Below are 71,901 nucleotides of genomic sequence, written 5' to 3'. Positions count from 1 at the left end.
TTCCAAGATCAAATATCTATTTGACATTGAAAATTAACACTCAATTAGATAAAAAAAATGTAAGAATGGAAGGGCCACTAATAACCAATACCCTAATGCCTAGCTACCATAGTGATACCAAAAGGGATGATAAAGAGACAATCAAATACATTTTGTTAGACATAAGATCAATCACTTAACAAGATAATCAAATACTTTTTGCTACGTGTTGCTAAAGTAGGCAGAGGAATATTTACCAAAAACCAAATAAATAAAAAAGCAAAAGAACAAAACATTCAAACACAAAAAGTAATTGAACCACTTAGATAGGTTGTGGAGAATCTATAAAAAAAAAGTGTCTAAAGAAGGTATTTTTATCCAGATGTGGTCCATTTTCCTTTGATTAAACATCTCTCATATTCCATACTACATCTAAATAAGGGTAAGAGTTAAAAATAGGGAGCAACATGGGAATAAAACAACCAAATTACATCATCAAAAGCTAAAAGCATAATACAAAATCAATGGTAAAGGAATTACAAGTAACAATCAAAGCATAAAAAGCTTGAAGAACAGAAGGGTACCTTATTGTCAACAAAGTCAGCCCAGAATCTAGCCTGAGCTCTCTGGTAAGGGTCAGAAGGCAACAAGGGATTTCTGTCATTCCAGACCTCCTCAATGTACTGAACAGCAACGAGAGATTCACAAATGGGTTTGCCATTGTGGATGAGAACCGGGATTTTCTTGTGAACCGGGTTCATTTTGAGGAGCAAAGGGCTCTTGTTCTGCAAGTCCTCTTCTTTGGACTCATATTTGATACCCTTTTCAGCAAGTGCAATCCTGACCCTCATCCCAAATGGACTTGGCCAGAAATCTAGCAGAACCACCTCATCTGCCATAGTGAATATTCGAGTTCAAGGAGAAAAAAAGAAGGATAACGAAGATTCAAGTAGAAAACTGATTTGTAGTGCAAAAGCATTAGGTTATGGCCTGCTTATATATTGTGATGAGTATTAGACACTGCCTTATGAAAATGTGACTTTAATAATCAAATCTTCTAGTTTAGTTCCAAATAAGATTAGTACACGCTTTATTGGTTCACTTAATGTGGGGTCTTTAGAGTTTAGATACTACCATTTATCAAAGCATATTCTAGGATTTTTCTCTGATATTATTTTCCTTCCTTAGACTTTTCTAAACGAGCACGATATTTTCAAAGCTCTGGGACTTTCCGTGTTTAAATTTGAAATTGACTAGAGTCCCCACTCCCCCAAGATGTCATGGCTAGAGTAAGCAACGCGTACCTTGTTTCTTCTAGTATTTATCGATCTTATCTTTTATGCTTCATTTTTTACATTTTTTAAAATTCTTTTCACCTCATAATATATATATATATATATATATATCATGAATTATCTAGCACAGAGTTGTTTTCTCTTAATTAAAGGCGTTAAATTGTAAGTACGTAATGTTCGATGTTACTTCCACCATCCTAAATAATAAACATTTTAAGTTATTTTAGACTGATAAAAAAAAATAAATAAAAGAGAATAATAATTTTATAAAATTAATTTTTTCCTCCGATATATTCAAACTTTGGCTTTTATATACTTGGAGGGAGCAGGTGGGCGTGTGAAGGGCACTTCCTTGATCTGGGGCGTGGGAGGGGACTGTGGTTTTGTAGCTTCTATGTTTGGGAGTTTTATGGGTTTTTTTTTCTTTCTATTTTTTCATATGGGTTTGTTTTTAAATTATTTTAAAAAATAGAATAAGTTGTAATAGGTATTATGACTTTTGAGTTATAATTTATTATTATTTTTTAATTAAAATTGTAAAATTATTTTTTATTTTAGTGTAATTTTTTTTATTTATGACTTTAAATTCATTAATTTTTTTGTCTTTTTTTGATTGTATGACTTTAAAGTTGTAATTTTTTTTATATATTTTACTTGTATTTTACTTTTGTTTTCAATTTTTTTAAAAATATTAAATAATTTTATTTATTTAATTATTAAATAAATATTTATAATTTTACTTTTTATTAGTTTTATTTTTAATTTTACTTGTTATTATTTTTTTATATTATTTTATTTAAGGTGATTCATAATCTTATTCGAACGACTTAAAAGTTTGAATCTTCCTCTAGACGGTATTTATATATTATGCCCAACTAGGTTTTAATTAGAATTCTCCCTCACAAGGATTTTTATGGAAAAAAATATAAATCAAATGAATCACTTAAATCATAATTATTTAATCATGAATTACAAATTTCATTAGTTAAATATAAGTTAATTTTTAGATGTTTGAAAACGTATGTAAATTTTTCGAAGTTTCACCATGTGACTGGTTACCGCTAAGAATTTTTAACTTTGTAATTTTTTAAGGAATTTTTAACTTTGTAATTAATTTTTAAATGATAAATGACATATTTTATTCTTTATCTTATCTTTTTAATTTGATCTTTTATCTTTTAAAAAATTTAATTTAATATTTTATCTTATTTTTTAATTTTTGTTTTGTCCTTTATCTTTTTAAAAATTTTATTTAATCCTTTATCTTATTTTTGTGGACATCATTAACCACGATTTCTTCGTTACTATAACTTCAACAGAGGCCCTTAATCAGCCACAAGGTATTCATGCACAACTTCTTTTTTGTTCTACGGCTCCTCATTCATTACAAAAAGTGAGTGCCTCTAAAATTTGGTCTTGGGTCTTTGGCATAGATGAAGGGTCAATTACTCAATTAGTTTGTGGTTGAAAAACCTTAGCCGGATCAACACGGTATCTGTGGTTAAACTCATGGTAAAATTATTTTTGAAGTTTTGTGAAATTATATAATATTTTCTGGTTTTTTTATCTACTTTTACATTAATCCTCTTAATTTTAAAAAATATATATATATATGTTGATATCTCCTTATACATTATATTAATCCTCTTAATTGTTTTAAAAAAACATTACACTATACTGAAATTATACTGTAAATGTTAAAAAAGGATGGGGTATTTATCAAATTTCATGAAAGTGGTTATTGATATTAAGAAGAAAACCAGACAAATACAATCAACTACCTTCTCACAGCTCACTGACAATTTTAACTTCAGAATCTTTCGCATTTACCGTGAAAACAACTTGTGCTAAATAGAATTACATCTTTTGATGCCCTTTCTTTTGGATATATTTGGTGGGATTCTCCACCATCTTTTGTTTCTCATAAGCTCCTTGGGTAGAGACATGGCTCCCATTTTACAAATTTCCATAGTTTCATCCCTTGGGTATGGTTTGACCCTCCAAGAGGATTTTGTAATTTCGCTTCTAATGAATATATTTGGAGGATGATCTTTTTGAGAGGTTAGTAGTTGGGATGCTAATATAGTTGAGATGTCTACCCTAGTCTTTCGTTGATCTATCCTCTTTCTTTTTGCTAAATAGAAAAATCAATTGCCATCTTGATAAGGTTATGCATCCCTTCCAAACAACATTTTTAGACTTTAATAGAAAAATATAATCACAATACCTTCCAAACAATAATATTACCAAAAGTTTCTTTTGTAAAATACCATATAGGGACACATTGGTGTACATAAAGTAAAACAAATTTTATATATCTGAAACTCTCGCTCGTCTATTTGATAAGCAACTTTGCTCCTTTCTTTTTCTGGTTAACTTTTGAGTTAGTCTCTTACAAGACTAAAAGTAGACACATTATTAGGCGTTAGCCGCACATATCTTCATTACAGGAAATTTAATTAAGATTATTCAAGAATTTAGTGTGACATGATATTTTTATTCAGGCCATGATAAGATTTATAAGAGAAAAACATGAGGTAAAATAAATTAATTTTTTCTTATAACTTAAAACTAATTTTGGAAAATGGCTAAATGAAAGAGTTTTCAATAAAGAGAAATGTTAAGGTAACATTTTGACACATTCTTTTGAATATACCTCTTTTGGTTAAAATTTATTAAAAATTGCAAAATTCAGTGAATCACACATCTTATTCAATGACTCTCTCTCCTAATTTTTTAGTTTTTTAATATATTTTAATCAATAAAAAAAGTGTTAAAGAATGTGTTGCTAGTATTTTTCTTCAATAAATTAATTTAAAATAAACTAATCTTAATTTATGAGAGATTTTTAATTTATTTTATTTTTCTTATTTTAATATTCTATAATTATTTATTAAGAAATGTGTCCAAGATATTAGTTTTTTTTTGGGAATAAGATATTAGTATGTATATGTGGAATAGCTGAAATATCAGTACCTACATGGTCTACGAAACGAAAGTCTTCATTTCTTTCCCGTTCAAAGAAAATAGACAAACGGACAAATTATATTCTGTAATTCTGGAATTTTTTTCTGTCAAAAAAATATTCTGTAACATTTATTTATTTTTCATTTTTTTTAGTTTCTGTATATTTTGAAGTTACAAAATTAATTTCGGTACGTTTTAATAAAAAAATAGTTACTTTAATATGAAGGTGCGACTTAAATTAATTTGAACATAAATTTTAATTATACTTAATAATTTAAAATTAATTCCGTCAAAATTAATTTAATTCAATTTTCTACCAATCAACTACTTATGGACTCGTGAACTTGATCAAATCAATTTTAGTAAGAGTGTTGCTAGGTGCACCCAGCATTTAATTAAAATACCAAAATTGTCCCTGCGTTTTTTTCACATTTGTGATGGGTGTGTATGAGGGTGATCCATAAATCGTACGGATCAACTTGATCCGTAAGCCTTTTACGAAACAATACGGATCAACATGATCCGTAAAAGTCTTACGGATCAAGTTGATCCGTAAAAAGCTTACGGATCATGTTAATCCGTATTGTTCCATAAAAGGCTTACGGATCAAGGTTTCTACGGATCAACTTAAATGGCTTACGGATCAAGGGTATTTTCGTCATTTTACCTTAAGTGCTGGGTGCACCAGCAATAATGCTGGGTGCACCTAGCAACACCCTTTTAGTAATAAATTGAAAAATAGAAACTTAGGCCTAAAAGCGGCCGGGTCCATTATTGTCATATTGATGAATGACTTTTGTTAGACATTGCTATCCCATACATTATCTATTCTAAGTTCACCCTTCTCATTAAAAGAAATTGAATGACAAATATACTCAACCCTTTTCGTCTCACCACCCCCTCAAAAAAAAAATCCCTCTCACACCTACCTCTCTGGTGCCTCCCTCCCCCACTCCCCTTTTGTATTTCCCTCTCACCCTATCTTCATCAACCACATATGCACATCGTCATTGTCGGCATTATTGTGTGATCGCTATATGAAAAGCTTCACCCATTTGAATGTCTTCCTTCGTCCCAAGTGAGCTCCAACTTGCCCTTTTGTTCATGTCTTTCAATGTAATGACAATATATTTCCCAATGTGTTTGATACACAATTGAAACAGTTTTTTTTTATAGTTTTTATTAGGACAATTATTTATTTTAGGTCAACATTTAAGATAATTACTAAATTCATGGTAATTTAATAATAACCTAAATATTTTGTTTAGGACAATATTTATTTTAGGACAAAATGGTTATAACTTCATGATTTATTTTACATGTCCATGACTATGTTAATATTTTCACAAAAATCCATATACTTACACAATTTTTAGTATTTGCCTTACATAATGCTTGTAATGACTAAGATTTTGTTAAACTTTTATTGAACCTAATTACATATGGTTGAACTTTTAAGTTTGCCACATATAATAATTGATGGTCGTAGAGTTGACAAAAGTACACATCACTGAGCACCTGATGACACTTATGCCCTAGGTGCATTCAATGTAGGGCAAGCACCACTCATTGCCTCTGCTTGCAAAACAAGGCAAGGAGCAATTAGAGAGATGAACGACATTGTAGTGCTTGTTGATGCACCAAAGGAGGCAATTGTTGCTCCTTAGGTTGTTGGTTGTTATTGCTAAGGCCATTGAACTTGTCGTCGCAAAAGCTGTCAGACCACCAGCTCTTGGCCCTTACTGATAGAGGGCTATCCAAAGAGCATAAGGACCTAGAAACACTTCATGAGTTGAAGGGTCCAATGACAAGGTCCAAAGCCAAGTTTCTACAAGAAGAAATGACCAAGAGGATCAAGAATGGACTACTCATCAAAGACAAGGAAGGAGAAAATCATAAGGAGCTGAATTGGAGCATGTTAAAAATTGTTGAACAGCCCGCTAAGTCACGCCAGCTCGCTAAGCGCAATTCCAGCAATTGGGCTTGGCGCAAATGTCTGTCTTAGTGCAATTTCAACCTGAGGAGGAATTGGGCTTAGTGCAATTCTAACTTGAGAAAAAATTGAGCTTAGCGCTAAGTGTCCGACTTAGTGCAAACCTTCAGCGTGAATTTACAAAAATTCTTAATTCTTGTTTATTTGTGTAATGAGCTTAAGCTTGATGTAAATAATCCTTATTAGAGGTTTAGTTATCTTCTTAAACCTAGATCTATAAATACTCATAAACTCTTAATGGTAGGAACTTTTTGCGTAATTGAAATTAAGCTTGTGCTTAGAGAGAGCTTAACCTCTTCTTTAGTTTTTGATTGAAAACCAAATTGATTCTTATCAAGGAAACTATTCGTTTGTAGCGAATTCTCCTTCGGCTTATCGATTCATCGTGGATCGCGACGTCATTCTGTTCATCTTCTCCATCTTTGATTTATCTATCTGTCATGTCCGAAACATGGATAGAATGGTACCCACAAGGAAATCAAATATATGAATTAGAAACTAGGATCAAGGTAACGATTTTGCAAAAATAGAAAACTAAAATGCAGTTTAGTCTTGAATAAATGCTAATACTAAATTTTTGTTTTTAGGATCTTAAAGTAATAAGGGTTTTAGAGGCTTAGCCATCCCTAAGAAAAAAAAAATAGGATAGTAGTGAAATGAAAGACATGTATGCTAACACTAATAAACTCCTTTCAAATAATCTCCATATGTACTTGGCTCGGTTCAATAGTTTTCTTTATTAATTGTTCAAGTGCTCTTTGTGAACCATTTTTCGAGTCCAAACGTGGTTCATACCCTTACTTAGAGTAATATTTCTAGCATGAGATAACGTCCTAACATATATCATCAATACTCAATACATGCATGTATCTAACAAACCCAATTGATTTTGGAACATGTACACCGTGCATCTCAGTTAAGTTCCCCTATTAATTGAAGCTGCACGCTGATTAATTAGTGCTTCAAGAACACGGAAGAATTAATGCTTCTGCTCATGCAAATTCTCATTACGTAGCTTGATCTGGCAACCTGATTCTCATCACAACTTATCACACTCATTCTTGGATGAGATTTGGATAGTGATAAAGATGAGCTACGTACGCACCCCATGTGAAACTGTGCTTTCATTATGAGGGAAACAAACAATCTTTCACTTCAATTCACCACCAACGCCGTGTTGATGAGGTTAAGGTTTCAAACCACACTCTCCATGGTCCCTCCACCCATGCCAAAAATCAATATAATGTTGCAGACACCCACTTTTTGTAATCAATGCGCAGAGCTTTAAGACAAAAACTGCTATTAATATTAAGCCTCTTCCACCACCAATCACACTGCTACCGTACCTAGCAGAAGAGCCAAGAGAACCTATTGGTGAAGCATGTGAATATGCCGTTTCACAAATAGCACATCACAAGTCTTGCACCATGGAAATTCCATATTTGGGCCTCAATTTAAGTCCTACTCAAATAGGCAATAGTTTCTCACTAACAGCTTACCTCCTGTCAGGTTCCTTTCAATTAATTAATTAGCATGTTCAAACTAAAACTTTCCAGAGTCTGAAGAGAGTCAAACATTTACTACATCTACATGCTTGTTAAAATATATTTAAGTTATTAACAAGTAGATGAATCAACTTACATAGGATTATTCCAGATATTTAATTTGGATTCAACTATTAGATATGCAGTTGCATTAAAGAAAAAGTTTTAGTGTTCATGGTAATCTTATCTAATTCATACAAAATTATCTCTAGTGAAAAAATACATACGTGTAATCTATACCAAAAAAATATATTTAATTTTTATTATTAATATTGTAACGGGCCAAGCTTAAGCTCAATATGTATCATATCTTTTTTAAGTTCAAAGGTGACAGTGCGTATTAGAAAAATACATTATTTACAAATATTAATAAGAAAACTTCAATATCATTTACCAAACATAATAATGTGTGTATTATAAGAAATCTAACTCAATTACTTAAACATAATGTGAGTGTTGTAAATTTTTTAATAACATCTTGGATTCTTATGGATAATAAAAAAAATATAACAACATGTATATACACCAAAGTAGCGAATAATTGCCGACGAGGGACTTAAGCCCTGAGTTAAGGATTTTTGCCCAACACCTTAATAATTATTGAGACATCACTATGAAAAGTACATATTTATTATATTTAATCATTCTAGTAAGATTATTACTGACTTGAATATTAGGAGTACTCCCTCAAAACTGGTATATAAGAAAAAAAAAATTATTTTGTTAAAAATTGTACTCAGAAAATTAAGGATACTGCAAATCTCTTACGAAAATTAAAATAGAATCAGTTGTTTAAAGATCATGTAGACGACGACTTGATACATTTTGTTAGTCTAAGAGGAGACTCAGTAGGTTTTACAGGAAAATCACAGGAGATCAAACATGCAAACTTACAATTTATGTCTTACGTACAGCTTAATCAATTAAGGTAGTTAATTGGATCGAGGGAACAGAGGATGGGATGGGATCCCTTTATAAAGACACTGTTTCAAATTCCCACGTGAGCGGTCACACTTATGCAATTGTTTATAGGTGACATTGATTTGGGTGATTTTACTATTAAAATAGGTATGTTAGGGTTGTCCCATGATTAGATGAACACGTGCATCAAATACATATGCTTCAATTAAGTTACTTTGGTTCAATTGGTAAGGATACTTACTATTATCTCAAGGATGTAATTTCAATGTGGGAAAATATCTTATAAATTATAAAATTAGTTGACTGGTTAAAGGAGAATCAAAGAAGGAAAGGTCCTAAGTTTAATCTCTTATGCTAATAAAACTAACATTCTAATAAATTAATAATTGATAAAAAAAAAAATTGATATGAAGATTTTGTTGATAAATAATACTTCTGACTGTCTGAAAGTTTGTGTTGACTTTGGTGTGATATGTTTTTCCTAACAATGATAAACCTCTCAAATCAATTCATCTATTTCTTTCTGCAATGAATGAAGAAGCTGTTACTGCCGTATATATGTAGTTTGTTAACACAATATGGATTATTAGTGAAGAGAAAAAAAATTCAGAACACTATGCAAAGATCTTTAAATTAAGAATCCAGTTTCTATATATGTTGGTTATATATCAATGTCACATGTAAGACCTATGGAGTCCTATACAGTGTGCACAGAAGAAATTTTGGGCTACCCCAAAAGATGGGGCATTCTTGTTACAAAAGCTATTGCCAATTTGCCATACTTACGTACAGCATGTGCCCTCGGGCTTTGCATTACGTACGTAATGAAAATGAAAGGGCTGCAATGCAATTGATTCTACGGAATCTACCCCATATGTGACCGACCTTTGAAAGCTATAGCTATTACTGCGCCAAATAATCCCAATCCAAACGATGCGCCACACCAATTACTCAACCTTATAAATGGTGCTCATCTCTTCATTTTCACCACCACCTTCACCTACCTCTCTCTTCTCTCTTATCACAAAACAGACATTTTCTTCACTTCATTTCTTTATAACATTTCATTGTGAGATGACCAAGTTGAGAAGTTCAAGGCTCACCATGGAGGTTGCTCCACCAAGGTTTGTGTCGGTGACCCGGTGCCGGGTGAAGAAAATGCTGGACACCATTAAGGAGGAAGAGAATGATTTTGCTGCTGACAAACGCTTCTCTTCACCATCTTGTGGCTCTTCCTCTCTAAGCCTTGTAGAGAGGCCAGTTTTGTTGAAGAACTTCTAGGCCAGTCTTGTAGAGAATGATTTTGTTGAAGAACTTCTTCTATTGTCATATAATAATTTCTTGTTTGTTTTTCTGTGTGTGGTATTGAGAAGAATAAAAGAAGCATATGGTTTGGTTTTATATTGCCAGTGCTCACCGGCTGATCAATCAAATAAAATGGCAGGAGAATGAACACCACTTGGGTTATGACATTAACGTGCTGTTTCTCTGAGGGGATGAACACCACTTAGTTATGATGACAATGTGCTGTTTTTCTTTGTCTTTAAGAATTCTTTCATTTATTTTGCTCGACTGTTCATTGGGGTTTTTCATCCAGCATTTGGATTGTGATTTCCCCTTCTTATGTAGCTGCTCTTGTAATAGTTTGTGGCTTTTATATAACAGCAGTAGGCACAGATGAATCCCAAGGATATGTATCCACAATGATGATGTGAATTACTTCCTGTGTATATAGCCATGGACATGGAGTAAAGGTCTTATTAATAAAGGGTCTTTAATATTATTTTGCTATGTCAGTGTGCTGATTAGTGGACAACTTATTTAACCATGATCTATTTTCATTCAGTGTACTTTACTTTTTTTATTCTTTTTATATGATTTTTTAAGATAAAATATGTTTTGAATTATTAATAATTTTTTTAATTTTATGTTTGTTCTTTTATAATTTTTTTTTTCTTTGCATCAAGTTTTTAATAAAATAATATTTTTATTTTTATTTTTAATATTTTTAACCAATGATAAATTAATAAATTTTATATTTATTTTATGATAATTTTTTCATTTATTATTAGTATTTTCAAACGGACTAATAAACAATTAAAAAAATATAAAATTCGTTAATTATAAATGGCTAAAAAATATGTCAATCATAAAAAATAAAATTTTTATTTTATTATGAAACAAAAAATGAATAAAAAAATTAATAAGAAATAAATACAAAATTTAAATATTTATCAGGAGTCACAAAAATATTTTAATCTTTTTTTAATCATATGTCATTCATACTAAGTATTGATATCTTTATTGATAATTAATCTTAGTAGAAAAATTTAATTGATCACCTTTAATATACAAATTAACATATTTTTGTTTTTTATTATATATTTTACATAATTTGTAGAAGAAATAATGAATAAAAAAATCAAATTAACATAATCAAGATAGCATTGTACTAATTTATTTATTAACCCTATAAGTAGTTTCAAAAGAGCAAGAGTTGCATGTTCGATGCTAACAATTTATGGGTACGAGGTGAAGTCATAGATAATGCCTTCTTATATACAAATATTTTAAAATGAAAATACATATTTAGAGGTATTTATAAATTGATCCAATTCAATAAAAATTGAAAAATCAATTAAAATAAAGTGAAAATCAAAAACAATTTTTTTGTGAGCAAATAAACTATAGATCAACTGTGTAAAATAATTTTACATACTATCATTTACTCGATCACTGATCATCATGTATGATAAGTTTATTAACTTTTATAATAGTTATATTAAAAGTCATACTATTGATAATTTGTATTTAATTGATAATATAAAATTACTTTACACGGTCAATGTATCATCATTAATCTCATCTTTTTTAGATTTGATCAGATTTCATATTTGATTTTAAAAATCGATCCAATCTAATTCAAATTGAACCAATGCATAAATATACATTCTTATTTATAAATTAATCATATGCTTACTTTTTAAATTTTTTATATTTGTAAAATTATGACAACTTATACTTATTTATAATATATATCAATACTTACTATGAATAACATATGATTAAATGTTAGTAAAGGTGCATAAATAGGTGATCATGAATCCAATCCAATCCGCAAATCCGATCAATCCAAACTAAACCAATACAAAAATCAGCATCATTTGATTTATTGGTTTGGACTTGATTTTCTAAAACTCAAATAGTTTGGTTTGGTTGTCAGAGTGGAGAATATAAAACCCATAGAAACTAGATCAAGGTAAATATTACAACAAGAGAGGTTGAATTGTGATTTTATAAATTTTAAGCCTTTTTCTAAGAAAACAAAGTTATCATCTAAATAGAAACTTTGGAAGATGAATAACAAATTTTTACTGAAACACTTTTAGACAATGGTAACAAATTTCACAAAACAAATAGAGTTTTCAAAACAAAAATAAATTCAAATCCTGGGTTAGTTTAAAGCAAAATAATAATGAAAGCATATAAGACACAAAGATTTATATTGGTTTGTCTTTATCATTGAGACTACATCTAATTCTTGACAAACCACCAAGTTCCACTAACTTCAAAAAGTTACAAGTATTAATCACTTCCACTCCTAGCTCTATAATACAAGCTCTACACCAAGCTTGTTACAGCCTAGTATTTTTTTGTCCTACCAAGTCACTATTGATGACTCTATACAAATCAAACAGATTTGTTGATTGTTGGCACAATGACTAATTCTTAATCTTCTTACAAACATATAAATCTCAACACTTAGTCTTTTCTCTCAAGGTGTTATGAGAGCTTTTTAGAACTATACAGAAATATACAAAAAGCTTTTTACAAAAAGAATTTGAATGAAAGCATGTAAGTTTGTGTCCATGTGTTCAAAGCTTCTAGTATTTATAGGTCTTCTTCAACAAGTGTTTGTCGTCTCTAAATGAAAAATTTCTTCACTTGAGCTTGTATTTGAAGATTGTGGTCATTGGAGCATTTAATGCTTACATTAAATACATGTACACCTTCATGCTGGAAAACCGCTCTTGTGAGCTTTCATGTTGATCACTTTAGTAGAAAACTACTTGCTTTAAATCAGAGCATGTCTGTCACCAGCAGTGCGCATCTCTTAATGGTGTTTCACAACTTTCATATCTTGAACTTCATTTATTCTTAATAGGATTCAATAGATCATTTGAGAATGTCTTTGCAAAATGAATCTCAGACACATAGTAATAAATGAATTCTTAAATGTCATTGATTTAATGTTGTATCATATCGTGGCATGTCTTTTCTATCGTCTAATAACATAGACGTAGATGTGTAAGGCATGGTCTTATATCGCATAAGGCATAACTTTTAACCTTTGTATTTATTTGTATCTAATCAAAATAATTAAGAGTTTTGATTCGTAACAATTTTTTTAAATAAGGGTCTAAATAACATAGACATAAATGTTGTTTGACTTAACAATTTTTCCCTTTTTGATGATCAAACAAATATAAATTTAAAATTTTAAGGCTAACTTATAAGATATATCTATAAGAGTTTGTCAATCTTAGATGCAAAGTAAAAATATGACAAATATAACACATGCATCATAAAACTTTGAGATAGAGTTTGATCAGAATACTGAAAACATCTAATGTTGTTCATAAATAATTTTCACGTCAAGAAGATGTATTTTGTATATAGAATAAAATGTATCAGGGAAAAATAATAAAAACCTATAAGCATAAAGCTCCCCCTCAGATGATGCACTTAACTTTCAACTTTTACAATTTCTCCTCCTTTTGTTTGGTAGCTTCTTCATCAATTTTTCTTAGAAACTCATCATCAGAAGAATCAAAATTTGATGAGAGATCAATAGGAGCAGGAAAAATAAGACTTCCTAGACGCTTAGAAATTCTTAGAGGTTCCTATCCAATGATCTTCTTGTAAATGTAATCCCCAATAAGAAACCATCTCCTAGCTTCTTTCTTAGTATAATCACGATCTTCAAGAGCTTGAGCAAGTGCTTCCTCATCTTTAGTAGCTCAGCCTTTGCTAATTTGACATACTCCCTTGAGGGTGGAGAATCATATACTTCAACATTCATGGCATCAAGATCAGCTTATTTGTCAACATCAAAATCCACTTCTTCAATGATAGGTTGCACATGATGAGTGAAAGTGAATTTGAAGTAGGGAAAAAACACCACAAATGAGAAGGTGCAATCAAACATAGCAGAAAACTCTGTGTTTATGGTAGACCATGTTGAAAGGAGTTTCTTAAGTAAAGCATACATGACTCAAGGTCTGATAACAACACCCGATCTCAGGATGAATTGTATATGTAGAGGGCTTCTCATTAATTTCCAAACTAGAACAATGAGCCTTGAGTTTGTAGAACCTCTTCATGGTAGACCAATCCAACCTTGTAAGCTTAATCTTTTGCTTTAAAGCTTCAATCTCATGTTGAAAAAGTCTTGTAGGATGATTAATGGCATATCTGGTTAGTGCATCATATTCATCATCTTTAATAAGTAAATCCTTGCCTTTGTAATAGTTGGCCTTCTGATCAAAATAGGCTTATTAATTGCTATAGGAAACCTAGCGTCAGAAGTAGCTAGGCAGGAGAATTATGATCCAAGCATGAAAGACATATGAGTATTGAGCCTTTGGATCCTTCAAAATGAAGCTTGTCTTAATATGATTTATTCCTTGTAAGTAGACAACTTCATTTTGAACTCAGGGCCATAGTCTGTCTACTCCCAGTCTTTGAAGTTTGAACTTTCCTCAGGGGTCTCCAAATTGATGTCCTCAGTCTAAAAAGTCTCTCTAGAAGTGGTGTAATCCCAAGGAAGAACAACACTAAGGGAACATATGAGACCCATCTATTGTTGAGAATCCAAGGGAGTAGAGAAGGACATCTCAAATGGTTCAACTTCCTTACTTTTCTAGATAGTAGCTCCTGGAGGATATACCTTTCGTGTTTCTGGCCTATGCTCAAATATAAAATTGTTGGGATTGGGAGTAATAGTCTGTCTGATGGGGAACTCTTAAAAAATAGGTTCCCTTGTCCCATAACATCCTAAAGCATATACTTCTTCATCAAGATGCACTTCCCTAATATAGTTGTAGGAATAATTGAAAGGATCTATCCTAAAGAAGCCTTATTTCCATAGGTCCATCAACCTAAGTTTATCAAGCTCCACTTGCTGCAAGTCTGCCACTCCAAAACTCTATATCATCTAAATCCATGATATAGTTTGGTATTGAGATTGGGATGAATGGAAACATTAGGTTGCATTTGAATAGGTGGTCTTGAAGGTAGGATCCACTTTGTTGCTTGTTGTTCATCTAGCCTCATCAACCGTTTGTCAAGCCTATTGAAGAGTTATGTTAGTCTAATAGGCTGTTCAGTAACCATTATGATCTTCCTTGCTTTCAATCTTGTAAACATAACTTCTATAGGTACAAATTCTTTAACTCCATATACTACCTTCATGCATCTGAGTCTGTCTTCATTCACCGGAGCAAACACAATTCAAACCCAGAATAATTAATGATTCTAATTTGTCTTAATGCATAAATGTCTTTTGACTTAACTCCAATTGATCCGATCAATATACAATGTTTAATTTTTTATTGTCAAATTATTTTACAATTATTATTTTTATTTTATAATTTGCAATGCAATACAATTCTTATTTCGTGTTGTTAGTTCTTACTTGTTAGATAATTGAAGGCTATAAATGTGTTTTGGAAAACTTACTTATATTGGAAAATACATTATAATTGTTGCCAGTGCTAGTTGTTGGCTACTACTATTAGATAGCTACTATTGTAGGCTATAATTTTTTTCTCGAAAACTTAAATAATATTATAGTTGCTTGTACACGTTCTTTTCTTAAAAAAAAAAATTAACACTCTGATTTTTTTATTATTGTTAAATCTGAAACCAAATCGAACCTCGCCGAGTTGATTTATTTCGGGTTATGCATGATATAAATAAACAAAATTAATCAAACCAATTCGAACAAAATTGATTGGTTTGGATTGAAAAACCATCTAAAATCAAACCAAATCAACTCTTGGATGTCCCTAATAAATATAATTATTAAATTGTGTAAATTTATTTTTAATACTATATATTTGAATAGTTAGCCAACTATTAGCAGCAAAATGACTTATAAATGACATATTTCTTTTACTTCAATATAAAAAAAATGAGATATTTAGTTGACAAAGTTTTAACACATTTTACAAAAGATGTTTGATAGCAATTGCATAATACCAAAGATGGCATCAGTGGGCTACCCAACAGTAGACCCAAGAGGGCTATCAGAAGGCTCACTTATCTCAAGGATTATGCATGAGCAAGTTAGAGGGGGATAAGTAGGGGTGGAAATACCTCAGGATCAGACTTTAAAAGGTATGAGCCTAGTTTACAATGAATCTTTGAGGTCTGAGCCTGACCTATAGCCTATCAAAAATTTTTATTTTAGCTCGGTCTGGCCTGATAGTCTTTTTAAAAGTCTTTTTTACAATAAATATTTAATATTTTATGAAGTAAGAACGTAATAGGAAAGTTAAAGAAAAATGAAAGTTAATCAAAATAACGAGAAATATAAAAGGGCATATGACTCACACCTAAATTATAATTAAAGTCCTTGATTATAGGGATAGAAGTTATGGAGCATAATGTGTAATCAAAGTCTGATAGTTTCAAAAAAAATAATTAATTGTATCCAAAAAATAATATAGGCCGGCCTACCAGACTTATAAGACTTTTTAATAAATCTAAGTCTACTCTATTTAATTTAATAGATTTTTAAAAAAGTCTAAACCTAACTTTTTAATTAAAAAAGTCTGGCCTATTCTCACCTAGGGATAAGCACAGCAGCACCACAGCAATGCAATTATCCTGTTTCCACTACCATGCCCACTAATTCTGTTTATGCAATAACCACCAATCAGTTATGATCAAAACGTGTAAGATTCATTTTGTTAGAATCAGGCATCAGGCCCTTTGTTGGCCTCAGAATCGTGATCTTCATTCCAGTATAAATATAGGGAAAGTAGCAATAAAATGGGCAGACAGAATAAACTATATTCTCTATTCTTAAGACCGTCATTTATAACTTGCAAAACAAAATATATATACTATCATAAAAAGTGGTTTCTTTCAAACATTTTGTCATTAAAAATCATTAATGATAACATGCATCAACATTAGGACATAGAAGGGATACTTAATTTTTTGCAGCATAAACTATATCTTCTATTATCTTTTCTTTATTCTCTTTTTTCCTTTAAAATATAGAAATACAACAGGATAATCAATGGGTTCTTATAATAACAATGAACAATCATCAAACTTTTACTATATAAAGAAAATTGAAAAATAATTGTGACTCACTACAATTGAATGATTAGCAAAATGAAAAATTAAAAATACTACAAAATTGAGAGTTTAAAAGAATTAAGTTTTGTAAACTTCTACTGTAAATCATTCCAATTGTGAAGTCAAGAAAATAAATGGCCAAATTAAATAATTGATTAATTGTTTTTAAAATATATAAAATTATTTTGGGTCTTAAATCGCCACTCCTTTGGCTTAGCTAGGCCTAACGCCGGCCTTGAAGAGTAGCCAAGATAAAACATACATCATTTTAATATCTAGAGTCTACACTATAATAATTGAATTAAATATTAAAGCTAAAAATAGAGTTTAATCTTAATTCATTGTTAATATATAAATTTTTTAAATTGTGATCCACAATTACAATTGTCGTAACATAAAGATTTTTTTAATCATTATGATAGTAACTGTAATCGTATCAGCTATTTTTCTACAGATACCTGCAACATAAAAGTTTTAATTTTTTTACTCAATGCAACCAACTACAATTTAAAATCATGGATGATGCGTGCTGAAAAGGTAAGTATATATTGTGGATGACGATGCATCAAGCTAGGTAGGATTTCATGGTGTAGTGTGATGAAGGTATGCTTTGTTCTAGTGAAGATAGAACAACCAGTGCAAATAGGATACAGTTTTTTTTTTAGTTTTTATAATTATTTTTAATTTAAATATAATAATATTATTTTATATGCCAAAATAAATCACTTTAATTGCTTGTTAGTGTAAAAAAAAAAGTACCCTGACAATACATAGCATTTATGTTAACTTTTCAACTAAATCTATTTTATTAACTTTTCTTAAGTTGTATTTTGTTTAAAGAATTTTAGTTTTATACTGTAAGTCGTCCAATTTCAAGTTATTATTATGATTTTTAAAGTAATTATCATAAAAGTTATTAAATTTATTATAATGATAAATTGTAATTGGAAAATGGGATAAGAAAAAATTTTACATTATCAAAGTATAATTTTTTTTTATCTTAATTTAAAGGAAAACGTTTTAGAAATTAACTTTCATTTTCTTAAGAAAATATGGTAATTGATGTTGTGCTCAGGAATTAATACCAACTTAATCAGATGATGAGTTGCTGAAAAATCTTATAACAATACTGATTAGCAAATATTTATAACTTATAAAAAAAAATACTAGAAACCCCTTTTAAATACATTCTTTTTTGTTAGTTCAATTTTATTAAAATTAACAAAAAAAGATTAAGTCTCACGTCATATTATTAAATATGATTCTTTCTAACAATCAAAAAATGGTAGAAAGAAAAAATTCTTATTTGATAAAGATTTTTTACTATACTTATGAATTCCATTAGATCCAAAAAGTATACATTGGAAGAATTATCTAAGTTTTCCAATATCAATAGGTTGATTGTTTGGCTTCTGTATTTTCTAAAAGGAAAAAAATCTGAGATTCTTATTTTATAGTTTTTAATAACTTTAAACCACTTAAAATTAAAGCAATATATTTAAATGAGTGTTTAAATAGATAACTTGAGTGTTGATATTTGAAGTTTGAACACATACCCACAAATTATAAATATTTTATTAATACCTTCTATTTTTTTATGTTTATCTTCCTATCACAGTATATTACTAATTATATCAATTTTTTTTCTTCTCATCTCTCTCTCAAGATATAGATACTCAAAAGTCAAAGACTGTCCAATAATCATTTCAAAAAAAACTTTAAAAGACACATGTTGAATATTTTTTGGGACTCTGTTTAAGTTCATCTATAGATGAATTTAGTTTCAGTATACCTACACGTGGTGATACAGACACCCCTAAACTTATTGATGAATAGAATAGCATGTGATGAAAAAAAAAATCATTATACTCTTGTCTGATTATTTTATGTTACTTTCCTATGTTTTTCTATTGAAATGTTTTTTCCAAAGATCTTCAACTGTTGACTTGCATGCTCCATGCCGCAGCAGGACTACAAGCCTAATTAACATTCACCTTCTCGTATTAGTGAGTTAGTGTGAACACAGATATGCTTCCACCTTCTCATTCTACAGAAGGTGTGAAAAGAACCAAATAAACTTAAGATACCATCACTGTTCATTCATTTCCGTGAATTTAATTAATAGTGAGAGACTTGCAACATCCACACGCTTGAAGTTCCAGTACTACCCCAAATAGACAATTTTTTAATCAATGCTTTATCACCATTAGGATTGGAAATATAGACTGAATTAAACTAAAGACACGCAATTGTGTTAAATTAAATATTCGAAAAAATAACTGTCCATGTTGATCACTAAACTTATTACTTAAACTTTATAAGATTTGAACCAAATCTATTACTTAAACATAAGGTACGAGTCTAATCTATTTATTTGATATGGTAAAAATTAAAATAAAAAAATGTAAAACCTTTTAAATAGAACAAAAAAATATTTTAGTAAAAATCAATAATAATAATAATAATAATAATAATAATAATAATAATAATAATAATAAATGTTTAATGAGCATGTAGTATAAAAAATTTATATACAATCACGTAGTAAAAATTATTCTTAGTATAACTTTTAAAATAATTATTATAAAAATTAATAAATTTATCATATATAATAATTTATAAGTGGATACCAACGTAATTATACCATTGGTGTGGATTGTATCTTTTATTTATTCAAATAAGGCAAATGATAATTAGCATCACACCATTAAAGAATAAAAAATGAAACTTTTTATTAAAATATATTATTCCTACCATAATTTCCAATGTATGGATAGCTAGCATAATTTCTAATAAAATCTCTAAATATATTAATTTCTTAATACGTACCTTTAGGATACTAACTATAAAACCATCATCATCATCATAGTTTTAAAATAAACGGACTTATTATTTTTTTTTTAAAAAAAAGACCAAGTTAACCTGATATTTCAAATTAAATAGACTTTTAAAAAAGAATTAACCTGAACTAATTAGTAAATAGGCCTAAGTTGCTAGCTTGGGCCTGAAAGCAAACTTAGACTTATTTTCTATCTTCCACCGTTATTTGTGATGTATATATTTTGTACAATTCCAATATTCAGATGATGATTAGATAGATAAAACCTATCTATCACCATCATGTATCCAGGTGATTACAATCTTGAAGGCATGAAACACCCCTTTGTAGTTGACCAGTACATGGATTTCAGAATTCCAACAACATTAATTAAATAATGTCCAACAATAACAATAATGACCTTTCATTCCATGCCCATGCAACTATAAATAGTTGACGCCTTCACTACCTTTTCCCCAAGGCAAATAACTAGAAAACCCTAGTGTTCTAGTCTAGTTAAGTTCATCTCTCAACCTTATACTTCAAATCATTTTTCAACCCAATAATGGCTTCTTTCCAAGGCATCAACAACAACATTGAAACCCTAATTCCACCAGAGCTCCTCATAACTCAGATCATGCAACTCCATGCAAGCATCTCCAAGCTTGAAACCCTAAGGCCATGCAAGCAAGTCAATAGCCTCTTCACTCACCTAGTGAAGCTTTGCACCCTCCCTTCCTCCATTGACATTGAATCCTTGCCCCAAGAGGTGCAAGACATGCGTGAGAGCCTCATTAACCTAAGTGGCCGCGCCGAGGGGCTCCTAGAGCTCGAATTCTCGACCTTCATAAGCCTCACACCCGAGCCAATGAAAAACGTAACCCTATTCCCTTACTACGGGAACTATGTCAAGCTAGCAAACATGGAGAGCAAAATCCTCACAGAAAACGGAGTGGTAAACCCTAAGAAAGTGGCCTTTGTAGGGTCAGGGCCAATGCCACTCACCTCCATCGTAATGGCCACACACCACATGGAATCCACCCACTTTGACAACTTTGACATCGACGAAAAGGCAAACGAGGTGGCTCGAAAGATCGTGGCTTCGGACGTGGCACTTGAGAAGAGGATGAAGTTTGAGACACAAGATGTCATGGAAGTGAGGGAGAGGTTAGGGCAATATGATTGCATCTTTTTGGCAGCGCTTGTGGGAATGAGTAGGGAAGCAAAAGTGAAGATTTTGGGACACATAAGGAAGTATATGAAGGAAGGAGGGGTCTTGCTTGTGAGAAGTGCAAAAGGGGCAAGGGCTTTTTTGTACCCTATAGTTGAGGAACGTGACATGGTGAATTTTGAGGTTCTCACCATCTTTCACCCCACAAATGATGTTATCAACTCAGTTGTTCTTCTTCGCAAGCCTAAGGCTTAATTGGGCTCAGTAACCACACCCCAAGTTGTTGTTCTATCTACTTGGAGAAAATCAGCTCCGTGAAGTTAATTTATATGTTCCAATGTGTTTTGTTGTTGTTGTTGAGGTGGGGTTTACTTTATTCTATGCTTTACTTTATATAACTTAACTTGGTGTTGTGTCCTCTAATGGTTATGATGATTAAAAGTATTTGTATCACTAAAAGTTTTAAATGTGATAATAAATAAATATGCTACTGTTCACAAAAGGCACTGAGTTGTTAGTTTTATTCATTCGCTTTTTTCTTTCATCTTATTTTTTTTTCTATTTTTCTCTTTATATTTTTTCATCTCATCTTTTACTCTCTACCTCTTCCTTTATTTTTTTTTATATATTTCTTTGTTTTTCTTACCACACTCCTCCTTTTTGGTGTGTACCTTCAGGATTTTCCAAAGGTCACCAGAACTCAGAAAACACAAAAATAGTTTATTTATTTGTTTATTTCTAGAAAAAAGGATCAGCAGTTCCGCACGCAAGATTAGCATACATATCAAATGAAAAATGATAGTCAGCTTATAAGCATTAATCTTTGAATTGAAGGTAAAAAAAAGTTAATTTACAGGAAAAATACAATATAATATTATATATCAATACATTTCTATTGTAATTTTTATTAATAAAAAAACAAAGTCTTTACTCGTAAATAAAACTCATCAAATATCTAGTTTAAATTCAAACCTTGATACTCTTTCTAGACCTAAGTCAAATCGGGTATATTTTGGACCCAACCTTATCATTTAAAAAACCTGCCGATCCAACAGAATGGTTCGAGGCTTACTTGCTTTTTCATTTTGAATTTCAAAATTCAAATTTGGAATGAGGTCTCCCTCTTGTTCATCCTCACTATTGTTCAACTTGTCTTCTTCCTTGTAGCCCTCCGATACTTCAGAGGTGACAGAATCCTTGTGTCTTTTGTTTCTACATCCAAAACAGTTCAAGCATTCCTCCTATGCTGCCTCGACCAGTTTAATATCAAAGATTTTGTTGATGATTTTGACTTTCACAACCTCATTGATAACAGTATGATGTGTTGTTTTAATTACAAATCTGCCTACGTCCAAGCGGTCCTTATCCTTTGTGTGTTCATCTACGTACATAAAAACACCATAAGTTAATCCTAACTTCTCAAAAAAATCTTCCGACCAGGCATGGCATGGAACACCATAGCATTTGATCCATATGAGCCTTTCCCAATCTACATCTTTTGTTTCCCAAGGTTTAATTTTGTTGAACAACTCTGATAGCACCACAAGGCTAAGAAGAATCACGAAGAGACCCTTAGGATGAGAGGAGTTCACCCACTGAGTTCCTTCAGCAATTATCATGTCTATTAGCAGAAGGGTAGTATAGGAATTATATTGTAGTGCTTGTAATATGAGGATACGCTAATGTATATATTGTTGCTATATTTATCTGTGTGGTATCCAATCATATCAGCAAAGATTGAGATATGATTTGGGAGTTATTTTAGGAAGGTTGTTTAGATGATTTGTATATATCTTTGACTTTGTTATATTAGGAAATATGTAATCTGATAGCATAATTCTAGGAAAATTTCGTGGGAAGTCAGTAGCTAATTCTTGTATATATTGTACACAGTGGTTCAATCAACGCAGGCAATTCAAGATTTTGGCATGGTATCAGAGCCATGGCAGAAAATAAAAAGCCTCATATCGATGGTACCAAGAAAACACCTTCTCCTTATGATCTAAACTCAAACGACAACACTGGGAACTTGATCACACAAGTGCAGTTGCGGGGTGAGAATTATGAAGAATGGGTCCGAGCAATGAAAATCGCATTGTGTGCCCGGAGAAAGTGGGGCTTCATCGATGGAACCTATGAACAGCCTGACGATGGCTCACCAGAAATGGAAGATTGGTGGACTGTTCAATTCATGCTTGTGTCGTGGATATTGAATGCCATTGAACCTACCCTGCGTTCAACCGTGACATGCGGAAAACGCAAAAGATTTGTGGGAGGACATTCGAAATCGTTTTTCAGTTGTAAATGGTCCGAGAATCCAGCAGCTGAAAGCGGAATTAGCTGATTGCAAGCAACAAGGGATGACCATGGTTTCCTACTATGGCAAATTAAAGACACTTTGGGATGAGCTCGCGAATTATGAGCAGATCCCTCGGTGTTCATGTGGAGGATGCAAATGTGATATTGCAACCAAACTCGAAAAACGAAGAGAGGAAGAGCGGGTTCATCAGTTCTTGATGGGCTTGGATGATGCGAGTTATGGTACTGTGCGGTCTAACATATTAGCTGCCGATCCTCTACCTTCATTAAATCGTGTATACGCAATTCTAGTGCAAGAAGAAAGGGTGAGAACAATCAGCATAACAAAGGAAGAGAGAGGAGCAGTCATGGGTCTTGCAGTACAAGCAGGACATAAAAGTAAGTGGAGAGGAGAAATCAAAGACAAATCGATGGTGTGTTCTATTTGTAGGAAAGCAGGACATGATGATAAGAATTGCTTCCAAGTCGTCGGATATCCTGACGGGTGGGGTGATCGCCCACGAAGTGAAGGCAAATCTAGTGGCAAAAATCAGCAACGAAATGGGACTTCAGCTGGACGTGGCAGAGGAGGCATGGCCCGAGCTAACGCAACACACGTTGAGAAATCTGAGCTGCCTGGTTTAAGCAACGAACAGTGGCAAACTCTTGTTGAGATGCTAAACAACCGTAAGACAGATGAGATTGAGAAAATGACTGGTAAGCATCCTGATAATTTGTGGATAATAGACACTGGTGCTTCTAACCATATGACAGGGTATTTGAAGAATTTATGTCAACAAAGAACAATACGAGGATGTCCGGTGGGATTGCCTGATGGAGAAAAAGTAATTGCCACCAAAGAAGGGACGGTGATTCTTGATGGGGGTCTCAAACTTGAAAATGTCCTTTATGTACCAAAATTACAATGCAATCTTATCTCTGTGTCACAAATGATTGATGAAACAGATTGTGTAGTCCAATTTACAAAAAAAATATGTGCCATGCAGGACCGCACTTTGAAGACGCTGATTGGAGCGGGTGAGCGGAAAGATGGGCTTTATCTGTATCATGGTGTTCGAAATTCCAAGGCTTATCATACCAGTACAAAATATGACCTTGATATCTTGCACAAACGCATGGGGCATCCATCCTTTAAGGTTGTTAAATTGATCCCTAATGTAACTTGTAGTGGTAAGCATTTGAATAAAGTCTGTGAAATATGTGAAAGAGCAAAGCAGACAAGAGAAAAATTTCCCTTGAGTACTTATCGTGCATCAGGCATTTTTGATTTAATACATTGTGATCTATGGGGTCCTTATAGAACTCCTTCATCATGTGGTGCATCCTATTTTTTAACATTAGTAGATGATTATTCCCGTTCTGTTTGGATATATTTGTTGAGTGAAAAGAGGGAAGTGTCTCAAACAATGATAAATTTCTTTGCTCTAATTGAACGACAATTTGATAAACACGTTAAAGTGATTAGAAGTGATAATGGAACTGAATTCACTTGTTTGAAACAATACTTTCTTGAACATGGCATTCTCCATCAAAAATCATGTACTGGCACTCCGCAACAGAACGGAAGAGTCGAGCGGAAACATAGACATATTTTAAATGTAGCAAGGGCTCTAAGATTTCAAGGGAGACTTCCAATTCGCTTTTGGGGTGAGTGCATTTTAACCGCAGGTTACTTGATTAATTTGACACCATCGCCCATCCTTGATGGAAAAACTCCATATGAACTCGTCCATGGAACCTCTCCTTCCTATGACCACTTGCGCGTGTTTGGTTCGCTTTGCTATGCACACAATCAAGATAGAAAGGGAGACAAATTTGATAGTAGCAGCCGTAAGTGCATTTTTGTTGGCTATCCATATGGTCAAAGGGGATGGAAATTATATGATTTAGAGAGAGAGGTCTTCTTTGTCTCACGAGATGTAAAATTTGTTGAAACAGAATTCCCATTTGAAGAATCAATCAATAATCTTTCCCCAACATCACTGGTGCCCCTCATTAATCCATGTATGGATGAGGAATGTATGGTTGAAAATGGCCATGATAATGACACAAATGCTTACATTAGGGGGGGTGCTAGTGAAGCAAGCAATGAACCCCAAAGCTTTGCACCACCACTAGAAAAACAGAATTGCATAGATGTTGTACAATGTAGTAGTGAAGGACCGGAAACAAGAAGCAACATTCCTCCCACCTCTCCACTTGGAAAAGGTCATCGGATCAAGCGACCGTCTGTGAAGTTAAGTGATTATGTGACCAACACCATGATCAAGTTGAGCCCATCTACTTGTTCCTCCGCTTCATCACATGATTCAGGTGTGCGTTATCCTATAGCTCACATGTAAATTGTGATAGATTTTCAAATCAGCATCGTCAGTTTCTTGCAGCAGTAAGTGCAGGTCGAGAACCGATGTATTTTTCAGAGGCCGTACAAGATGAACGCTGGCGAGAAGCCATGGCAAGTGAAATTGAGGCACTACAAAATAACGGTACATGGACCATTACTACCTTGCCTCCAAAGAAGAAAGCTCTTGGTTGCAAGTGGATTTACAAAATCAAGTATCACTCAGATGGAACCATTGAGAGATTCAAAGCAAGGCTAGTCATTTTGGGAAATCACCAAGTTGAAGGGCTAGACTACACTGAAACTTTTGCTCCAGTGGAAAAAATGGTTACTGTTCGTACAGTGTTGGCTGTGGCGGCTGCTAAAGCATGGGAACTTCATCAAATGGATGTTCACAACGCTTTCTTACATGGTGACCTTCAAGAAGATGTGTACATGAAACTACCTCCCGGTTTCATGACAGAACACAAAGGAATGGTATGCAAACTTCGTAAATCACTCTATGGTTTGAGGCAAGCTCCAAGGTGCTGGTTTGCTAAGCTTTCTACTGCATTGAAGAATTATGGATTTTGTCAATCTTGCTCTGACTATTCCCTCTTCACTTTACGGACTACAACTGTACATCTTGTGGCGCTAGTTTACGTGGATGATCTTATTGTTTCAGGTAATGATTCTGAAGCTATTCTTCGGTTTAAGCTTTATCTTCATAGATGCCTTCATATAAAGGATTTGGGAAGATTGAAATATTTTCTTGGAGTGGAAGTTGCTCGCTCACCCAAATGAATTTACTTGTGTCAAAGAAAATGTGCCACAGATATTATTCTTGAGACTGGGTTACTTGGAGCCAAACCAATGTCTCTTCCTCTTGAAGAAAATCATCGGTTAGCATTGGCTGAGGGTTCGTTGTTCTCTGATCCTGGTCGTTATCACCGACTTGTTGGGCGACTCATCTACTTGTGTTTCACTAGGCCTGAACTCTCTTACTGTGTCCATACTCTGTCTCAATTTATGCAGCAACCTCGCAAAGAACATTGGCATGTTGCCTTACGTGTGGTTCGATACTTGAAAGGGAACCCCGACCAAGGTATTCTCTTGCGCAGCGACAATGATCTGAAATTGTATGGGTGGTGTGACTCAGATTGGGCTGGTTGTCCACTTACTCGTAGATCATTTACATGATGGTACATCTCTCTTGGTCACTCGCCTATTTCATGGAAGACCAAAAAGCAACATACGGTTTCCCGATCCTCTGTCGAAGTGGAATATCGCTCCATGGCTAACACCATATGTGAATTGACGTGGCTGAAAGCTATTTTATCTAGTCTTGTTGTGCTTCACCCTCAACCAATTCAACTCTATTGCGATAACCAAGCAGCTCTTCACATCGCTAAGAACCCGGTTTTTCACGAATGAACAAAGCACATTGAGGTTGATTGTCATTTTGTACGGGATGAGGTTCTTAAGAATACTATCCAGCCGTCTTATGTTCCTAGTCGTATTCAGCTTGCTGATATATTCACCAAAGCTCTTGGGACAAAGCAATTTTTGTTCTTGTTAAGCAAGTTGGGCATCCAAAACTTGCATGCACCACCTTGAGGGGGGTAATATGAGGATACGCTAATGTATATATTGTTGCTATATTTATCTGTGTGGTATCCAATCATATCAGCAAAGATTAAGATATGATTTGGGATTTATTTTAGGAAGGTTGTTTAGATTATTTGTATATATCTTTGACTTTGTTATGTTAGGAAATATGTAATCTGATAGCATAATTCTAGGAAAATTTCGTGGGAAGTCAGTAGCTAATTCTTGTATATATTGTACACAGTGGTTCAATCAACGCAGACAATTCAAGATTTTGGCAGCTTGACTGCCCTTCTCTTGCTAGTGCTTGTCCCCCCCTTACGTTAGTGCTTGTTCTCCTCAACTATCCATTTGGTTATGGTTGGTCCCCTTAGTGTTGGTCAGACCGTTAGGATTAGTAGTTATCCTTTCTATTTCATTAGCTATAAATACATGTAATGAATAAGAGGAAGACAATGAAAAATTTCAGAAAATTCTAGCTTTTCACCTTAATTCTAGAGGTAGTTCCTAGCCTCTAATTCAGGAAACATAAGCTCACTCCATCAATTGGTGCTCTCGTTGAGAGTCGAACTCAAGCTACGATGAACGACTTATTTCATTCGTTCATTCGTAAATTTGTATTAGTATTCCTCAATGACATCCTAGTCTACATTTGCGATTTCCAAGCTCATCTCGAACACCTTGACTTTGTTTTACAGACTCTGCAATGGGGTGCATTTTACCTAAAATTATCCAAGTGCACATTCGGTCAGCGTCGCATTGAATATCTCGACCACATTGTCTCTGTACAAGGAGTTGAACTCGACTCCTCCAAAATACAGGCCATGCTGCATTAGCCGGTCTCGTCCTCTCCCAAATCCCTGCGTGGATCTTGGGCTTGATTGGGTTCTATCGACACTTCGTCAAAATTTATGCTTAAATTGCAGAACCACTGACCCATTTACTGTGCAAGGATCAATTTGCATGGTCCTTAGAAGCTCAACTGGCCTTTGACAATTTGAAGTAGGCCATGACTACCACACCAGTGCTATCTCTCCCAGATTTCAGTGTTCCTTTCGTCATCGAGACTGACGCATTAGGGTCGAGAATGGGAGCTATGTTAATGCAACAAGGCCATCCAATTGCTTTTTTCAGTAAGCAATTTTGCCCTAAATTGCTTCATTCCTCAACTTACATCCGCGAGCTACACGCTATAACCACCATTGTGAAACAGTGGCGTCAGTACCTTCTGGGTCACGCCTTCATCATCCTCACAAACCATAAAAGCTTGCGTGAACTAATGTCGCAACCGATTCAGACCCCGAAACAACACGTGTACCTTGCTAAGCTCATCGGTTATAATTAAACGATTTAGTACAAGGCGAGACACAACAATGTCGTGGTTGATGCACTATCGCGCTTACATGAACCTCACCCTGTAGCGGAAGCTTTTGGGATTATATCAGTGCCCCAATTCAAATTTCTGGATGGCCTCAAGACTGAACTAGATGCGACGGAGGAATTCAAGTCCCTTATAACTCGCGTTCGCAAATCAGCTCTGTATCACCCAGAGTTCGACATCAGGAATAATCTTCTCCTCCACAAGGGTCGTATTTGGCTTAATCGTGGGAATTCATTCATCCCTTTTCTCCTGGAAGAATACCATAAGTCCCCTTTAAGTAGTCACATGGGGTTGGCAAAAACTCTTAGTCGCCTCCAACAGAGTTTCTTCTAGGAAGGTATGCGATAGGATATTCAACAATTTATTAAGCAATGCACTGATTGCTTACAAACTTAATATGTTCCCTAGAAATCAGCTAGTCTACTCCAGCCAATCCCGTCGTCATCATGCCCATTGGAAGATATCGCCCTGGATTTCATTACCGACTTACCAAACTATCAGGGAGCAACAGTAATTATGACTGTGGTTGATCGTTTCTCAAAAGGGGCCCATTTCAGAACACGTCCTACCGATTTTACGGCTCACACAATGGCCCAGATGTTCATTGATCTAGTGTGCAAGCTCTATGGCTTCCCTAGGAGTTTAATCTCCCACCGTGACCCCATTTTCGTAAGTAGATTTTGGAGCGAGCTTTTCAGGTTAAGCGACACTAAACTGTGCATGAGCATCGCCTACCACCCTCAAAGCGACGGCCAGACGGAGGTGCTCAATTGCATTATAGAACAGTACTTACGAAGCTTTGTTCACCACAAGCCATCCCAATAGGGTAAGTTTCTGTGCCTTGCGGAGTGGTGCTGCAACACCACATGCCATTCTTCCACCAATTTATCGTTGTATGAGGTCACCTACGGCAAGCCCCCGCTGGGAATTCTAGCTTACCTTCCAGGTTCGTCGTCAGTGGAAGTAGTGGACTTCCTTCTTACTTCTCGACAACAAATGTTTGAAACCCTCCGTTGAAAACTTGAGCGTACTCAGGCGCAGATGAAACGCTTCGCCAACTCTCATCGTTGCGAGGTTACTTTTGCTATTGGGTATTGGGTTTACGTAAAGTTAAGACCATACAGACAGACTTCATTAGCCGATAACAAGTTTCAAAAGTTGGGCAAAGTGACCTATCGATTAGCACTACCCCCGACAGCCAAGATCCATCTTGTGTTCCACTGCTCCAAGCTAAAGCTTCATCAAGGCCCCTTAGTGTCGGACCAACCCCTTCCATCAGCTTCATGGGATAATAACCCTATCGTGGAACCACTGACCATATTGGATCTTAAGTGGGACAATAGCATGCCGCCTCAACTATCAGTCTTAGTTCAATGGTCTGGCCTGCAACTTGAGGATTCAACTTAGGAGAGTTGGTCTGAACTCCAAGCTAGCTACCACCTTGAGGAAAAGGTGTTTCTTAGTGGAGTAGGGAATGATAGCACCACAAGGCCAAGAAGAATCACGAAGAGGCCCTCAGGATGGGAGGGGTTCATCCACTGAGTTCCTTCAGCAATTATCTTGTCTGTTAGCAAAGGGGTAGTATAGGAATTATATTGTAGTGCTTGCCTCCCCAACTCTAGCTAGTGCTTGTCCCCTCTACGTTAGTGCTTGTTCCCCTCAACTATCCACTCAATTATAGTTGGTCCCCTTAGTGTTGGTCAGGCCTTTAGGATTAGTAGCTATCATTTCTATTTCATTAGCTATAAATACATGTAATGAATAAGAGGAAGGCAATGAAAAATTTCAGAAAATTCTAGCTTCTCACCTTAATTCCGGAGGTATTTCCTGGCCTCTAACTTAGGAAACATAAGCTCACTCCATCACACTCTTAAGCCCAACCAACATTTCCATTAATATAATCTCCCATATTTTTCAGTTCATCTGTCTCGAGTAGAACTAGGTTAGCCCTCAATGGAGTTGCTCTAACCCCAAACAAGCCTCCTATATGTAACTTTTTTTTGTGTGATGTATGCATCTCCCACTCTGTTGACCCATGCTACATATGCCTGACTAAGCCTCCTCACATCTTCCTTTGCTACCTCAAAAGATAAGCCATAAAATTTGTTTGATCCCTGTTGTACCTTGTTGATCTTTGCCACCAATGCATTCTTCTGCTTTGAAGTACCATTTACATAAGTTACATTAGGTCGAACTCTATTTCTGATGTCTTTCTGGTGAAGCGATGAGAGGCCTACTTTTTGCAAACCCACTGAGATTAGCTTCTTCTTCTATTGCGGCTTATTCCTCCTTGTCTCATATCTTTGACATTGAAAGAATCTGGAAATTAGTGAAAAACAAAGTGCTTATGTTCAATTTGTCATTTGTAGCCTGCCTATGAATGCTACTGACTGCATCTGAGATGTTGTTGTTGAATCTTGATTTTTTTCCTTGTGGCCTTTGTCCAATGTTTCTCCATCACTCTCTTCGTGATACAACACCAAAGCCAAGCTTTTTTAGGTGTGCACCAGACAACAGATCCCAACAACATTGGCACCTGAGGAAGGTTCCTCTCCCACAGAAGACCGATGATTTTCACTAATGCTCCATGTGAAACCTCACTGATGAGAAGATAGTTATGTATGTTTTTAACCCTAAGCTAGGATGGAGAAAAAAATAGATTCAACAGGAAGTATTTGTTGCAAAGCATTCTCTTCCCCTCCTTTAGTCTGTATTGTGTTTGTTCTCAGGGTTAAGGGTCTTTAATATTTTTAAAGGTTGAATTTGACATTTGAAAGTAAGATCAAAAATGAGTTGGGTAGACCCAAGCTCAATTCAGCTCGGCTCAACTCGACTCGTTAATATTTAATTTAGCTCGAAATTTGACTCTAACTTGCTATAAACTTTTTTTTTCAACTTGAACTCAACTTGATTCAAGCTCAAGAACAATTCAATTCAATTCACTAGCTCAAATCACATGAACCAAGAGTCAAATTTTGTAAATCTTATATATTTCAATTTTTGATTTATTAGATTTTAGATAAAATAATTTTTTAATTTTTTTAAGAAGGCAAAACTAAACATATTATATTAGTTTTGTAGGGCCACAAGGTATGACGATAAAAAAAACATAATTCCAACCAAAATCTACATAAATAAAAATTACTCCACCCTGGATACATAAAATAACAAAAAATCTAATCAATTATAATATATATGTATATATATCGAGCCAATTCATGAACCAAATGAGTCAAACTATATGCAGCTCAAATTCAACTCATTTATTTAACAAGCTCAATTTTTAGCTCAAGTTCAGCTCATTTGGTTCATGAACTAAGTTCAACAAGTTGACTATCAAATCGAGTTTAAACTATTTTCAAGTTGACTCGGTTCATTGCCACCCCTGGTTCAAAGCCTTGGTTACAAAACATTGAGTAGTATGATCTTTGATGGCCATACATTTTTTATTTATTTAACTAGAGGTATCTAAGACTTTATTTGGTACCCAACTAATCTTCTTCCACTGGATCAGTCCATTTTGAGATAAAGTGATACCTCTAATTATGACTTCATACCCAAGTTGGGGATCAAACCTCTTACCTTGATTAAGGGACCACTTATGCCAATAACTTTTTGTATGGCCATACATATATATTTTAATAATGAGTTTTGTTTCACATTCCTAATGTTCACACTTTTGAGGCTACTATTCATATTCCACTTTCCCCGTTAAAGGGATGGTTTGGTTGGGTCAAATTAAGGTAAGGAGGAAAGAAAGGCAAAGAAGAGAGGAAAAATGTGTATGAAGTGGTGGTTTGGATGGAAACAGATGTGAAGAAATTTTTTTAAAAATCCATGGGTCCCACACTTAAAATCTTTCCCACCAAATTGAAGAGATTTGAGTGGGAAAAGGTAAAAGTTAGGGGTAAATAATACATTCTCTCTCTCCAAATAATATCACATCCATAAAAATAAAATAAATAAAAAACTCTTTTTTTCTTTTACTTATATAACAACTTTTATTCAAATATTTTCATCTTATTTCTCATCTATTTTTCTTCAATCAAATCACCTATATTTCTTTTCTATTCTCTTCTAATTCCTCCTTTACTCTCTTCACAACCAAACACTTTCTAAATTCTTGCACGAATGCAGCAAATTGCAATATTTGAAGAATATGACATCAATGCTAATGTTTTGATGATTACAATAAATAACTACTTTTACATTACTCCATTGGTTTCAGATTGAGACGTTTAGGAAAGAAAAAAAAATCATTTCAAAATAAATCATTTTACAAAATCAGCATATTGTGTGTGTAAACGTTAAATTTTTTTCACTTCATCAAACCACTACTAGTCAACATTTCAGTGAGTATAATGGTCAAAGCTTTGGCCTACTTTGATTTTTACAGTTCCGAAAACAAATATTGAGTTCCTTTTCTACATCTAAAATTTGAAATTGATCACATTAATTACCCTTCGGGACTGTATTTCAAATATTTGTTTTTGACATTAGCAAAAAAAAAAAAAACATTTGTTTTTGAAATACCGTTTTTGACTTCTAAATTTTGATCACATTAAAAACTAAAAATCACCTTTCACTCCTTAAAGAATCAAGTTGAAGTTGTTGAAATTATGTTCTTTCGAGACAAATTTAATAAATCCTACCAAAATTACAGAGTTAGTAATGCGACTGGTCCTAAATCTTTTAGGACTAAAATGGTCACTATCATTTTGTCAACCAAAATATTGGCAGCTTCTGCGAACAATATAGAATTTTATAAATTTTTCAACCATCTTGAAAGCTATTTTCTAACCATGTTACTTAGTTGCCGATGTGTATCAAAATTGAATCATAAATCCCACAAATTTCAGGACCTCTCGGGCAAAACGTTTAGATAGCGAATGAATTTTTAAGAGCTACAGACACTGTTAATAGGATGCACGGCCTCATCTTCGCTGCAAAATTTGTTGAGCAATTTTATAGAAAATTAAGATTTTGCTCCAGTACATAACTAAAATATAGATTGTACAGAATGAATAGATTCCTGGCATGCTCTCCTCAAGATTCAATTAGAACTTTATAGCCTCCATGAAGAAAGAAAACTTATGGCCAGATATGAAATCTGAACTTCTATCTCAAATATGCATGAAGCACCTAGAAGCGCAACAAAGCCATGCTTCAATGATAACAATTCTCCACCTTCTCCTGCTACTATTGCCAGCACTAGCTCAAAGAGTTAGTATGTAACAAACCCAAACTGAGCATCCCAGCAAGGGTGCCACCATCACTACAAAAATCCATATATTAGTAATACAGAATTCACACCACCCCTCGCTAGCACGACAGATCAACATTCTGCAACATTTTGAAAATGAAATAGAAACTATCAGTATCAAATCACTAACTGAATTAAAGGCTTATAGAATGGAAAATCTGTAGAATAAAATACTAGACTTATAGAATGGAAAATCTGTAGAATAAAATACTAGATCACCTCGTACCATTCTCGGATCAAGGTCCTGAAAATTGTATTTTTTTTCTTGGCTAAATGATCGGAGTCGTTCAATCATATCCTGTTTCAATGACTCGGGAATCTTGGATATGAAAGCTCCCTGTGCATCTCCTATTAACAACTTCCTGCATCACACGTAGTGCACATCCAGGGATTATAACCAGCGAGTCAAATCACAATCACCATTGTCCATACATTAAGAAATGTGAAAAGGGAACTTTCAGTGCATAGTTTTTAAATAATTAAAGAAATAAAACTATGTACCCAACAGAAATAAATAAATAACTCTGCGAAATTATTTATAAAACTAAAACTAGGATTTCATCAACCATTGGTTTTTCTTCCTTTTTCCAATTTTAAGAATTGAGACTGTACTTCACTGAGGCAAATTGTAAAAAAAAACATGGTTGTCAAGGCAAAGCCACATTATGAACTATTTAATATCATCAACTTCAAAAAGATAACCTTAAATGAACATGCAATCCCTTGAAAAAAGAAATGAAAACAGATCACAAACTCCCACACACTCAATAGGTACTACATAGTACTATAGCTAAATACAAAAGGTTAGACTATGCTCAGGCATTTGACATTTTTTTTATTGCAAGTATAAACAAAGCACATGGGCATGCAACATGCACATAGAATGAGCATGCAAACAGCCTATAAAGCTAACAGTCTAAAATGTCAAGTGTAGAAAATGGCTTACCACTGAATGATATCAGTACACTACATATTATAGTGTTGAAATGATAGGATTTAGGTATTGAAGGATGAAATTGAGAAAATAGATACTTTGAGCAATATTTTCTTGAGTGTTCTGATGTATTGCAATGTGACAACAATAAAAACGCTAACCTTGTTTATACTAAATACTAAGGGTTTTAAGGCTTTGTTTGGTCCAGCTTTATACTAAATAGAGACTTTGAAAAATATTTTATCGTGTATTCTATTGACTTGAGATGCAATGTGTAGGGGAACCAGGCAGAATTTGCATGTAAACAAATTCTTAAGAGGATGGATAATGACAGTTGTTGGTCCTAATATATTTTTATTGAACTTTGGAAAATGTGTAAGAAAACAAGGTATCATTTGGTTCATAAGCTATTTAATGAGATTTTGAAATATAAGAAAATGCAGGATGATTGGAGGAGGGACATTTTGGTTCCTATATACAAGGGAGATATATAGTATTGTGCAAACTATAAAGGGATAAAACTAATGAACTATACTATGAAATTAAGGGAAAAGGTGATTGAGTATAGATTAAGAGTAGAGACTATGGTAGCAAAGAATCAATTTGGTTTTATGTCCAGTGGGTTTACAATAGAAGCTATTTATCTTCCACAAGGGCTGATGGAAACATATTGAAACAAAAAAAAAGACTTACAAATTGATTTTTTTTAACTTGAAAAAACATGATTGAGTGCACAAAGAAGCATTGTGAAAGGCTTCAGAAAACAAATCTGGACCATACAGACATAAATGGAGTAACTACTAATGAGAAAACTCCAGAAAGAGAAACTAAAGACTTTTGTAAAAGGATGAGTTTACATCAGACTCAGCATTAATTCCTTGTTTAATTTAATCTTGGATGTGCCCAACATAACATACAAAGACCATCTCTAAATGCATGTTATTAACAGATTATTCTAATTGAGGAATCAAGAGAGGTTAACTCTAAACTTGAGCTTTGAAGACAGAATTTAGAATCAAAGGGCTTTCACTTGAGTTACAGCAAGGTTAGAGCATATACATTATAATTTTATCAAGAAACAAGAGAAAAATGCTTTGGAGGTAAAAATGAGTAACACAACTTTTGAAGTATCTGAAATCAATAGTACAAAAATATGGGGGATTAACGAAGATGTCATGCACAACATACATATTGGGTGGTTGAAATGGAGAAAGGCATAACAAGCTCAACGGAAAATTTAGCATACCCCTATACGACCACTATATATAAAGAGATAAAGAGATAAGGAAATATTAAGAGAAAGAAACCAAAGAAAATATCTAGAAGAAGAGAGAAACTCTTAGGAAAATCAATTGTATAAAACTGAGAAAGATAAAAACTGAATTACAAAGAGAGATCTTAGTCCTATTTATAAGGTGTAGCATAACTTAGCAAAGGCTAAGTTAGTTACACAGTTCTAACAGAAAGGAGACCTATGAGCTGTTTAACAACTGTTACAAATCTTAACAAAACATATCAACTAACAAAGTATAAAAGAGTCTTTTATTCTCAGTCTTTTATTCTCATACTCCTAATATTCCCCCCTCAAACTCAAGGTGGTTGATTGGCACAATCAACTACATTAAATTTGTCACGTAAACTTAGGAATCTGCTGGTTGAGAGAGGCTTGGTCATGATATCTGCAACCTGCTCCTGAGAAGGAATATGAGAGACAACAAGATCCTTGCTGAGAACTTTTTCTCTAACGAAGAAAATGTCAAGTTCCATGTGCTTAGTACGAGCATGAAGAACAGGATTGTGAGCTAAAGCTACTGAACTCTGATTGTCACAGAAAATTAGAGGAGTATCAAAAGGTATGTGAAGCTCCTTCAGAAGAGATTCAAGCCAGAGAATTTCAGAAGTAACTTGAGCCAGACTTCGATATTCTGCCTCAGTTGTTGATTTAGCAACCAAAACTTGCTTTTTAGCCCACCATGAGACCATATTAGGCCCAAGAAAAATGCAAGCTCCTGAAGTGGATCTACGATCATCCTGATCTGCAGCCCAATCAGCATCACAGAACCCAAAAATCTTGATAGAAGGAGTGGTCTTGGCAGGTTTGATTAGCCAACCATGCGTTATAGTTCCTTTAAGGTACCTAAGTATGCGTTTGATAGCTCTCCAATGCTCTTCCATGGGTTTGGACATGTACTGGCAGACTTTGTTTACTGAGAAGCTAATTTCTGGTCGTGTGATTGTTGCATACTGCAAAGCACCAACCACAGATCTGTACAGCGTAGGGTTCTCAAAGCATGTAGTTTCTTGCTTTGACAATTTGAGATTACTAACCATAGGGGTGGAAATTCCTTTAGCTTCTTCCATATTTACACTTTCAAGCAAATATGAGATGTATTTGGTTTGAGAAAGCATGACAGAACCTGTGGAATTATACTTGACTTCAATCCCAAGGAAGTAGTCCAACTTGCCAAGATGTTTAAGAGAGAAAATAGAGTTTAGCTATGAAATGAGTTGCTGAATTAGAACACTGTTATTTCCAGTGAGGATTATGTCATCCACATAGACAAGCGTATAAGTTGTGTTTCCACATGAGGAAGAGACAAATAAGGAAGGGTCACACTTGCTAGCCTTGAACCCAAGAGAGATGAGAGTTGCTGAAAGCTTTTCAAACCATGCACGAGGTGCTTGCTTCAGCCCATAGAGAGCCTTGTTCAGTTTACAAACAAGGTTACTGTCATGTTCGAAACCTGGGGGCTGCTGCATATAGACAGTTTCTTCAAGCTTGCCATTTAAAAAGGCATTGTTGATATCAATTTGCTGAAGATCCCAATGAAAGGAAGTGACTAAAGTCAGAATAGTTCTAATTGTTATAGGTTTCACAACTAGGGAAAATGTTTCTTTGAAATCAAAATCAGGCTGTTGATGGAAGCCTTTTGCTACAAGACGTGCCTTGTACTTACTGACAGACCCATCTGAATTATGCTTGACTCTAAAAACCCACTTGCAACCAATTGGTTGCCTAGTAGGAGGTTTAGGAACCAGTTCCCATGTATTGTTTTTGAGTAGTGCAGCCATTTCTTCATCCATAGCATCTTTCCACTTAGGATCTTTAAGTGCTGTTTTGACAGTTTTAGGCACAGCATGAGTTAGAAGCAAGGTTGGTTGGAGTCTAGGCTTGACAATTCCATTTTTTGATCTAGTTGTCATAGGATGAATGTTAGGAGGTATGACTGGATTGGTAGAGGAAACTGGTGCAGTATTTTCGGAATTAGACTGATTGGTTGATGAAGGATTTTGACTAGGTGAGGGAAGAGAGAAATTTTCTGTGGATGAGGAGGAAGCAGTAGGTATAGGAGGATTGGAAGGTGGTAAGATAAAGGATTGTGTATTAGTGAAGGGTACAGGAATGCAATTGCAGCTAGTGTTGGGAGATTTTGGAGAGAAGAGACTAGGAAAGGGGAAGTGAGTTTCATTGAGTATCACATCTTTAGAGATGTATATTTTTCCTTGTTTGCTCAAACACTTGTAGCCCTTGTGATTTTCAGAATAGCCCAAAAATAGACATTCTTCAGACCTTGGCTGTAACTTTGACTGATTATACGGTCTTAGACACAGAAAGCAAGCACAGCCAAAAACTCTAAGTGCCTTGTAATCAGGAACTCTTTTAAAAAGTGTAGTAAGGGGTTTCAAAATTAAGTGGTGATGATGGAAGAAGATTAATGAGATAGGTGGCAGTGAGCATGATCCCAATATTCCAAAGACATGAATGCTTGATTTAACATAGCAAGACCCAACTCAACAATCTGCCTGTGCTTTCTTTCTACAGACCCATTTTGATGATGGGTATAAGGACAAGTTAACCTGTGAATGATTCCCTGCTGCTGAAGTAAAGGTGTCAGTGGTTTAAATTCTGTTCCTCCATCAGTTTGAATAGATTTAACCGGTGTTTGAAACTGTTTTTCTGCCATAGCTTCAAAAAGCTGAAACTTGTTAGAAACATCAGATTTATGATTAAGCAGATAAATCCAGGTGAATCTGGAATAGGCATCAACACAAGTTAGGAAATACAAGAATCCACAAGATGACTCTACTGAAGAAGGCCCCCAAACATCAAAGAATACTAATTCAAGAGGTGCAGTATAGACAGTAGAAGAGGGAGAAGAGGGTAGTTTGTGAGATTTGGCTATAGAGCAAGAATTACAAAAATCACTGCTAGTTTTGTTGATAAAGGGTATATTACATTTATTTAGTACAATTGCTAGTGCATCCTTGTTAGGATGGCCTAGTCTTTGATGCCAAAGTTTAAAAGAACTAGATACAACAGTATGATGAATTTCTTTTGGACTAAGGAGACTGTTGTGGACACTAGCAGAAGAGTGTGTGCTGTTGTTATGAGAAGTGGTTCTTGCAAGTGAAGGGTAAAGACTGTATAAGTCATCTTCTCCAAGAGCTCCTTGAAGAAGAACTTTATGTGAATCCTGAGATTTAACACAACAATAGGAAGGATGAAACTCAAAGAAACAGTTATTATTGCGAGTGAATTTACTAACACTAAGTAAATTTTTGGCAAGGGAGGGAACTAGCAGTAAATTTTTAAGGGAGAGAGTAGTGTTTGGAAAATAGGGGGACCTAAACAGATTTGAGCCTATGGAAGAGATTCTTGTACCTGTGCCATTAGCCATTAGGATATGTTCATTTCCTGCAGCTTGACTGCTCTGAAGGAGTTTATGTGGATCATTGGTTGCATAGTGTGAACCACCTGAATCTGGAAACCAAGCCTGGGAAATGTTAGCAGTAGGTGGAATTTGCTGCTGCTGGAGGGTGGTGCCATTATTGGGTGGGATAGTGGGTTGATAACCAAAAGGAGGCGCTGGGTTCTGAAAATGTGGATCAGGTAAGTATGGCATCCAGGGAGTGGGAGTGGTGCCATCAGCAAAGTATGGTTGCTGCATGTTGCCAAAAAATTGCGGAGCACCAAAGTTGGGTGGTGCAAAACTGTGTTGAAGCTGAAAGTCGTACTGACCAAAGAGTATGGGGATCCGAAGTTGCCAAACGGAGCCACAGCGGACCTGTGGTAACACGTTGAGGCTTCATGGCCACGTTTCTTGCAGATCTGACACTGGACTTGGCCACCGCGACCTTGTGCGCCACGGCCGCAATTCTGTCTACGGCCATAGCCGCTGCCGTTCGCTGGAAAGTTCCCTTGAGAGGAGTACTGGTTTGGATTCGAGGAGAACAGCATAGAATTTGCAGTAGCAGCTCCTTGAGCAGAAACGTAGTTCGCAACTACATGATTTTCTGGAATGTTGGCTGGAACAATATGTGGCGCTGAAGTAGATTCAGCAAGATTCAATGTTAGAGGCTCCTGTAGAGCAGTTTGCTTGTGTTGCTCAAGACGCGCTTCATGGGCAAGAATCATGGTTTCGATATCAAGAACAGAGACATCAGCATCACGAGTAAGAAATGCCATGATTGTAGAGATGAGAGCTTCATATTCAGGAGGAAGACCACCAAGAATAGCATCTGTTTGTTCACAATTGGAGATTGCATCACCAGTTGCTGTTAGAGTATCACACAATTGCAGAATTCTTTGCAGATACTCACTGCAAGATTTGTTGCCTTTCTTGATGGTTCGCAGTTCCAAGCGTAATTGCATAGTTCTTGCACGCGTAAGACCATGAAAATGGGAGCAAATGGCATTCCAGACTTGGAACGAATGACAGCAAGTCACAACACGACTGAGAATTGAATCAGAAAGCGTAGAAAGAAGCCAAGACATGATTAGAGCATCTTGACGATCCCAATTCGTAAATTCTGGATTGATTGTCCCTGCTGCATGATCTTCTTCAGAGAGGTACTTGAGAGGAACAACAGGATTGACGACATATTTTTCTAATTGATGAGCTCGAAGGACAGCATTAACTTGCTGGTGCCAATTCATGTAATTTTTCTCATCAAGCTTACAAGCTACTGTTTGGGAAAAAGTTGTGGAAGGTGACGCCATTTTCTCACAGGGGAAGGAAAAAGGCTCTAGGATACCATATTAAGAGAAAGAAACCAAAGAAAATATCTAGAAGAGAGAAACTCTTGGGAAAATCAATTGTATAAAACTGAGAAAGATAAAAACTGAATTACAAAGAGAGATCTTAGTCCTATTTATAAGGTGCAGCATAACTTAGCAAAGGCCAAGTTAGTTACACAGTTCTAACAGAAAGGAGACCTATGAGCTGTTTAACAACTGTTACAAATCTTAACAAAACATATCAACTAACAAAGAATAAAAGAGAGTCTTTTATTCTCATACTCCTAATAGGAAATGTGAAAACTAATTGTATAAGATATTCTAATATATAATCATGATGGCATTGGATAATTTTAATGTATTCTCACAAACAGAAGTTGCTGCTATCAAGAAAAGGATGATTGTATTTATTGACTAAAATTCAACAAAACAAGGAGAGAAACTCCTGTCCAAGGGAGTCCGCTTTTATAACAGAGCACTTGCTCAGTTCACAAAATACAATTTCCTAAATGCCCCCTTTATCTAATGATCCTCCGGTAACTAGCTTCCCTAACTGTTCCTATCTGCATTGACTACTCTCCATCCTTGCAAGATACCCTTTTGTCCCAACAAAAAAACTATCGTACCTTTGTGCCCGAGGGCTCCTCGCTATGCGAAGGTATGAGGGAGGATCATCGTATGCATCCTTATCCTTTCATATGCAAAAGTTGTTTCCAAATTCGAACCCATGACCAACCAATCACCAAGGCACAACTTAATCGTTGTGCCAAGCCTCGCCATCCCTTTTGTTCCAACAAATGCTAAAAATCCCAATCTTCCCAATCACTAAACCAGAGATGCCAACAACATTATTCTAAGCCCTGTTTCCTCTAGCATCACACTTTTCTAAAGATTCATAATAATAAATATAAACTTGATTTTAGAACCCTACATCCCTTCACCTGGCTGGCATCTATAGTCACAGTTGGAAATCAATCTCTTAAATAATTAAAAGGCCATGTAATAGTTAAAACGGTATATGATAGTATTGACAAAATTGTGCAACAGCCATGTTTGTGTGTAATATCAATGACTATGCATAAAGCAATGTAGAATATGATCAACCTTACCTTATTTCATCTCCATTTGTCAAATTTCCAGCCTCCTGTGCATGTAACTTCTTTGAACGCATAAATTCATAGACCTTATCTGTCCAGCCACATGACCTCAAAACTGACTTTGCCTCTTTCCCAAGACTGAGTAATGTTTTGAAAACATAATATCAGAATCAAGCATATAAAGAATATTTTAGAAACAAAACAGTATTCGAATCAGACATAAAAAGTATTTTAGAATGTAAAGCTGTATAACTGATTGTCAAAAGAAATAGGTAAATAAATGTTAACTAGTGATTAAAAAATTTTGGGAATGACCGATCACAAGCATGAAGATTGCAGTACAGTATAAATCAAGAAGACTAGTATTCTGAAAAAATTTAACCAGATCAACATATTTTTAGCATTTGAGATATTGAAGATAGAAGGAAAGGGAGATAAATTACCAAATGAAGAAAAAATATAGTGGAACATCCATTATTAATTGCACAATGTTTCTTTCAAATTGGAATACTATGTGATTTGGATACCAAAAGAAATGAGTCAATTTTTTGTATTCCCTTCCTCACCAATTAGGTTATCCAAACAATAAGTTAATAACAACTACAAATATCAAAGCCTCAGTAGAACTAAAAGATTTCATAAACAAAAAAATTTAAGCATTAACTAACTTCAACAGTCTAAACTCTAAAACAACTACCAATGTCTATATCAAGGCTATGAAACACAAACAAAAGTACAAGATGCTACATTTCAATAAATAAATGAATATAAATAAATAAATGCTTAACTATAATTTGTAAGAAAAAAAAAAGACATTGAATTTCAGTAATGTCTTACATGTCCTTCAGTTCTTGAACTCTTGCTTGAGACTGACCATCATGTGCAAGTAAAATGCATGGGTCCTCCTGTAGCTTTCTCTTATTCCCCAATATTGTAGGTTTGTTGTTGAGGTCATTGCTTTCATGCTTAAAATTGTCAGGCACTCTACCTGCTATTACCCTGCTTCTATCAGTATCTTCCTTGAGATCTGACTTTACAGAATGAATATCAACTGTCTGATTACCAGTGTGTCCATTTGTAACTGTTGACTCCTTTCTTTTCAATTTGTCAACAGCAACTTTATTTTTGTCAATGCCATTGCTGGTGGGTAGTGAAGAATCTTTCTTACCATTCTCCAAAGAAACTGAATCTTTCACATGCCCATTTATTACTGAAGGCTGATTCCTAGAAACATCAACTTTCCCATTCACACTCACGGGAGCAGGATTTCTTTTAGAAGAACTTCCATTAATGTCAAACTTCACTCTTGAGCTGGAAGGTGCTTTAGCAGTCTTAGATACACTTGGCATATCCTTACAAGGAGATAGCTCAGAATTTGATTTCACATGCACTGCTTTTGGTGGTACACCAACCTTTGGGCATTCAGATGTTTGGCTCCCATTGGAATGAGGCTTTACACCATTTGAAGCAAGAGAATTACAACTTGCCACTGGCCTTTGGTTAGTTCGAGAGAAAAAAAGAATGTAAACCTTTTCTGACAAAACTTCCTGCAGGGTTGCAACAGTTACACAAGAATCATCACAGCAATACCACCGACCCATTGCATCCTGTGAACAGAATAGAAAATTAGATTCTGAGCACAATTAGAAGTTATTTAGGAATCAATGTATCAGCTACATAATTTGGGTACAGATAAACTATAAATTAACAAACCTTTATATAAGCGTAGTAGTGACCAGATTCGGGGGAGTAGCCGGAATGCACAATAGTGCCAAAGAGCTTATATTCCGGTTGGGGATCCTACATAAAGATAACTGTTAGAAAAGTAAAAAATAATATTAAAATGGAAGACTTGGGTAATATTGATCACATTACGCCATTCTTACAAGATGTCAGCATAGGTTGGAAAAATATTGAACCTTTATTGGCCTTCACTAAGCAATTTATGTTTTTTATTGCGAGTGGCACATTGATAAGTAGTATTTTTAGCCTCTTTGAAGTTTCACCATTTAGTTCAGAGTCCAAAACTAGCCACCCCTTTTGCAATTAAATATTACGACAATGTATGAGTTTTATATTCAATGGATATTGAATAGTCCAATTCTCATACTCTGTCACAAAAGAGGTAAAAGGCTTTTCTATCTCACAAGTAATTTCACCTTCTTTTTATACCATAACTTCCATATGAACTAGAACTGAACAAAGAAAAACAAATTTAGATAAGTTTAAAGAATATTTCAGAATTTTATGGATTACGAACCTCTATCATAATGCTTTCCTTATTTCTCATGGATTTTCTGAATATTAAAAGCTTAATAACTAAGACCTTGAGAGGTTCACCCGCATAAAAATGCTTTTTCAATAACTGCAAATGCACGACTAAGATTGCCAAACAAAAAGTCCTAATGGCAATCTTATTTCACAAGAGATCTAATGGCATGGATTTCTTACTCAAACCTGGCATTCTGCTTCAACCAAAAGTAACAAATATCACAAGCTGCCACAAAGCTTAATAGCAACAATCTTCACACAATACCTAAGATCTCCAAACTAAGATATATAGTGGTATAATAAAACCTGATTCATCTTACATCTACTACTATTCTTCAAATAACATACTTTGACAATGATCCAAGTCATCATTGTAGGATTTCCATTCAAAACCTATGAAGCTCAAATACTTCAAAAATGGTAAAGTATAGGTGGCATACCCATATTCAATACTGATATGCATAATTGCAGATGATACACCTAGATACATATCATCTATCAAGGGAGTATCTTCCAATTTTTTTTATCTTATTCCTGATAAACTTGGGGATATGGCTCTAATACTTAGACAGGGACTAAAATTTATATGACCTCATAATTCCCATGTATCTTTAAAGGTTATACAAACAGTAGTCAATAATATAGAACGAAGACTTCTTTTGAATAGGACTAACTGACTACGATGCTTTTTGTGACATTGTCATGGATTGGCAAAAATATATAATTTTTGTGACATGTTTATACAGGGAAAAATATATTCTGATATGGCCAAGGAAAAGATATGTAGCTATATTTTTGGCTATGATGACAATCATTGCTTTTGTAAATTGCAATCATCATTCACTGATATAGTTATGTATTAAAAAGAAATTATCAATGGCTCTTCTTAAATATTGTGCATTTTAAAACTTATAAATGCTATAGCAATAGCACAGTGTACAAAATTTGTATAGAATCAGCATAAAACCTAAAATCAAATCAAAGGGAAAATAATGTTTTGTGAGCAAGAGACATTGCAGATGTAATCAAATGCTATTATTTATACCTAATTATCGTGATATTTCCGTCCGTATTAGTGTAAGATTATAAAATACAGTTAGGAGTATTTAAAGTGTCGAACAAGGATGCAGATACAATAAAGACATGGCTACTATTTTGAAGTCCCTGTACTCCCTAAATCATGCTGGTGTGTACCTCCACATAAAAAAAACACACACCCCTTTGCAGTAGTAACTGGTTCAAAGCAAACACCAAACATACCTGGCTTGCTTTACACATGAAGCTAGAAAGCACCAAAACCTCTTCAAATGCAACAGCCTTGTCAATCTTGCCACCCAATATACCCTCAAATCTCTACAATCCAAATTTCACCAACACACCATCATTCAAAAGTCCCAAGACTAATCCAAAAACCAAATTAAGAAAAAAAAAAACTGATACAACCAACCTTTAGTTGTATCACAAGGATGTTAGGTGCTTGAAGTATGGACATCTGCTTCTTAGCTGCCACCAATTTCTTACAACTGAACAACAGTCGCAAACAGTTTCATCCCTTCAATAACTAAAACACGCACACACCCAAACAAATAGGACAAAACTTGGATACATTTCAATAGGTGTTGTTTGTGCTGTTCTCCAATTCTAATTGGAGTTTCACCACAATAATTTGCACTATAAAGATTTGCAACAAACAATTATGCATATTAGCAAGGTGAAACTCGAATTCTGACCAGAGAACAGTCCAAACAACACCTAACCTAAGGAATTGTATCTAAGTTTTGTACCTACATTTAACAATCGAAACACATACAGACACTTGCACACACACTCACTCGGTGACTCACCTATCACACTTGTACTTATTGTTGCCATCTAAAACCTCAGGCTGAAAGAACTTTTGCATGGAGTCTTTAAGCGAGTTACTATGGAAAACATCAAGACTAATATCCATTATCTCGTCAACCTTATTCGACTCATATCCACAACACAGACACTTCACCTGGCTCTGCAAGGCGCCACCGAAAATTTCCTTCACCACCGTACCGCCGCCAGTGTCACCGCCACCGCCGCCATTAGCCTCGGCGCCTTTGCGGCGGAGCTTCTTGAGGCGGAGGCAGGTGTTGTGGCAGGCGTCGATGACGTAGCGGAGGAACTCGTGCGCGTCCTCCTGGCGGCCGCAGCGGAAGTTCTCCGCGAAGATCCGGATGCAGCTCTGGATCTTAGACGGCGCGTCGTACGTGAGATCCAATCGAAGAGAACGCGCAATCTGCTTCTCCAGTATGCAGAACGGACACGAAGACGCAGAAGAATCACCTGAATCGAAGCGAATTAGTACAAAAAAACACAGAAATTGAAGAAAAAATAAGAAAATTAAAATTGAGGAGAAATGGAATATTACAGAGAGAAGAGTGTTGGAGACGGAGGCAGAAATTGGCGAGAGGAGGAGTGTAGGTGAGGCACTGGAGGACGCTGTTGAGGTAGCACGAGTTGCCTAGGTTACGGAGCCCTAACGGAGGACCGGTTCCGGTTTTGCGTTTCTGACTCAGGAGACTCGGCTGCCAAGTCATCTGCAGGGCCATCAACGACGCCACACGCCGCCGCAACGAGCCGCTGCATTGGCCGTCGATCGGGGACTCAACAACCCGGGCCACCGCCGACGCCACCGCAATCGCATATTTCGACTGAGAGAGGTTCAGTTAGTTTTTTCGGTGTTTCCCTCTCTATGCGGTTGGTGTGTTGCTCTGTTTTATTTTTTCTTTTCCTTTTTCTTTTTTTTTTTCCTTTAATTCTTCTAGCGATTTCTTGGTTATTGGGGGAAAATAGAGTGAGGGAGTGAGAACTAAGGACACTATGGACTGCCTGCTTGCTAGTAGTGCATACTGGACAAGAAATGAATGAATGGGAAATTCTTTGAGCACTATTTGGTAGGAGGGAAAGAAATGGTTTGAAAATAGGGTAAATAGAAGAGGAATAGATTAATGAAAATAAGTGAGGAATATAGTAAATTTAGATGTGGTCGATTTATAAGAAAATACAAAGAATAAATATAGATGAGAAGTCTCGAATTGTAAGACAATTAATAAGGTTGGTGGATTTATGTGTCTTCAAGGAATGATGAAGATTTGGTCAAAACAAGAGATACATTGATTAAGGGTTCATCTAGTGATAGGGGATGTCGAAGACAATAAATAGGGTTAGTGGATTTGTATGCTTTCAAGGAATGATATAGATTAGGTCGAAACAAGAGGCACATGGATTAGGAGTTCATCCAATGATAAGGGATGCAAAAGACAATTAACAAGGTTGGCAGGTTTATGTGCTTTCAAGAAACGGTGGAGATTTAGTCAAACAAGAGGCACATGGATTAGGGTTCATTCAATGATGTGGGATGCTAGTAGGTTCCAACTAGTACATGGTATTATGCAAAATCAATTATGCCATCATACAAAATTGATTACAGGTAGAGCATTGTGCATTCCGCCATGTGAGCATGAAAATAAGTGAAAAATAAAATAAATCTAGATGTATTTGTATTTGGTTCAAGAAAATAGAGAAAAAATAGGAATGAAACTCTCTTGAATAGCAAGGTAATTAATGAGATTAATGGGCCTATGTGTTTTTAAGGAACAATGGAGATTTGGTAAAAACAAGATACACGTATATCGTGGCTTCGTCCAATGATTTGAGATGTAGAAGACAATTAATGAGGTCAATGAGTCTCTTTGTTTTCAAAGAATGATTGAGATTAATCAAAACAAAAGGCACACAGATCGTGGATTCATCCAATGATGTAGAATGCAAATGGTATCCTCTTGTACATAGTGTAATGTAAAATTAATTATGTCATTATGCTAAATCGATTACGAGTAGAGTCATTGCACATTTCTTCATCATTTAAACCAAACAAACTCACCCTTGTTGCTCCCTCCTTAGGGGTGGGAATAGACTCGGGCCCACCAAAGGGGCTTATGGCCTAGCCTACATCAAGCCCAAGCTAGGTCAGGCTTTTTCAAAAATAGGCTAGGCTTAGACTTTTATAAAAGCTTATTTGGTTAAATAGGTTAGATTTTAAGCCATTTAAAAAGTCTTTTAGGCTTAATAAATCGGCCTATTTGAGTAAGTATAAATTATAATAATTTTTTTAGTATTATTATTATATTAAAATTGTTATGATGTATCAAAATCATACATTTATTTACCTTTTAAAAATATTTCAAATGTTGACAACAATAAGAGTCAAACATATAAGCTTATTGAGTGATAATTTTATGTTTTACTTAAAGGTCTTGTTACAAAATAGGTTTTTCAACCAAGTTATCTTAACAATGATAAAATTACATCAAATTAACGTGTTAGACTTAACTCTTATAAAATTTAATTCGCCTATTTTCACCTTTGTCTTATGCGTTGAGTAATGACAATTTTGATTTTTATAGATTATAGTTTGGTTCAAGTAGAGTTTTTCTCAATGGTTATGAGTCTATTGTTCAATGTAAATAGCAGTTAAACTTGTATAAAAGGTTCAATATGAAATAATTTTTTAAGTAGGCTAATAGATTAAGTTAGGCTTTCAAATAGGTTGGCTTATACCTAAAAATAAAACATATGACTAATAACAAGTTAGATCAAGATCTTGAGATTTTTAAACATCCTAGACCTATATATTTTTTAAACAAGCTAGGCCTATTTAACAAAAATCTTGTTCGGTCTAACTTATTTTCACCCCTACACTCCTATTTCCATGTCTCCCCTTTATTTTTGTTTTCTTCTCTTTACTAACAAATATGACAATAATTACTTTTTTGTCTTTTATATAAGAACCAAATAAAGATTTGTGTGCTTGAGTTTTCAATGAACAATTGTGATTGGTTGAAACAAAAGACATAGAGATTGTGGATTCATTGAACAATATAGAATGCACATAGGTTCCATTCGATACACGGTGTATTGTAAAATCAATTTCTTGGTCATTTACACCAAACAAAATCACCTCTGTTGCTCCCTCCTATTTCCATGTCTCTCCTTCATTTCTTTGTCTTCCCTTTACTACCAAATATGACATTAATTACTTTTTGTTTTTTTATATAAGAACTAAATGAAGATTTTTTTTTCTAATTATAAGAAACAATCTACTTTTAAATGTAATAATTATTATTTTTTAATACTTTTAATCTATTTCTACTTATTTTCATAAAAGTAGATTATTTATTGACTTATTAGCAATATAAATTAGACACATTAAAAAATTGTGCATTGAACTACGACTAATGTTATTAAATATAATTATCACATAATCTATTTAATTCAATAGATATTTATCAAAAAAATTAAATTTATAATATTATTAATTAAAACTACTAATTTAACTATTTTTTATTGATGTTGATAAATTAAATATTTATTTTTTACATATAGGACGAGAAATAATATTATTTAATTGTTTATGTATCTATTTATTCATGAAATTCTCAATTGTATATGTCACATAAATTGATGTGGCTTAATTCTATTATTAATTTCTCACAATTGCGATATTAGAAAGATCAAATAGTGTGATTAAGTCATATTAGTATGTGTCAACATGTAAATTGTGATACTTAAAAAACCTAATTTACGTAATTGGAACATGAGGAATAAAAATCGTATAATTATAATCTCAAAAGTATAATTAAGTTTAAAAATGTATTTAAATTCATATAATATATTATGATTTAAAATCTAAATAGTAAAAATTAAAATTAGGAAAAAATATTTAAAATAAATAAATAAAATAAACAATATAGAAACTGAAAAAGTCGCATAAATAAAGATGAACATTATCCTTACATTCTCGTTCAATAAATGAATATTAGTAACACTCCTCCAACGCCAACTGTCCTGTAATCACTTATCACTAGATAATCTATATATGCTTAATGCTGTTACTGTCTTTGTGGCATTCTCGTTTAATTATTTTTATTATTTTGATTTTGAAAGTTTTAAATGGTAAGAAAATCTTACTTTAAAATATTAAATAGAAAATTAAATTCTAATGATAAAGAATTACCTCAAATTACAAAAATCTTATTTCCATTTAGTTCATACTGTATAGAATGACTAAAATTTTTTTTTATAAATTTAAAAGATTTGAAAATAACTTCAAATTTAAAAGACTAAAAAAACTCAAATTTAAGGAACTAAAAACATAAGTCCTAAAATTACGATAACACCAAATAACTCCAATTCATTAACAAGTGTATTTACAAATTAAAAAACAGTCAACTTAAAATCGATGTTTGTTTGAATCAGACGGAAATTTAATTATATTTTCATTTTAAAATGTAAAAAAAAATAAAAGCATTTTTAAAAATAGGATTATAGGAATACTCATACAAGTATATATAAGGTTATATTTAATTAGTTAGATGAGCTAATTTTTATCATTCTAATATATTTAGATAATTAAGATTATTTTACTTAAATCTAATCTTAATCATTCATATTTATTATATGATCATGATTACTTCTGGTGCTTTCATTTCTTACCTTTTTTTTTATGTTTTCTCAAACAAAATTGATTTTATCTTTAGACTGAGTAGAGTTAACCAAATTTGCAAATTAACACTTATATTTAAATTATAAATTTGCGGGGAAGTTAAGAGATTGGTAACCTCCACACATTCTTGTCTACATCAGTATCCTCTACAATTTTTTTAACTAAAAAACCATCTCTTCATTGTTAAACTAACAATAGATAAATAATTAAATATGTATGTTTTTGTTCTTTTTAAAACCATCATTCCACCTTGGTCAACGTCAATTTTTATCACACAATCAACAAGTTTAATATTCGGAATTGAAAATTGAAATTGAAGACTCATTAGGGTTTACTTCCAAAACACAAGCCAAAAAATTGTAAGTAAACCAGGAAATGTGACAATCTTCCAATGATTCCCAAGGTTGTGTCTCTAATTAAAATGAACCTCGAATTTGCCCTTATTGCCTAGTTTAAAAGAACTTTGATGTGTTATTAGTGGCAGGGTGGCAAAAGATAGAACTTTAAAGGGAGAAACTATATTTTCTTATGAGGCATCGGAAAGAAGTGACTTTACAGCGAAAAGGAACTAAAACACTATTTGGGAGGGACGAGGGAGCCCAAGAATATGAGGCCTAAATATGCACATTGAAAATTAATAACCATGTTATCTGCAACAAGATTTAGACTTTAAATTTCAGGCCTCCTATCCCCAAGAACACTAAATGAAAGACAGTATGATTGCCTAGTCAATAAATATATGCCGAAAAGGTCATATATTAAAACCAAAATACAGATATACTTCAAATACACGACATATACCTTATCTTTGAGCAAAATACATTTTTTTTATTTTGTTTTCCCCTTAATCTCTAATGACTAGTGAGAACCAACGAGATGCATTCACAAAATACAATAAAAGCATCCACATAATTTTTTTTTACAAAGGAGCAAAGACTCCCAAAACTGAAACAAACTGTCTCAGAATATCGAATACTATTAGTACATTTCAAATAAACATTATTTCTACTAGTTTTCATCTGTCTAAGAAACTGCTCTATATACCCCTGGTTACTCGCCCATTGTCCAATTATAATAAATAGTGGGTGCAGGGGCTTTTATCTCTGATCATTCAACTTGAAATAATGAATCGCTAGGATTGAAATTGGTAATTGCTACAAACAAATAATCACTGTGGAATGTGAATGACTCCAAATTCCTCAAAAATCAAATGCCATGACCAAGCACCTGTTTTTTAAAGGATTAAGTTTGTATTTTACATTTTCATGTACTACATTGGATCAGCACATTGCTTTCCCCGATCTAAATTAGCTGAAACTGTTTATAAGATTGAACCAAAATGTTTGCTTATACTTTTATATACTACATGAATTTTTATGTCCTCTTGCTACATTATGTGAAAAGTGAAAACTACTATATAGTCTCATCAACTTCTGAATAAGGCATGGACAACTGGAAGAGATACAAAGAAATAATGTATAAGAGGAAGCAAAATTGTGGGAATAAGAATGATTTCAAATACATTATTTACATACCTTGAGTAGCTCAAAGATTGCAACTATCTACTTGTTAAAGGCTGAGACTCTTGCCTTTGGGAAGATTCAGGGTTGGAATCATCTGAGGTGTCACGAGAGGTTTCTTTTTTCAACTTGCAATTATTATATGCCGCTACCCCAGCAATGGCTGTATAAAAATTTATAAAATGGTTACAGAAGCTTCTCTTTTTTCTTAATTAATAATTAACATTATTCACAATTGCTTCTAGTCCAAGACTAGCAATTATTATAATTTTTGCATTGTATTGTCTAGATTTTGATTTGAGTAAAGCCTCCATAATTCTCTAAGAAATATTCTCTCAAAAATCAATCATATTGTGTACTTTTAATCAGCTCAACAAATTTATTGTGTCCACACTCCAGATTAGTATATCAGTGACTATAAATCCATCTAAAACAAAAAACAAAATATGGAATATTTTTTTGGTTTGAGATTGAGATCCTTGATATCCAGAAGTCTTTAAATCCTGCTATCAGTGAATCCTCCTAGGGGACCAAAGTTATCCTAGCACCTAGTTTTTTATTCACAATACTTGAACCTAAGACATTACTAAAGGAGAACTAGGCTTCTTAACCACTTGGACCAACAGGCAATGGTAAACAAAAAGTAGAAGATGGTGCATCACTCTCCACCCTCACCCTAAAAAAGGGATTAAAAAAGATAAATTGATGTAATTGGATAACTGATAGAACCGTGCATACAAATATGGTTCAGGTTGCTGAGACTGAGCCAAGAAAGAAGGCCTTAAACTATATTTGCATAGACCTAAACCCCAGGCCAAAAATTAGTTAGGAGGGAAGATATGTGCTAAAGAGGGAAAGTCAATTATGGAGACAGAAAGTGGATATAATTAGAGGGAATAATTCCCAGAGAGGAAGGGGGGTGGTAATAGTTCGCAGCTTATAGCTTTGGGCCCAGGAATCCATTTCTCAGCCAGGGAGCTTCTGTTTTTATACTTACTGCATTTTGTATACTCCATTTCCATTATTACAATCTCCCTTTAGTTTTGTCCCATCAATAACACACTGCTAGAGTGCTAGTTAGACTCCAACCATATTAGAAACCTGACAATTAACGAATCTTAGATATTCTCACATTAATTTCCAAAATGAAGTACTATCTTTGATTCTGAGTTTTAAAAATTTGTATAATGCTAATGGCAAATAGGCTTCCAGGTAGCACCCAATACTGGGCTATCAATTTTCCCGGACGGTGGAATATGTGGAAGTACTCTGGCATTTGCAGGAAAGGTTATGAAAAATCCTCAAAAGCTATATCCAATGAGACAGGAAAATTTAGAAGGTCAAACAGAATCAGTTACTTACCAATTGCATAACCAAACAAATTGATAAGTGTTAACTTTGTATCAGCAAACAGAACAGCAGACAGTAAGACAACCACCCAATCCTTGACAACTCCGGCAACACGAATGGTTAAAGCACTTGTATGTGTAATCACAAGGAAAACTGATAAGTTTAGAGCAAAAGTACAAAGGCAGTTGAGGATAAGCAAAACAGGTGGGAAGTTCCACGGTCCATGTTCATCCATCTTTGGTTTCTCCAGAAATATCCATGGAAGGAATAAACAAATTGCACTGCAGAAGAATCCAAAATTATTTTCATAGGAATTAATTCACAGTTCACAGAATATTCAAACATTTGTGTAGCAGTAAGTGAAATTACTAAAAGAAACACTTGCCTGCAGGGACTAACATAATACATCACGGATATAGGGTTCAACTTAAGACCTTTCCTCTTAACAAAAATCTCCATGAAGATAAGTCTCAGAGCTTCACCAACAACACCTCCCATTTGGTAAACTACTCCAATCCAGTTTATATTTATCTCTCCATAAGAAGCTACTAGAACACCAAAACTAATCACAGACATGATTGATAGCATTTTGTAGCTCATTACCTCAAGTCCTGCAGCTACCCCAAGCACAAAAACAGCTACAGGCACTGTGATTGACAATTGAAGAACCAATGCAATTATGCAATTAGTTGCCATATTGGAGAAAAAGTAATGCGTAAATATATAATTACTAATTTACTATAGTACACATTGTAACCCTAAGGAAAGTTGATTAACCAATAGATCAGATGGTTTTAAACGCCTCAGGATACACATTTAGCAATTATGCTTTCCATTGGTGATTGGTAGATATCATAAATGGACAAAGATACCTAACTATTATCAATAACCAGCAGGATCACTAAAACTTACTAATTGCCTTCAGCATTTGTGCAAAAGCAACAGAAATATACAGGTAGGCAGTATTTCCCAGCCAAAGAGTCATTGCAAACATGGCCCCAATTGGCACTACTGAAGTAGCGTATCTGAAACAATCAAGGTATAATTACAACTGGAATTTGGAAACATCTTATGCATTTAATGCAATAAAATATTAAGGAACATAGACTTGAAGTTAATAATTTTAAGATATGTGACACACACATACAAGATGTATATGCATAAGCACAAGCATTCAACCAGCAAAGTCCATTCTTACAAAACTAAAGCATGTAAAAGACAACAGAAATTTCAATCAAAAAATTCAAAGAACCTAATCAACAAATATGCAGAAATTTCTGGAGCCAATCACTTTGCAACAGGACTAGCACTAGTGTAATTTTTCAAATCAAAACATGGCAGTTGAATTTCTAGAACAAAGTTCACTTATAGAACACCCACCAAACAAATGGATTGAATCCTTGTCTAGAAAATACTAAAATTGTAGCTATCCATTTTAAATTAGTTAACTGGAAAATCACAGTTTCATGCCAATGTCACATCCCTGAAATATTTTTTATGGTAATACAAAATTATCATTGTTATATCCCAAGTAACATGTGTTTCACCAGGGAATTGGGATATGAAAGAAAGAAAACAACTCAATAAGTGCATTCAAAACCAAGATTTGACCCTTAAATTGCTCTACACTGGAAAAAAATTCAAATCAAGAACTGTCAAGCTACTTTTTGAGTTGCAAATAAAAAATTGTATTTAATCAAAAGATTCAAAGAACAATGAACAATCATGGGAAGTATAACATATAAATGATGTACGGTGGTCAATGTAATAATTTTAATCAGGGAAACAACAAAATAACTTAACCATAAGTCTCTTAAAGACAAAATCATAAGTCATAACTAAGTCTTGTTATCAATGTATAATCTTATACGCAAGTTAAAAAGTAGAAGACCGTAACATATAAGTAACCAAGTGGTTTCATAAGCTCCACAAGCTTACGTAAACTCTCGAGTTTGACAGGCACACAACCATATGTTGAAATTTTTGGCTAATATTATTCTCAATTAGAAAATGTCGTAAGATCCAACTTTTAACATATCATGAGTCACCAAAAGCCAGAGAAAGTATGACAATCAAAATTGTTCCATTCATAAAACCTTGGTATAAATCAACTATTAAATACAGAATGCTTCATTATTTACTCACATTTCAGGAGTCATTCCCTCCTCAACCTTCATAACCTGTAAGAAACAGATCATTAACCTGCATTGCATGACAGTAACTGATTAAATAACAAAATACACCAAGCTCAAACCCGTACCTTCAGAATCTTGGTTAACACAAAACACAGAACAGAGGAGAAGACCATGTGAAGTAGAGTCAAGCCCAAAGGATAAGGGAAGTTAATTTCCTTAGAGGACAAAACCCACTGCAGATAACAAATTGAAAAGACAAAATATGCATCAGACACATTTTCTCCTCGATTCATTCCTCAGATTAAACCAATCACGATTTAAGCATAAATCTAGAATAAAACCCAGAATGCAATAATACTTCCAAAAATCAATCCAAAAAGACAGCCAAACCACAAAAGACCAAAACCAAAATTCAAGCAACAAGCTCTGAGTCTCTGACACAAGGCACTCTGCCATTACCAGTTTACCACCATCATTTCACGAATAAGACACGACACGTAAATTTCCGGGAAAAAAATGAATAAAAATCTGCTTAATTCCTTCAATTCTCTTGCACTGAACCCTACTCCAGAAACGGTCAAATTAAAACGCTTCCTTTACAATTGAACAAAATGCTCAACTACCACTCACAACCACAACTGACAAATCACTCATCAGCATATCCAATTCCAATGAACAACACACACCGCAAATTCATGCAAAACAATTCATAGAACATAAGAAAACAAATAAAACTAAAATTAAAATCAAAATAGAAACAAACAAACAGAACATCCAATCCTAGCCTCGAAATCAGCACGAATCCATTTTAGCGATATCTATGTGGCAAAGCGTTTTCGCGCAATTCACGGGGAAACAAACAAACGGAGAAGAGAATGTGAATTTGAAGTGATCGACGGTAACCTTGTTGAAGAAGATTTGGCCGCTGGAGAGAGCAATGTAGAGAAGAATGTACGCGTAGGTGAGGAAATTACCGTTCTTCAGATCCGCCATTGATGCAAACTGAACCAACGTTTCTTGTTTCAGCTTATTTACTTCACTGACTTTTTGCGCCTTTTCAAAGATGCATCTGAAACCCGATTCGAAGAACATGTGAAAGGAAATAAATAGAATTTATTTGAATATAAAAATATATAATTTAAATAACACCTAAGAAATATGTTAAGAAATAAATTCTTTATTGATTTATAATTTCAATTTGTTACTTTAAAATATGCTTCATGAATAATAGTAATAATTATAAAATAAGAATTTTTAAATATATAACTAAATTTAAAATAATTATTGGTAATATACTTAAACTAATAATTAAAGATAAAAATACAAATTGCTATTATTATTCTGTTATTATTATATATCAATTCATTTATGTTAGATTAATAAACAAATAAAATTTTTCTATTTTTAAATAATTTTTACAAGCTGATTCTTCTAAAAAAATTAATTCATATTTTAATATATTTACATAGGTATTAAATTTTGTAATTGCTACTTCTTATTTAAGAATATTTTTTAAAATATATATGAAATCACACCAAGACATTCATTTAATAAGCATATATTATATGTATATATATAGGTTTTAAATTTTGTAGTTGTAAAAACAAAATTGTATTTAAGAATATTTTTTTAACAAAAAATGCTAGAAACACACACACTCTTGAACATGTTCTTTATTATAAATTGAAATTTATTAAAAATAATAAAATTTGGTGGGTCTCATATTATATTTAATTTTTTTTCTCCAAATTTTATAATTTTTAATGAATTTTAACAAATTAAAGAAACTATGTGTTTGGAGGAATGTGTTTGAGGAATGTGTTAGAAGATATCCTCTTACCACTTCCCTTCTTTTAATAAATATGAATTCATATCAAAGACATACATTTAGATTTTGTTTGAAATTCAAGAAACACCATAAAAAGAAGAGAATAAAACAAAAGCGTTGAATAACTTTCTTTTTATAATTTGGTATATTTTTTTGTTTTACCATGATTGCAGTGAGGTTTATTAAACCTCTGACCTCACCCATTTCAACTTCTGCCAATAAGCCAATCCTGACGGGTAAACTCACCTATATTTCTAATGTCTGAGTACATGGTGAATGTAATTTTTATCATTAAATGACAAAACATACCTTTATATTTACATACTTAATTTTCTATTAATCATATTATATATATATATATATATATATATATATATATATATATATATATATATATATATATATATATTCCCTACTAAACAACCTATAAAATCATCTCACTTTTTGTTCAGTTTCTTTCCTTTTTTTTCTTTCATTTTTTTTTTAACTTTCTTTCATGAATAAAACATACTATTATGATTTAAGGCATCAGTAAACATATATCAAGATACCCAAAGGAGTGGTTCCATGATATTATATGTACAAATTATAAGGTGGACGATCCGGTGGGTGATGTAAAACTTGATTGTTTGGCTTTGTTGAAAATATTGGCTCCTATTTGATCTTTCTTTCAGAGCTTTGAGTCATATTTTGACACTAGGTCATGGTTGGAATCATGGCTTGCCTTTAATATGGGTGGAGGTATAGGCTGCATAGCTATTGGATGAACGTGTCGATCACAGGCACCCACTGGATACAAAATGATCGTGCAGATTAGGGAGCTTTAGGGTAAGGACTGGAATGTATGTTCCCAGCAAGTAAGGGAAATAGGTACCTAACTTTTTAATTAGCAAATTCTCTTTGTACAGGTTTGGATATACATATTAAAGATAGACTTCTTATTCTTAAGCATTTGCTTCTTTCTGTGTTAGAAAGATTGTGTAGAAAACAACAAGAACAACAACATTTTTCGTTCTTTATATCCACCTTAAAAAGTATATTGTAATTTAAAATTCATCTTTTATGGATCAAATTTTATTTATTGTACAAACAAGCTATTAATTAGTTGTTGCAAGTTATGAATAAAAAAAAATAGTTGTTGCAAGCTCGTGATAGAAGACCTTGCTAAGGTCACTCATATCTTGGCTTTGGGCCTTTAGCTCTTCTGACTCACCAATAAAAAATAACTTTCAAGTTAATATATTGTAAAAAAGTGTTAAAACAAAAGTTGTTGACACAAATGATTTGGCACTTAGGTTTTTTAATTAAGATTTAATATTCAATCTTCGGCTTGTTTTTAAGTAATCGTATATGGGTAAGAGTGGTTATATAGACCTACCCGCGGGTCGGACGGATAATAAGTCTTTTTTTTTAAAAGTCTGTATAATTATATTTATTTTTTTGAATCCAATTTGTTAAGTTCATGGTCCTAGCGGACTTTACCGCAAACTTGTGGACTAATCGTTTAACCCGCTTAAATCTAATGTGTAAGTACTATTAATTTGTTATGTTAAGATTTTGATCATTAATTTAGGTTGTTATTGTTATTTTATCATATTTAAAATGTTGACATGTTTTAGTGCGATAGATTTTAGCTTAAAAAATGAAGTCAATTCTTTTTCTTTTAATTTTATGCATTTTTCTCTTTTTTAAAATTTATATTGGATCCACAAACCAATTTGTTTATCCGCGTGCTTTTGTGGACCAGACACAAACCTTGAAAAAAAGTTCATTTATTTCACGACTAGACTTATCTATACTATCTAAACACACACGGGTTTCAAGGATCGGACCTTAAATGGACCAAACCGATCCCTATACCTACCCCTATATATGGGGTTCAAGACTTCTAAAAGTGAAGTTGCTCTTTTTTATCTATAAAAACCAGAGACAGTCATTTACAATAACTCACACCTTGTTTAACCAATTGAGCGAGATCCCTTGCCAGTGAAGTTACTCTTTTAATTAAGACTTATTGCTTTGTTTTATTTTTAAAAAATGGAATAATGTTTCGTTTAAGCTTTTATTTTATATAATAAAGTTGTTGTTTTTTATAATAATTATCTTGAAAGTCATAAATAATATTTATATATATATATATATATATATAAAAGATGATTTGTAATTAATATTAGTGTAAAAATTTTATATAAGACATGCTTATTAAACTCAAAAAAGAAAAAAGAATACTCTCTGCCACTACCTCTTACATAACCCTGTAGTTGACTTTCATTCTTCAAAGAAACGTGATATAATGCAACTCATTAAAATTAATTACAGGATGCAAATTACAATTCACCACTATAAAGTAGAATAATGAGCTCTTGCAATAAAGTTTCTGGTGCTACTTTTACATCGCCAATGAAAGCATTCTCTCTAAACTTTATTTTCCAAGCTTTCAACAGTATTCTCAGATACCAGAGAGTTTATTCCTCATTAGTAACGCACTTTTTAACCCATTAGCTTTTATTAGCTAAAATTTGTTGAAAATAATAAAATCATGAGTACATAGACTCACTTAACTTCGTAATTTCCGTTAAATTTCAACCAACAATAAAGAGTATATGAAAGAATTGTTAAATAATGTATTACTAGTATTTCTCTCCGTACAATATATCTGCCTCTAAAAGTAATAGGTCACTGAATTTAAGGCTAATGGTTGCTACCTATAGTGCGTACAAAATTTGAGGTAGAAAAGATCACACAATCTAGTATACCGTATTCCTTGTGGAGCCAAAATGGTGTTCATCATCAGTAGGCAGTTCTCAGATCCTTCTGAAAGGAGCCTGAGAGAATGGACCTTGCAATATCAGAAGTTTTAAGAACATTCATGATTTGTTTGCTAATTATACAGAAGCAGTACACCAAAAGGGAGAAATAAGTTCACTTGCATAGAACTTACCAAACAAATTTTCAAAAATGGTCATCTTTTTCGACAGATTGTCATCCCATCTCCAATAGGTACCTGGACTCTCCAAAAGAGTTAAAATATTATAAATCAACTCGACAGAATTTATCTGAAAGTGTAATAAATATAAGTAGAAAAAATTGCTATAACCTACCATACTGATGCTTACACGCTTGTCTTCCATTAACTTCTGATTAAAATTTCTAATGCTGAAAGTTTTAGGGTCATTTACCTGCACATAGTACATTAAGTCAAGTTCATTTAACTGGAATATGGAAATGAAGCATAACACAGAAGAATATATTCACCAATGGGTCAGCAACTTTTCCATGCCAAAGGACATTATCAATTACAATAAGACCTCCAACCCTCACCTGCAACAATAAATTATTCATTGCATCATAATAACAGTTCATAGGAACCGAATAAGAAAGATTATGAAAAATCTTGTGATGAAGCATAGGAGGCTCTGAATGCCTTTGACCATGTTATTATGTTCTTACCAGCTGTAGTAGCAGTTCAAAATATTTCTCGTTCATTTTTTTCTCAGCATCAGTAAACGCAAAATCATAGCTGCATGAAAAGGAAATATTTCTTTAATTCTATTTTACTTTTTTTCTTGGACAATGTTCATATCATATAGCAGGATCCTTGATTAACAATAATAATTGAAAGAGAACATAGCAGATGTGGAAGAGTTCCTATCCACAACAACAGAAACTGAAATATCAAATCATTTATCATTGTGATGTTGAAAATGAGAAAACCCACATACCTTCCTGCTTCACCATTTAGAATTAAAGATTCTAGAGAATCCATTGCAAGTCCAACTTTTACATCCACCTAGAGTCAGTTACGTAAAAACATCAGAAAATACAGGCAGTACATAATTATAATATAAAATGAGCCCATATATTCCAAAGAGATAAACAGAAATTTAGAACCTTTTCAAATCAAAAGCATATGAGCAGCATATACCTTATGTGAAACACCAGCTAGCTGATAATACTTCTTGGCAACATCAAGAGATTTGGCATCTCTTTCACAGGCAACTAAACGACCTGATTCTGGCAGAACTAATGCTAAGGCTAGTGATGAGTATCCCTGGGTCAAATTAACAATATAATACTACCTCATTACATAATGGAAGAGAAGTGGTATCATCTATGTAACATAAAGAAAACTAGTGAATACACTGTATAGTGTAAAAAAATGAAGTACATACAGTATACACACCAACTTCAATACACTGTTCTGCTCCAAGAATCTGCACAAGCATTGCGAGCAGCTGTGCCAGATCAGGGGACACCTATTAAAAAGACAATGTGTTGTCAACATTTTACTTCTTGATAAGCAAGTGGGATAACGATGTGGAACATGACAGATGGCAAGTGAGACTGCTGTTCATTCTTTACAACAACAACAACAACAACGTCTTATCCCACTAGGTGGGGTCGGCTACATGGATCAACTTCCGCCATAATGTTCTATCAAGTACCGTACTTCTATCCAAATCATTAAGTTCGAGATCCTTTTTTATAACCTCTCTTATAGTCTTTTTGGGTCTTCCTCTGCCTCGAATTGTTTGTCTTCTCTCCATCTGGTCTACTCTCCTCACTACAGAGTCTACCGGTCTTCTCTCTACATGCCCAAACCACCTAAGTCTATTTTCCACCATCTTCTCTACAATAGGCGCTACTCCAACCCTCTCTCTAATAGCTTCGTTTCTAATTTTATCCTGTCGAGTCTTACCACACATCCACCGCAACATCCTCATCTCCGCTACACCTACTTTATTCTCATGTTGGCTCTTGACCGCCCAACATTCTGTTCCGTACAAAATCGCCGGTCTTACCGCAGTCCGATAAAACTTTCCCTTTAGCTTGATCGGTACCTTTGCATCACATAACACCCCCGATGCTTTTCTCCATTTCATCCATCCTGCTTGAATGCGATGATTCACATCCCCTTCAATTTCCCCATCATCCTGTATTACAGACCCAAGATATTTAAACCGTGTGACTTGAGGGATAATATGGTCTCCTATTTTCACCTCTGAGTTAGAAACCCTCCTTCTTTTGTTGAACTTACATTCCATATACTCCGATTTGCTTCTGCTTAGGCGAAAGCCATGTGTTTCTAGAGCTCGTCTCCAAGTTTCCAACCTCTCATTCAACTCCTCCCTCGACTCTCCAAGGAGGACTATGTCATCTGCAAAAAGCATGCATCTCGGCGCTATCTCTTGGATTTGTTCCGTGAGGACATCCAGAATTAAGGTAAAGAGGTAGGGGCTAAGGGTTGACCCTTGATGTAACCCAATTGTGATGGGAAAATCGTCTGACTCTCCACCCTGTGTCCTAACACTAGTCGATACCCTATCATACATATCTTGGATAGCTCGAATATATGCAACCCTAACCCCTTTCTTCTCTAGAGCTTTTCACAAAATCTCTCTAGGCACTCTATCATACGCTTTCTCCAAGTCAATAAAAATCAAGTGCAAGTCTTGTTGGGTCATGCGATATTGCTCCATCACCCGCCGTAATAAATAAATCGCTTCCATGGTCGACCTTCCCGGCATGAAACCAAATTGATTCTCAGTAACTTGAGTCTCCTTTCTTAATCTCCGTTCGATCACTCTTTCCCATAATTTCATGGTATGACTCATGAGCTTGATTCCCCTATAATTTGCACAATTTTGTATATCCCCCTTGTTCTTATAGATTGGCACTAACGTGCTTCTCCTCCATTCCTCCGGCATGCGTTTTGACCTCATAATTTCGTTAAAGAGTTCGGTGAGCCACTCAAGACCTCTATCTCCAAGAGTTTTCCACACTTCAATAGGTATGTTGTCTGGCCCCACCGCCTTACCATTACTCATTCTTTTCAACGCTTCCTTTACTTCCTGTTTTTGAATCCGACGATAGTACTTATAGTTCCGGTCCTCTTCTCTTGTGTCTAGACTGCTAGAGTCATATCCATATCCATCATTAAATAAGTTGTGGAAATACGCCTTCCACCTTTCCTTGATATCTTTTTCATGCACTAAGACTTTGCCTTCTTCATCCTTAACACACTTTACTTGATCCAAATCTCTAGTCTTCCTCTCTCTACCCTTAGCAAGCCTATATATAGATCTTTCTCCGTCCCTGGTTCCTAGAGCTTGGTATAGTCCGTCAAAAGCTTGGGCTCTTGCCTCACTCACCGCCTTTTTGGTTTCATTTCTATCTATCTTATACTTATCCCAAGTTTCAGAATTTCTACACCTAGACCACTCCTTGAAACACTCCTTTTTTACTCTAACTTTGCTCTGAACATTTTCATTCCACCACCACGATTCTTTACCCCTAGGTCCAAAACCTCTAGATTCACCCAACGTCTCTTTAGCCACTTTAATAATCTCTTGGGACATCTTGTTCCACATATCATTTGCACTTCCTTGTGATTATCCACACCAACCCTCCCATATCTTTTGTTGGAAGATTCCTTGTTTCTCACCCTTCAAGTGCCACCATTTGATCCTTGGTGCTACCATAGGACTTCTTCTCTTTGCCCTATCTCTAATTCTTACATCCATAACCAAAACTCTATGTTGGGTAGTCAAGCTCTCTCCCGGGATAACTTTACAGTTCAAACAATACTTCCTATCAGACTTCCTGATAAGGAAGAAATCTATCTGAGAACATGTCCCTCCACTTTTGTAAGTGATAAGATGTTCCTCTCTTTTCTTAAACCATGTATTGGCTATAGAAAGATCCAAAGCCTCTGAAAACTCCAAGATGGATTTACCCTCCCCATTCATCTCCCCTAGGCCAAAACCCCCATGCACCCCCTCAAAACCTCTAGCCACGCTACCTACATGTCCATTGAGATCCCCTCCTAGGAAAACTTTCTCTCCTTGGGGTATATCCTGAAGTACCCCTTCTAGATCCTCCCAAAATTTTACCTTAAAGTATTCTGCTAACCCAACCTGAGGTGCGTACCCACTAATAACATTAAAGGTGTCCTGTCCCACTACCAATTTTAAGACTATGATACGATCTCCTACTCTTCTTACATCCACGACATCCTTCTTCCACTCCTTGTCCACAATAATCCCTACCCCATTTCTTGATCTGATTTTTCCCGTATACCACAACTTAAATCCCGAGTTGTCTAATTCTTTCGCTTTTTCACCTGTCCACTTAGTTTCTTGTAGGCACATAAAATTGATCTTTCTCCTCACCATAACATCCACTATTTCCATAGATTTTCCAGTAAGTGTGCCTATATTCCATGTACCAAAGCGAATCCTCCTGTCATGAACTAGCTTCTTTACCCACACCCGTTCACGAAAATGTGGGAACCCTTGCTTACTTTTCACTACATCCGGGCGGCGATGCAGCGGCCCTTGCTCTTTTGACACTGTACTCGAGCCATACAGCGCGTTGCTTCCGGGCAACGACCTAGCATTCACATTATTACGTAATTGATCCATGTCATAGAGATTCGACAAAGTTTAACGTTGGCTGTCGAAAGCCTAACACAACCCTCTCCTTTTATCCGGGCTTGGGACCGGTTAACACAACCCTCTCCTTTCCAGCCCAATTTTTATTTGTTCCATGAAATTTCACAATTTCAAACATGATCCCTGACCGGATATCAATACACGATTACACAAGTACCAATAAGTTAATTAACATTTAACAATCAAAGACTGCTATGTACCCATACACAAGACGTCTCAAGACTCGAGTTCTTTAACCACAATTGTCAAATTTAGGATAATTTCCCCCTGTTAATGAGATGTAAGTCAATCATGTTTATGCAAAAAAAAATATAAAAATAAATAAAATAACTTGTAGACAACATATTTTCATTTCATCAATAATAGTATATAAATTAACTCAAGCAGTATGCTAGTAACTAACTAAACTAAATGTGAAGTACAAACCCCTGCTTGCATACTGAAGACAAAATACAATCATAAACTCAATATTAACAATTCTATTAGTAATTTTCTTTTAAAGATTCTATTGGTAAACTGTGCAAGTAAATTAGCATATCGGAGGCACCTACATCTGACTTCCAAGCATAGAGGCCGTCTCCTGTCGCAATTGCCTTAGAATCTGAAATGCAACCGCTTTACAATAAGCACAAAGGGCAACTTAATGAACACCCCCACCCCCAAAAAAATAAAAAATGATCCTTTTCTTGTTAAACAATGAATGAAGCAAAATGGTGTCTTCCTCAGTCCTCACCTCTGGTTCTCGAACATTTTTTAGGACATAGTCATAGAGGAAGGGAGTGAGACTAACGACCTGCTTCTTGCCATAGTTGTCATCACTGGCAATAACAAACTCAGTGGTTGTTATGAATGGGAAGCTACGTGTGCAGCCCATAAGGAAAGCATGCAACCTGCTCAATTTTATACTTGGATTTCGAGGACCAAGTGCCTCCCAGAAATTGCAGAGAAGAAGAAGATGAAAGTAGCGTATATTCTCATTCCTTTGAACACCTTATTACAAGCTATTTATAAGGCAAGGTTCTTAACAGAATATAGAATCCTCTAACAGAAACTTCTAACAGAATCCTAACAGCATTGGCACTTCCTAACTAACTTCCTCGCTGTGAATGCTTCATGCAGCAGGTTGCATGCTTTCCTTATGGGCTGCGCACGTAGCTTCCCATTCATAACATTCCCTGGCCCATCAAAAACACCTTGTCCTCAAGGTGTTGGGGCTACCACCATGGCTTCAACATTCGAACCAGGATCCCAAATTAAAATGGGTGAAGAAATGAGCAGATGGAGGTTAGTGTTGCGGAAGTCGAACCATTTTGCAGTGTAAAAGGTGAGGGGGAAGGAGTGGTCGAGCTCCTTTCCACGGCTGAAGTGCTCCTTGCGAACTCCGAGAATGGTGATCCCGCGGGGGTCAGAGGACATGTGAGGGTTGCTGTTGGTGATGAGGGAAACAATCACAACGGGAAGCGAACCGGACAAGGTTGTGGGGGGCGGCTGTATGAGTGCGACCAGTGGAGGTGACGGCGGAGGTGGTGACGGAGCCGGCGGTGGAGGTGGTGGCGGAGACGGAGTCCGCGGACAGCATTCCGAAAGCTTCTCTTCTTGAAGGTGTGGTGCTGTGCCGTCGGTCCATGGTCCTTCTAAGTTGATCCTGTGATTGTTTGCAGGAGCAGCGTGGTAGGGGTGCGGAACTGGTATTGGGTTTGCATTTGAGATCGGAGTGGCAGGGGGAAAACGGTTCAGGAGTTCATCTATCTTTAGATTCATGGAGTGCATGCTCTCGTCAAGACGAGTGAGGACAGCCTCGAGGTGAGTCAAAGATCCTTCGTGCTTGCTTGTGTTGGACATGGAAGGGAATGGGTGTTGTGGACATGGTTGCTGGTGGTTGGCTGTGTGGAAAGAATGACTAGGGAAGGGGTGGTGGTAGTGGAAGGTGGAAGCTCCGTACGGCGAGTGGCAATCATGGACGGCAGCCATGGAAGCTTCGTATGGTGGTTGCTGAAATGAAGGAAGGGTTCTCTCAGGATCGAACAAGCTCAACAAACGTTTGCGGGTACTCTCAAAATCAATTCCAAGGGATTGAGCTGGATGTACAAAGGGATGAAGGGTGTGCGGCAACGAAGGTGTGTGGAGATGGGTATGACAGCCATGGAAGGCGGCCATGGACTCTCAATGAAAGCACCAATGTTATACTTGGATTTCGAGGACCAAGTGCCTCCCAGAAATTGCAGAGAAGAAGAAGATGAAAGTAGCGTATATTCTCATTCCTTTGAACACCTTATTACCAGCTATTTATAAGGCAAGGTTCTTAACAGAATATAGAACCCTCTAACAGAAACTTCTAACAGAATCCTAACAGCATTGACACTTCCTAACTAACTTCCTCGCTATGAATGCTTCATGCAGCAGGTTGCATGCTTTCCTTATGGGCTGCGCACGTAGCTTCCCATTCATAACAGTGGTGGAGCAGCATCTGAGAACCCGTTTCCATTTGCATCTGCATTCCCTGACACGGAAACAACAAGAAGACGCACTGCAGTTCCACCTTTGTGCTGATACATGAAGGGCTCCATTGGTAGTAGCCCAAGTTGAAGAAAATGAACGAAAGCTTGCAGGTGTCAGTTGAGAAGCTACAGGAAGTTCATGGGGCAACATTGACCCCTGATGAAGCACCAAGTTGATGCCACTATTTGCCATAACCATACAACCTTGTTAGACAACAACTTACCTTCCTCGTACCCCTCACTGTCAAGTACCCTTTTGCCTTTTTTTCCACAGAGGCAATTTTACAAACACATGGTTGGCATTTGACTTAGACCAACAGAAGATGCCCACCAACCTAACTAGGATTAAAATGATTCTTAGTAAGACACAATCTATCTTACAAGACAAACACAATCTATATTACCATTCAAAAGTACAAAGGATGTTAGGAAAATTTTAAATTATGAGAAAAAATTATTTTTAAAGTAATGTTATCTACAAATCTTTCTAATAAATATATAATGAAAGTATTAAAGAAAAAATAAATATCTCAAATATCTTGAAAATATTAAATATATTTAAGATATGATATTTTAAAATTGTTCTTATTTTTTTAAAAAATAAATCCATTGATAAAAATAAAAAGAGCTTGAATTGAAAACTTGTAGAGGGTGTTGCTGGGTCACCTCATTCATTATTCATTTGAATTTTGGAGTGGGCTCAGCTAAATTTTGTAGTACTTTTCGTGACGCTGCATGCACAGTGCACTGTACACTTATCTAATCCGCAAATAGTTTTTATCAATTTATTGCGCTTTAAGGTAGGTTCTCGTAATCGTTGCCATTAATTCATGTTTCAAAATCTATAGTCATTGCAATAACGTAATTAAATAAAATAATATTATTATTTATTTATAATAAAAAATAATTAAATTATTATTTTTTGTTGTGAATATTTTTTGATAAAATAAAAAAATATTTTTATTCATACTCTCAAGGTTTTTTTTTTAGAAAAAAGATTGAATGAAATAAAATAAAGTAAGTTCTACCATATTTCATCTTATTTTAAAAAGTTGCACTATATTCTAAATCTATTTAGGGTTGGAAAATATAATGATAAGTTTTAAGGTTTGTAAGCATAAATGATTTTTTAATAGCTTCCTATAGAATGATTTTGGTTTATTTTATATTCTATTTTTTTATTAAGTTAAAATAAACCTAAAAAGACAAAAATATTTATTTAGGTTAAATTAATATGTATGTCCATATAATTTCGTTAATATTTTTTAAAATGAATCGCCACAATTTAAAATTTGTACGGGATTTTAAAAGTTTTTTAAGTAAATGAAAAATTAAAAGAGATAAATACACAAGGACAGAAAAAGAAGGTACAGGATTCAGGACTCCGAAGTTTGATAATAACTGCACGAGATCTTTCACCTTTAATTTTTTTTGTTTTATGTTAGTAATATATTAGGGTTAGGGTTGATGTGTTGAATAAAATATCAGCCCTTGGATCTTACCTTCAGGGTTCAAATTGGAACTGCAGATGAACGAATTCCGAAAAAGAAAGGGATGACAATTTAATCAGAATCTTGGAGGCAGACGTAAGATATGAGAAAATTGACATATGTGGCTGAATTGCAGTCAATAAAATTTGATATTCTCATATTTATATATCAAAACATTATCTTAAAAAAATGGTACTAGCATACGTCTTTCCTTTTTAAATCACTTACCATGATAGCAGAAGCAACTTAATCTATGTATATGTGGTTTAAAACTCATTCAGAATGAAAGAATCACGTTTGAGACGTAAAAATATAATTTTTAGTTTTTTGTAAATCACATGTGAAATATAAAAAAAAACTTAAAATCAAACACACCATAGTAAGTAAGAGAGTCAAACTCAATTACTTGAACATGACACTTGAGATGTGGTATATCTTCTAATACATGTCTTTCATTTCTACGAATTAAAAAAAAAACGCTAATAGTAATCATGTAATTTTTGAAAATGGGTAAATTTACAGTAATGACATATGTTTTCTTAGCAAGATGATAGATGCTACTGCATTTTTTACATTATCTATAGGCTTATAGCCTAATCCACTTTTACCACTCCTTCATACAAGGGCAATATCACATGATGAGGGTACTACTATTCTTCTGTTTTCAGGACTCCAAACAGATATGAAAAAGATAGGAACAAATAAACAGTTTCTCTCATATATATTATTTTTTTTGCTTTTTCATTATTTAGAGATGGAAATGATAATGGAGAAAGAAAAGAGTGCTGTGAAACACACAAGGTGTTTGTGGCTGAGAAGCACCTCACTTAGTTGATGAGATTTGGTTCAAAATAATGCTCACCTCCAAAAGCTCATCCACTTGGAAAAAAATTCCAATTCTCCTTTCTTTTGCACGTATACACGTTACAACAAGTTCTTTTTTTTTAGGCCCATCTAACTTTGTCTCTATTCCACCAAGTATTTATCAGCCCTTTGCTGTTTTCACTTCACTTCCGTTCTGTTTCTATTCCTCACTAGGAGCTCCTCTCCACTGGTTCTTCATCTGCATGCACACAGTTGCATAGTTTTGGAAACCAAGGTCCACTTTTTGTTGCTCATCAGTTATGTAGTTTGTTTCCATGCTCAAACATGCCATCACTTCATGTGGCCTTTATAATCATTCTTCAATGCTCAATATGTCATCAGACTCTAGCAGGATTGGATAGTAGTGTTTGTGTTGTGTGTATGAATGGATTTCAATCTCAGTTGTGTTTGTCAAACTGATTTTGTGTATGAATTTAAGGCTGAACTAAGTTTTGTGATTGGATAGCTCATAGCATCAATCTTCTTTTGCATCTGTTTTTTTCTTTTTTTTTTGTTACTCCTTTTTATGTATATATATACATGCTGTTCTTCCCTTTTATGTATCATGCTTTTGTAGATTTTTTAGAAATCTTCAGCCATGTAATGATGGGGGGAATACTGTGTTGAAATGTTAGTAAAAAACCGTAGCATGTAACTTTGTTTTTCTTGTTGCCAGAGTTTTTCATCATGTAACTTGTTTCCATCTTATACTGCCACTATTTTTTCTTTTAAGTTTTGATTTCCTTTTGAAATTCAACATTGTAGCATATCCAAAGTGTTTATTTTTTTTCTCTTTAATCCAAAATCTGGGAAATTTTAGGAAAATTTTTCAACTTCTAATTATTTATTTATTTGAAAATTTTCACAGCTGAATCTGCCACAAAATTGATTATTTAGATTTTTCCGAAGATTTTGGATTGGCATAGTAGTTCTCTTCCTATATCAACACATACTAGGAATATCTTAAACTTTGTAGCTACAGATTGTGATGAAAGAATTGATAGCTGATGATATATGTCTTTTTATCTAGAATTCCTGAAGAAGGGTAGCATCAACAAGCAGTTCTGAAAATGGAGATCACCAATGTCAGTGAGTATGAGGCTATTGCAAAGCAGAAGTTGCCAAAGATGGCGTTTGACTACTACGCATCTGGTGCAGAGGACCAGTGGACTCTGCAAGAGAACAGAAATGCCTTTTCCAGAATTTTGTAAGATTTTTTCCCTGCTTATTTTTACAGGAACTACTAAATCTGTTCCTTAGTTAATAATTATCAATTGTGTTCCTTAGATATTCATATACCTGTATTTCTAAGAATACAAACAAATGTTGATATAATGAAAATATGTTTGATTAATATACAGGTTTCGGCCACGTATTCTTATTGATGTGAGCAAGATAGACTTGACAACTACTGTCCTAGGCTTCAAAATATCCATGCCAATCATGATTGCCCCAACAGCCTTTCAGAAAATGGCTCATCCTGAGGGTATAATTGTTTGTCCTTTACATTCTCTTGGATTAGTAAATTCTTAGTTGTGGTATTACAATATTGTGTGCATTTTGCCAAAAGGAAGACTGGAAGAAGATAATTCCATACTTTCTAATTGTGTATTGGTTTAATGAGTAAGCACAAAAACATGTTTCATAGTTCTGTTATATGATTCTATTTGTTACACGCGTAGAAATTATACAGGAGTCAAATGTGATTGAACATCGGTAATGCTGAAAACATTATTATCATCTAGTTCTGATAAATGGATAATAGCAAAATCTGTGGCTTTTTTATTAGGAAAACTTTACAATAGGGCAGGAGCAATTAAATTCGTGGATAATAACATTTAAATTCGTTGACATTTATAAACTAAATTGTTTAATTCCAAGTCTCCTTTGCAAACACTTCTAAACCAACAACCAAGAGCATGGATTTTATGTTGGATGATACATATGCTTGTTT

General features: G+C 34.3%; 7 protein-coding genes across 10 annotated transcripts in view; 2 read left to right on the top strand and 5 right to left on the bottom strand.

Moving 5' to 3' along the window:
- The window catches only part of LOC114388291 (probable glutathione S-transferase), a 1,560-nt gene extending 553 nt beyond the window's left edge, over positions 1 to 1,007 (bottom strand). The window contains exons 1-2 of the mRNA XM_028348705.1: positions 564 to 1,007; positions 1 to 16 (exon numbers count right to left, since the gene is read on the bottom strand). The exon at positions 1 to 16 is cut by the window's left edge and continues 553 nt beyond it. Of these exons, the coding sequence (XP_028204506.1) occupies positions 1 to 16; positions 564 to 878 (331 nt within the window). The 5' untranslated portion in view covers positions 879 to 1,007. The remainder of the gene's footprint in view (positions 17 to 563) is intronic.
- A 19,349-nt stretch (positions 1,008 to 20,356) lies between these two features.
- LOC114387347 (nicotianamine synthase-like) lies at positions 20,357 to 21,567 on the top strand. Its single transcript, XM_028347520.1, has one exon. It carries the CDS (start codon positions 20,456 to 20,458, stop codon positions 21,314 to 21,316), a length of 861 nt encoding a protein of 286 aa, XP_028203321.1. The 5' UTR covers positions 20,357 to 20,455; the 3' UTR covers positions 21,317 to 21,567.
- An 11,975-nt stretch (positions 21,568 to 33,542) lies between these two features.
- LOC114387510 (ubiquitin carboxyl-terminal hydrolase 25-like) lies at positions 33,543 to 47,061 on the bottom strand. 2 transcript variants are annotated; one of them, XM_028347710.1, is made up of 9 exons: positions 46,672 to 47,061; positions 46,118 to 46,586; positions 45,721 to 45,796; positions 45,534 to 45,626; positions 43,716 to 43,802; positions 42,840 to 43,609; positions 42,015 to 42,140; positions 34,172 to 34,314; positions 33,543 to 34,032 (listed from the first exon to the last, which is right to left on the bottom strand). In XM_028347710.1, exons 1-9 carry the CDS (start codon positions 46,850 to 46,852, stop codon positions 34,025 to 34,027), a joined length of 1,953 nt encoding a protein of 650 aa, XP_028203511.1. In that variant the 5' UTR covers positions 46,853 to 47,061; the 3' UTR covers positions 33,543 to 34,024. The 2 variants fall into 2 exon arrangements, with proteins under 2 accessions (XP_028203511.1, XP_028203510.1); XM_028347709.1 differs by having other exon boundaries at positions 34,179 to 34,314; positions 46,672 to 47,058.
- A 4,606-nt stretch (positions 47,062 to 51,667) lies between these two features.
- On the bottom strand, positions 51,668 to 56,894 carry LOC114386823 (probable sugar phosphate/phosphate translocator At3g14410). Of its 2 annotated transcripts, none has more exons than XM_028346877.1 (8): positions 56,717 to 56,894; positions 55,939 to 56,046; positions 55,824 to 55,858; positions 54,591 to 54,703; positions 54,064 to 54,325; positions 53,691 to 53,959; positions 52,344 to 52,491; positions 51,668 to 52,260 (listed from the first exon to the last, which is right to left on the bottom strand). In XM_028346877.1, the coding sequence occupies exons 1-7, from the start codon at positions 56,804 to 56,806 to the stop codon at positions 52,367 to 52,369; spliced, it is 1,002 nt and encodes a 333-aa protein (XP_028202678.1). In that variant the 5' UTR covers positions 56,807 to 56,894; the 3' UTR covers positions 51,668 to 52,260; positions 52,344 to 52,366. The 2 variants fall into 2 exon arrangements, with proteins under 2 accessions (XP_028202678.1, XP_028202679.1); XM_028346878.1 differs by having other exon boundaries at positions 56,788 to 56,887.
- Positions 56,895 to 60,243: 3,349 nt separating this feature from the next.
- Positions 60,244 to 65,969, bottom strand: LOC114386245 (probable caffeoyl-CoA O-methyltransferase 2). The gene is made up of 10 exons (XM_028346210.1): positions 65,791 to 65,969; positions 65,647 to 65,710; positions 61,814 to 61,897; positions 61,567 to 61,692; positions 61,364 to 61,431; positions 61,092 to 61,161; positions 60,897 to 60,962; positions 60,743 to 60,820; positions 60,583 to 60,645; positions 60,244 to 60,480 (listed from the first exon to the last, which is right to left on the bottom strand). The coding sequence occupies exons 1-9, from the start codon at positions 65,967 to 65,969 to the stop codon at positions 60,604 to 60,606; spliced, it is 777 nt and encodes a 258-aa protein (XP_028202011.1). The 3' UTR covers positions 60,244 to 60,480; positions 60,583 to 60,603.
- On the bottom strand, positions 65,645 to 68,042 carry LOC114387622 (protein enabled-like). Its single transcript, XM_028347824.1, has 2 exons — positions 65,829 to 68,042; positions 65,645 to 65,696 (listed from the first exon to the last, which is right to left on the bottom strand). The coding sequence occupies exon 1, from the start codon at positions 67,250 to 67,252 to the stop codon at positions 66,296 to 66,298; it is 957 nt and encodes a 318-aa protein (XP_028203625.1). The 5' UTR covers positions 67,253 to 68,042; the 3' UTR covers positions 65,645 to 65,696; positions 65,829 to 66,295.
- A 2,056-nt stretch (positions 68,043 to 70,098) lies between these two features.
- The window catches only part of LOC114388119 ((S)-2-hydroxy-acid oxidase GLO1-like), a 5,163-nt gene continuing 3,360 nt past the window's right edge, over positions 70,099 to 71,901 (top strand). The window contains exons 1-3 of one of the 2 annotated variants that reach the window (XM_028348452.1): positions 70,099 to 70,182; positions 70,978 to 71,154; positions 71,309 to 71,433. In XM_028348452.1, the coding sequence (XP_028204253.1) occupies positions 71,018 to 71,154; positions 71,309 to 71,433 (262 nt within the window). In that variant the 5' untranslated portion in view covers positions 70,099 to 70,182; positions 70,978 to 71,017. Of the gene's footprint in view, positions 70,183 to 70,977; positions 71,171 to 71,308; positions 71,434 to 71,901 lie in introns of those variants that run through there. The other variant, XM_028348453.1, reaches the window with a different exon arrangement.

Source organism: Glycine soja, chromosome 15 (assembly GCF_004193775.1).
Source record: "Glycine soja cultivar W05 chromosome 15, ASM419377v2, whole genome shotgun sequence".
Lineage (NCBI taxonomy): Eukaryota > Viridiplantae > Streptophyta > Magnoliopsida > Fabales > Fabaceae > Glycine > Glycine soja.
Note: the sequence above shows the minus strand (reverse complement) of the source record. Positions and strands in the feature narration are given on the sequence as shown.

What these genes read in the sequence shown, in the direction of transcription:
- LOC114387347 (XM_028347520.1), top strand. Translation starts at nt 20,456, where the DNA reads ATGGCTTCTTTCCAAGGCATCAACAACAACATTGAAACCCTAATTCCA.
- LOC114387510 (XM_028347709.1), bottom strand. Translation starts at nt 46,852, where the DNA reads ATGGCCCTGCAGATGACTTGGCAGCCGAGTCTCCTGAGTCAGAAACGC. An exon ending in GTTCAAGAACTGAAGGACAT is followed by an intron (nt 42,141 to 42,839) that starts GTAAGACATTAC and finishes AACATTACTCAG; the next exon opens with TCTTGGGAAAGAGGCAAAGT. An exon ending in ACAAATGGAGATGAAATAAG is followed by an intron (nt 34,315 to 42,014) that starts GTAAGGTTGATC and finishes CGTGTGATGCAG; the next exon opens with GAAGTTGTTAATAGGAGATG.
- LOC114386823 (XM_028346877.1), bottom strand. Translation starts at nt 56,806, where the DNA reads ATGGCGGATCTGAAGAACGGTAATTTCCTCACCTACGCGTACATTCTT. An exon ending in GCCAAATCTTCTTCAACAAG is followed by an intron (nt 56,047 to 56,716) that starts GTTACCGTCGAT and finishes TGTTATCTGCAG; the next exon opens with TGGGTTTTGTCCTCTAAGGA. An exon ending in ACAAATGCTGAAGGCAATTA is followed by an intron (nt 54,326 to 54,590) that starts GTAAGTTTTAGT and finishes TGTCAATCACAG; the next exon opens with TGCCTGTAGCTGTTTTTGTG.
- LOC114386245 (XM_028346210.1), bottom strand. Translation starts at nt 65,969, where the DNA reads ATGGGCTGCACACGTAGCTTCCCATTCATAACAACCACTGAGTTTGTT. An exon ending in ACCATTTTGCTTCATTCATT is followed by an intron (nt 65,711 to 65,790) that starts GTTTAACAAGAA and finishes CTTATTGTAAAG; the next exon opens with CGGTTGCATTTCAGATTCTA. An exon ending in GAAAAGTTGCTGACCCATTG is followed by an intron (nt 60,821 to 60,896) that starts GTGAATATATTC and finishes TACTATGTGCAG; the next exon opens with GTAAATGACCCTAAAACTTT.
- LOC114387622 (XM_028347824.1), bottom strand. Translation starts at nt 67,252, where the DNA reads ATGGCCGCCTTCCATGGCTGTCATACCCATCTCCACACACCTTCGTTG.